The sequence below is a fragment of the Miscanthus floridulus genome, chromosome 4 (assembly GCF_019320115.1).
Source record: "Miscanthus floridulus cultivar M001 chromosome 4, ASM1932011v1, whole genome shotgun sequence".
NCBI classification, from domain to species: Eukaryota; Viridiplantae; Streptophyta; class Magnoliopsida; order Poales; family Poaceae; genus Miscanthus; species Miscanthus floridulus.
Window position 1 is genome coordinate 92,643,236 of NC_089583.1, and position 69,250 is coordinate 92,712,485.

At 46.3% G+C, this 69,250-nt stretch overlaps 6 protein-coding genes, 1 long non-coding RNA gene and 1 pseudogene across 16 annotated transcripts; 3 read left to right on the forward strand and 5 right to left on the reverse strand.

Annotated features, from left to right (window-relative positions):
• Window positions 1–11,955: 11,955 nt before the first annotated feature.
• LOC136552132 (uncharacterized) lies at window positions 11,956–15,894 on the reverse strand. Its single transcript, XR_010782760.1, has 2 exons — window positions 15,833–15,894; window positions 11,956–12,100 (listed from the first exon to the last, which is right to left on the reverse strand). It is a non-coding gene; the product is annotated as an uncharacterized lncRNA (long non-coding RNA).
• A 968-nt stretch (window positions 15,895–16,862) lies between these two features.
• On the forward strand, window positions 16,863–17,168 carry LOC136548826 (flavonol 7-O-beta-glucosyltransferase UGT74F1-like). Its single transcript, XM_066540207.1, has one exon. The coding sequence runs from the start codon at window positions 16,863–16,865 to the stop codon at window positions 17,166–17,168; it is 306 nt and encodes a 101-aa protein (XP_066396304.1).
• Window positions 17,169–19,632: 2,464 nt separating this feature from the next.
• Window positions 19,633–25,229, forward strand: LOC136550023 (UDP-glucosyltransferase UGT13248-like). Of its 7 annotated transcripts, none has more exons than XR_010782144.1 (6): window positions 19,633–20,355; window positions 20,448–22,305; window positions 22,403–22,476; window positions 23,929–23,996; window positions 24,104–24,180; window positions 24,672–25,229. XR_010782144.1 is itself a non-coding variant. In XM_066541459.1 (2 exons), the coding sequence occupies exons 1-2, from the start codon at window positions 19,693–19,695 to the stop codon at window positions 21,171–21,173; spliced, it is 1,389 nt and encodes a 462-aa protein (XP_066397556.1). In that variant the 5' UTR covers window positions 19,633–19,692; the 3' UTR covers window positions 21,174–22,351. The 7 variants fall into 7 exon arrangements, 1 of the variants encoding a protein (XP_066397556.1); XR_010782141.1 differs by having other exon boundaries at window positions 22,403–23,752; window positions 23,859–23,996; window positions 24,672–25,228; XR_010782140.1 differs by having other exon boundaries at window positions 23,409–23,996; window positions 24,672–25,227.
• Window positions 25,230–34,284: 9,055 nt separating this feature from the next.
• Window positions 34,285–38,152, forward strand: LOC136550025 (ankyrin repeat-containing protein At5g02620-like). Its single transcript, XM_066541460.1, has 4 exons — window positions 34,285–34,640; window positions 34,737–35,494; window positions 36,142–36,551; window positions 36,953–38,152. The coding sequence occupies exons 2-4, from the start codon at window positions 35,086–35,088 to the stop codon at window positions 37,820–37,822; spliced, it is 1,689 nt and encodes a 562-aa protein (XP_066397557.1). The 5' UTR covers window positions 34,285–34,640; window positions 34,737–35,085; the 3' UTR covers window positions 37,823–38,152.
• A 272-nt stretch (window positions 38,153–38,424) lies between these two features.
• On the reverse strand, window positions 38,425–41,958 carry LOC136550027 (uncharacterized serine-rich protein C215.13-like). Of its 2 annotated transcripts, XM_066541464.1 has the most exons (7): window positions 41,556–41,958; window positions 41,333–41,459; window positions 40,927–41,199; window positions 40,591–40,669; window positions 40,388–40,502; window positions 40,196–40,240; window positions 38,425–40,078 (listed from the first exon to the last, which is right to left on the reverse strand). In XM_066541464.1, exons 3-7 carry the CDS (start codon window positions 41,096–41,098, stop codon window positions 39,440–39,442), a joined length of 1,050 nt encoding a protein of 349 aa, XP_066397561.1. In that variant the 5' UTR covers window positions 41,099–41,199; window positions 41,333–41,459; window positions 41,556–41,958; the 3' UTR covers window positions 38,425–39,439. The 2 variants fall into 2 exon arrangements, with proteins under 2 accessions (XP_066397561.1, XP_066397562.1); XM_066541465.1 differs by lacking the exon at window positions 40,196–40,240.
• A 132-nt stretch (window positions 41,959–42,090) lies between these two features.
• LOC136550026 (inositol-tetrakisphosphate 1-kinase 6) lies at window positions 42,091–47,001 on the reverse strand. 3 transcript variants are annotated; one of them, XM_066541461.1, is made up of 12 exons: window positions 46,648–47,001; window positions 45,926–45,961; window positions 45,095–45,225; window positions 44,836–44,924; window positions 44,646–44,717; window positions 44,356–44,558; window positions 43,611–43,764; window positions 43,405–43,518; window positions 43,137–43,199; window positions 42,902–43,038; window positions 42,662–42,809; window positions 42,091–42,493 (listed from the first exon to the last, which is right to left on the reverse strand). In XM_066541461.1, exons 1-12 carry the CDS (start codon window positions 46,971–46,973, stop codon window positions 42,347–42,349), a joined length of 1,620 nt encoding a protein of 539 aa, XP_066397558.1. In that variant the 5' UTR covers window positions 46,974–47,001; the 3' UTR covers window positions 42,091–42,346. The 3 variants fall into 3 exon arrangements, with proteins under 3 accessions (XP_066397558.1, XP_066397559.1, XP_066397560.1); XM_066541462.1 differs by having other exon boundaries at window positions 45,095–45,290; window positions 46,648–46,923; XM_066541463.1 differs by having other exon boundaries at window positions 45,095–45,286; window positions 46,648–46,749.
• A 51-nt stretch (window positions 47,002–47,052) lies between these two features.
• LOC136550028 (uncharacterized) lies at window positions 47,053–47,876 on the reverse strand (annotated as a pseudogene).
• Window positions 47,877–63,905: 16,029 nt separating this feature from the next.
• On the reverse strand, window positions 63,906–65,318 carry LOC136552133 (uncharacterized). The gene has a single exon (XM_066543674.1). It carries the CDS (start codon window positions 65,129–65,131, stop codon window positions 64,037–64,039), a length of 1,095 nt encoding a protein of 364 aa, XP_066399771.1. The 5' UTR covers window positions 65,132–65,318; the 3' UTR covers window positions 63,906–64,036.
• Between the last annotated feature and the right edge of the window lie 3,932 nt (window positions 65,319–69,250).

Here is a 69,250-nt window from a genome sequence, read left to right on the forward strand (position 1 = left end):
GTTAATGGTCAGGATAGAGCGATAGTTTTTGTGTCACCACCCCCTGGTGTAGATTGGCCGCAAGTTGCTGACCCGACCACCCAGACCAGCATCGGGGGCAAGGACGTGGACTGGGCCGTGCTCAGAGTTGGAGAGGAGGCAGTGGCCAGTGCTGTTGGTAAGTAGCCGGTGACTAGCAAGCATCATCAGGCGATCCTAACTTTGTTAGACGACGACACAGAGGATGCAAACATCTTTCGACTCATCCCTCGAAAGAGGAGAAGGCAACTAGAGTCGATGGAGCAAGGTGGCTCCTTCGTGCCGGTGGGACTCACATCACATACCACTGTAGTGCCAAGGACAAGCGGCGAAGGGGTCGAGCACCAAGCCCCAGCGTCAGTGCTGGTCTTAGAGGGAGACTAGGTGTCACCCGCAGAGCACGTGGAGCAAACATGGCTGAAGAGATGCGCCTTTGCCACATCATTCCGTGCTTCCAACATGTAAGTATTTGTAACCTTGGTGTAAGCTTACAATTTATATTGATTACGGTTGCCTTCTGAACTTATCTCGGACATATTAGGTCTGCATCCACTGAAAATCCAGACCAACTAGCAGGGAGCGGCATGGCTCCGCCGTCATTGTCAGAGAAAACTGCCCAGCAGTCGGCCGTGGAGGAACCCATAGTAAAAAGTCCACCGAAGCCTCAGTAGACAAGCGGCCAGACAATAGTCCCCGAGCAGGTGGTCGAGGGGAGAGCCGAGCCAAGCACAAGTGCTCCAAGCACCAACCCTACAGAGGGTGACACCTCAGCACCAGGGATAATGGGTCAGACCGAGGAGCAGCAGCCGGAGTCAAGAGCACAAAACACGCTTGTCGATGCTGCAGCCCATGGGAAGGCCATAGTTATCGTAGAAGCTACCAACCTCGGACCTACACTGGTACCTGAAAAAGAGGCCAAAGAGAACGAAGTAGAAGAGGTCCTGGGCTGTCCATAAGATAGGCGACAACATGTATATGTGTCGCGCTGGCGAAACGACCAATGGGTTGTTCATGAGGAAATCCCAGGGGTCGAAGAGACCAAGAAGGTTGAACGAGAGGCGAAACGACTGGTGACGGAGGTCCAGGTATGTTTTGCTTCATCACCTAATCTTGCTGTGTAGTCAAACTTTCTTACTTAGTTTTTTGCACATAGGACTTAATGAAGACCACAAGGTACCATAAGAAATGCTTCGACCAGATCGAGGGAATCACTGCAAGCAACAAAGAGCTGGCAGCGGAAGTGGAACATTTACGTCACCAACTTGAAGTCGCTAGCCGTGAGAGGATGGAACAAGAGTCCCAGAACCAGAACCTGGTCATACTGCTCAGTAACAAAGAGCAGGAAAGAACAAGTAAGTAGTCACTTTATCATATCGAGTGCATGACAAGTGTTGTTGCGTTGTTGGTAGTAATAGTTGTAGTGCAGGCTTAGAAGCTGAAGTGGTCCGTCTCCAAGAGGAGAACAATCGTGCGGTCGCAGAGTGTGATCGCCTGAAGGAGGACAATAGAAAACTGGCGCACGACCAGTTGTAGCTCCGGGACCACACGACCAAGATGAAAGAGGAACTAAAAGTAAGGTTTCCAAGCCGCTTTGCTCACTTTTGGTGCCCGCTTTATCTTGTCGTGATATGATGGTTTAATTGCTTGTGCGGTTTGTAGTTTTAAAAGTCAATACCAAGAAGCATCTGGAAGCCATGATGAAAGATCATGATGGCTGGAAGGCACGGTGCCAAGAGATCACCAAGGATCGGAACACATGGAAAGACCGGTGCCAGGAGGTGGCAACTGGCATTTTGCCAGTCCTCAACCTTATCGACCCAGCGCTTATAGAGGAAGTGCCAAGGACGCCGCAGCTCGGTCTGGTCGATAGGTGCCGAAAGGCATGGGGATGGTTCCAAGAGTTCATGAAGGAGGCGGGTGAGTACACAGGCGCACATGTGCTAAGCATGGTGCGTGCTCACTACCCCTTGATCGATCTCAAGCGCTTGGAGGCTGGATACCCGAAGGAGGTAGATCTAGACAAGGCTGAGGAGCTTCGGATGACCTAGCTAGACTTGTCTTCAAAGATAATTGGTGACATTAACCTGTGTGGAGGCGGGATAGCACCTGTACAGGGTATGCCATCAACAAGTCAGCTAGAAACGCCATCAGTTTTAAGCCAACCGGCGAAGCCTGCGGTCTCGACCAGCCAAGCATCGGTGGGGCCATCCTCTTCAGCTCGACCAGTACAAGAGTCCCCGAGACTCGAGCAAGATGTCAGGAGCAGCGAGTAGCAGGTGCCGCGTGCCCCAACCAGCCAACAGGATAGGCTAGAGCTATAGAAGAAGATGTAGTTGTGTTATTGTAAACTTGTACCTTTTTAGGCAAGCTTGTAATAACGTAATTGTATATCATCATAAGCTTGTTTATTTTGTATAAAGTGTATTTAAGCTTAGAACTTGTGTTGGTGTAACTAAGTGAGAACATGTTAGCGTTCTGTTTAGTTGTACCAGTTTAGTCGATACGTCATCCTAAAAGGTTTGTATGGCCCTAGTTTGCTATGTGGTCAGAGTGTGAGGTGCGTAGCCTGTGCACATGTAGACATAGACAAGTAAAACCAGAGGAGACCTGCCGATCACCCGTAGCGTAGAGAGCAGATCCCATGCACGCGTTGGGAAGAACCGGAGACAGGGCCTACTCTGAAAACCCGAGAAGGAATGGTGGTCGGTTTTGATTGGTTGAGTTAGGATAACAATAGACTTCAAAGTGACACATTAGAGTGATTGGAGAAATCATAACAGCTTTATTGAATTAAATCGAAAGTACAAGGGGAGTACATATCTTAGTAGTTAAGCATAGGAACACCTAAGCTTGTCAATGTGTCATGAATTGGGTACGTCTGTACCATCCAGATGAGCTAACCAGTAAGACATTGGTCTTGTAACTTCCTTGATCATGAAGGGCCCTTCCCATGGAGTTGTGAGTTTGTGAACACCAGCCTGATTCGTCTTCCACTTTAGGACTAGGTCCCCAACCATGAAGGACCGCTCCTTAACATTCTTGTTGTAGTACCTGCGCAAAATAGCAAGGTATTTGGCTGTACGTACGCAAGAATCGAGCCGCTTCTCTTTTGTACTATTCACTTCTAGCTCCCGCACTTCATTGGCCCTGTCTTCATCGAAGTTCTCTACCTATGTTGATCTGAAGGCTATATCTGCTAGGAGCACTGCCTCAGCACCGTAAACCATAAAGTATGGTGATACGCCGGTATTGCGACTGGGCTGGGTTCTAAGGCCCCAGACCATGGCTGGTAACTCTTTGAGCCATCTTTCGGGAGCTTTGTCGTTTTCTCTGTACATCCTCTTCTTAAGTGCGTCTAAAATCATACCATTTGCCCGCTCAACCTGTCCATTAGCTCTAGGGTGCGCCACCGAGACATATTTTACTACTATGCTCCTTTCATCGTAGAAGTCCCAAAAAGCGTTCCCAGTGAACTGAGTACCTAGATCAGTGATGATGCTGTTGGGTATGCCAAAGCGATGGATGACCTAGTCGATGAATGTGACGGCTTTTTCTGAAGATGCATGTACCAGAGGCATGTACTCTATCCACTTAGAAAATTTGTCGATCAGCACGAAGACACATGTAAATTTCCTAGGAGCCGGCTTGAAGGGCCCGATTATATCTAGTCCCTAGCATGCGAAAGGCCAAGAGGCTGGTATTGTCTAAATCTCATGTGCTGGTACGTGGATTCTCTTGGCGAAGAACTGACAACCCTCACAATGGCGAACTAGCTTCTCTGCATCGGCTACAGCTGACGGCCAATAAAACCTTGCTCGGAAAGCCTTGCCAACCAGCGTTCTTGAGGCTACGTGATTGCCACAGGAGCCAGAGTGGATTTGGTCCAGGAGATGTTCGCCATCCTCCTAGGTTATACACTTCATCAAGATTTCCTCCTTTGCATTCTTGCGCCATAACTTGCCATCGACGAGCAGATACTGCTTACTGTGACGCATCAGGCGCTCGTTTCTGTCCGATTAGTGTAACCACTGCCATCTATTAGGTACTTGATGAAAGGTACTCTCTAGTCAGGCTCATTAGTGGTCGGAGGTGGCTCGGTGGTGCTTGACGCCAGAACGGTAGCCACCAATAGCTGGTCTGGAGGCTTGTCGACCGTGGGATCTTCATCTTCGATGGAAGGCGTGAGCAGGTCTTGAACGAATACACCATGTGGGACTTTGGCTCGGGATGATCCTAACTTTGATAGCGCATCTGCTGCTTGATTTTTGTCCCAGATCACGTGTGTGTACTCGATGCCGTAGAACTTGCCTTCTAGCTTCCTGATCAATTTGCAGTATGCATCCATCTTTTTGCTGGTCGTGTCCCAGTCCTTGTTGAGCTGGTTGATGACCAGAGCTAAGTCTTCGTAGACGTAGAGACGTTTGACACCAAGCTCGACCATAATGCGCAAACCATGTAGGCATGCTTCATACTCGGCGGCGTTATTAGATGCTGGGAAATAAATCCTGAGGACGTACCAGAGCTGCTCCTTGGATGGTGACACAAAAAGGATTCCTGCTCCTGCACCGTCGATGTTGAGGGAGCCGTCAAAGTACATCTTCCAATACTCATCGGGCCCTTGAGAGGCAGCTGTGCTTAAGTCTGTCCACTCGACGATGAAATCGACGAGTACCTAAGACTTGATTGTAGTACGGCTTGCAAATTCTAAAGAGAAAGGGCATAGCTCCATTGCCCATTTGATGATGCATCCATTCGCATCCTTGTTACGAATGATGTCTCCCAGAGGGTACTCAATCATGACCACCACATGATATCCATCGAAGTAATGTTTCAACTTTCAGGATGTTATCAGTATGGCGTAGATCAGTTTCTGAATCTGTGAGTACCTGGTCTTGGATTCATTGAGTACCTCACTGATGAAATAAATTGGTCGTTGTACCTTAAAGGCGTGGCTAGGCTCGTTGCGCTCGACCACCACGACAGTGGAGACCACCCGATTAGTTGCCGCAATGTAAAGTAGGAGAGTTTCATCTTCTCTAGGAGCAGTGAGGACCGGAGGTGATGTAAGGTATTGTTTCAGCTGCGTGAAGGCAGCGTCTGCTTCCTCCAACTACTTAAACTTCTTGGATGCTTTGAGCAGCTTGAAAAATGGTAGTCATTTTTCTCCTAATCTTGACATGAAACGGCTGAGAGCAGCCATGCATCCAGTAAGCTTTTGGACATCCTTCACCTTTTTGGGCGGCTTCATATCTAAGACAGCTTTGACTTTCTCTGGGTTAGGGCGTATGCCATCGTAACTGACGACGTTGCCAAGTAGTATACCAGAAGGAACACCAAAGATGCACTTCTTTAGGTTTAATTTCCATTGGAATGTATTAAGGGCTGCAAAGGTGCGTTCTAGGTTGTCAACAAGGGTATGTGCTTCCTTGGTTTTGACAACTATATCATCAACATAAGCCTTGATGAGGTCGTCTTTTATCTCGTCTTTGAGGCAGGTCTATATAGCACATTGGCAGGTAGCCCCGACATTCTTGAGCCCGAATGACATGGTCATGTAGCAGTAGGTGCCGAAAAGCATGATAAAAGATGTCTTGATATGGCCATCCTTTTTGAGAGCGATCTGGTGATAACCAGAGTAGCAATCGAGAAAGGAAAGCAACTCGCAACCGGCGGTTGAATCTACGACCTTGTCTATGCGAGGTAAGCCGAAGGGGTCCTTAGGGTAGCGTTTGTTGAGATCAGTGTAATCAACGCACATTCTCCATTCATTATTCTTTTTGCGTACAAGAACCGGGTTGGCTAACCACTCCGGATGATACACTTCTTTGATGAATCTAGCTGCCAAGAGCCATGTAACTTCTACCATAATTGCCTCCTTCTTGTCGTGAGCGAACCATTGTAGCTTCTGCTTGATAGGTTTGGCCTTGCCGTTGACATTCAAGGAGTGCTCGATCAAGTTCCGAGGTACACCAGGCATGTCAGCAGGTTTCCATGCAAACACATCCACATTGCTCCTCAAGAACCTGACAAGCGCGTCTTCCTATTTGGGATCTAGATTGGCCCTGATAAGGGCCATTTTGCTGGGATCACTGTCGACCAGCTGGATCACCTTGTGCTCCTTGGACTTGATGTTCTTGCGTGGAGCCTCGAGCTTTGGGATCTCCAAGTGGTCGGCTGAGGTCTTTTTGGCGTCGAGCATGGTCTCAGCCATGCGAATAGAGAGGTCATGAGCCTCTGCTATTTTGAAGCTATCGTCCTCGCAGGTATAAGCTACGTATACATTGCCTCTAAGAGTTAGAACTCCTTTCTCAGTAGGCATCTTGAGCACCAAATACCTATAGTGAGGTATGGCCAATAACTTGGTGAGCAATGGTCGACCAAGGATAGCATGGTAGGTGCCATCGAAGTCAGCGACCACAAAGTTGATGTAGTCGGTGCAAAAGTGGTCTAAGGTACCAAATTGCATAGGTAGCGTGATCTGCCCGAGAGGAGTAGAGCTCTATCTGGGGAGAACACCCTAGAACTGTGCCTTGTATGGCTTGAGGTCAGCCGGAGTTATCTTTAGAGCTGGCAAACTGTTCTTGAAAAGTATATCAATGGAGCTACCGCCATCAATCAGCACTTTGTCGAACTGGACACTATTGATACAAGGATCAAGGACTAGAGGAAAATGTCCTGGCTTAGGTATTGCGTCCCATTGGTCCTTTCTGCAGAAGGAGATCTCACGGTTAGACCAAGGAGGGATCCATGAATCAGCGATGAGGTTGTTGGTGTTGGCCACATTCAAGCAGGCGCGGGCGAACAGCTTGCGCTCTCATTTGGTCTCGATGGACACTTTGCCTCCAATGATGGCATGGACACGATCGGTTGGCTTAACGTACTTGTGACAGGGATCTGCATCTTCATCATCGTCATCCTCGTTGCGCTGTTCCCCTGCGTCGTTAGGCTTGTCGGACGTATCTAGAGCCTATTGACGCGTGTAGATAGTCTTGAGAATGCGGCAATTCTCTATGGTATGGTTTGACTTGGGGTGGAGCTGGCAGGGTCCTTTCAATGCTTTGGCATAGTCTTCTTCATAGTTGCGACGTCTGCCACCTTTCTTAACGGTGTTGACCTCGCCATCGTCTTCTCGAGCACGCTTGCCCCTGTAATCGTCATGGCGATTACGCCGCTGATTACGCTGGTCGCGGTGGTCGCGGGGGTCATTGCGCTGGTTGCGACGATTAAAATTGTCGTTCCGACCACGGTTGTCGTGATAGTCGTCGCGGTGTGGGGGGTGGTCGGAGCGTGGAACCCTTGCTGCTTCTTCTATGATTATCTTTTTAGCATTGTCGGCATCCGCATATTTCTTGGCGGTGGCCAGGAGCGCTGTGACTGATTTAGGTCTCTTGCAGAGGAGCTTGTCCCGTAGGGCATCGTGGAAGCGGAGACCGGTGATGAAAGCCTCGATTGCCTCTTTGTCGGAGATTGACAGGACCTTGATGTGCATCTCCGAGAAATGTCGAACATACTCATGTAGTGGCTCATCTCTCCGGTCTCGAATCCACTGCAGATCATATTTGTTTCCTAGTTGCTCGCAAGTAGCAATGAAGTTGTCGATGAAAGCTTGCTTGAGCTCCTGCCAGGAATCAAAGTAGTTCGCCGGCAAGCTAACCAGCCATTGGTGACCTACATGACCGACAGCGACTGGGAAGTAGTTAGACATGATGTGCTCGTCAGCCATGGCTGATCTGCACATGGTTTCATAGAGCATGACCCATAATTCGGGGTTCTCCTTGCCGTCATACTTCTGAAGTTTTTCGAACTTGAAGTTCTTGGGCCATATGACTTGGCAAAGGTGCGGAGTAAACTACTTCAAACCCGGAGGGCCATGGGCAGTATCATATTCCATACGGCAATAGCTTTCGTGGGATGCACGATCGTTGGCTCTTTGGTTGATGCGATCGCACAGATCGCGTTCTTCGAGGTAATGGCGGAGATCGTTATTGCCATCTCGGCGATCTCGGTTGCCACCCTGATTAACCCTGCGACTGCAGTTATTGCGGTGATTATTGTGGTTGTCTCGGCGGTTGTCATCCCGGAAGTCACGATGGTTGTCATCCCAACGGCGGTTGTCGTCCCGACCACCATCATGGCCACCATTTCTGCCTTGACGGTTGTCTAACGGGTCATTATTGCGTGAACCACGTTGGTTGGGTGGCTGTGAGCGACTTGAGTATTGGCGGCTGTGGCTTGATTCAACTGAGATAGATGGAGCCCAGGCTTGATTTACAATTTTTGTGGTCTGGGCCATAGCAGCCGTCGGGTAAGCTTGTATATCATCACAAACTGCCTGAGTTTCCGGGGTATTGGGTAGTCGTTGCATTGTCGCCATAGCAATGGCTATGTTGGCGCTTGGAGTCCTGAAGACCTGCTTGTCCCTCACCCTATCAAAGGCATTATTAAGATCATGTGGCTGGACCCTTATGCGTTGGGCCTCCTCTTTTGCCTCGGCTTCGATTTGTCGGCAATTAAACCGATCAATATTGCATGCTTTGCATGCCAGCCTTTCTTGTTTCATCTCACTGACTGCCGGTGGTTCGTCATTACTGACAACATTGATCAAGTCTCCTCACCTTAGTGGGAAGGACGAGAATCATGGGTATCCCAGGGCGTGGTCTAGGATATCTAGATCATATTCAACGCCTTCATCGTCATGATGCTGGAGCTCAGTACGAACGGAGGCATTAGATGCGATGCCGGACAAAGAGCTTGAGCCACCCTCTTGAACTGTGTGCACCGATCCTTCTTGATAATCCTCAATCTAGACCATGTTGACGAAGTTGCGTGGCTTTGGCCGAGGTCGATGTATAAAACACAGACCCGAGCAGCGTTGTATATTGTAGGCATAGTTGGAGGCAATGTTTCGCAGGCCATGGGGCTAGGCCTAGTAGTTCTCCGTCGAGGCTTCGTACTTGGAGAGCCAGAGACCCGTCGCAGAGGCTGGCCGACGACGAGCGGAGCGCCCTTCAGGAGTGGATGTGACCACGAGATTTGTACCGAGTCGTGCAGGACGACTGGCCCAAGCTAGTTGGGTAGATCTATTGTGGGTAGCGGTTACCTACTCATTAGGTTGACTTTGAATTGAACTTACCAGAGCTAGGGTTTCAGCAAGTTTGGTGTCGACCCGATCGATGGAGTCGAGTAGGTCGGTGTTGTCGATCTGCTTCCCTTTGTAGCGAGGAAGCGGACGATGGGTTGTCGGCGTGGCTGAAGGTGATGCGGACATGGTCAGAGCCAGATCCACCATGGTCGGAGCTAGATCCACCATGATCGGAGCTAGATCCACTGTGGTCGGAGCCATATCCACCGTGGTCGGAGCCGTAGCCGATGCAGGTGAAGCAGTGGTCGACACGGATTAAATCCGCGATTACTCCTTGATCATGGCAATGAAGTCATCGAAGCCAGTAGTCCAGGTGATCTGGCCGACGATGAATGTGAGGCCGTTCGGCGTAGCCACGGAGCCAGAGATGATGACCATCTTATTCGCTTGGAGAGCAGTACGCACACCCCCTACCTGACGCGCCACTATCGATGAAATATGGTCAGCAGTCTATCTAAGGGTATGCCCAAGGTAGTAGATTGTCGGCAGACAGATGCGCAAGCCACAAACAAGATGGTGACGTAAGACAGACACGAGGTTTTATCCAGGTTCGGCCACCGCGAAGGCGTAATACCTACATTATGCGTCTGATTGTATTGCTATATGTCAATGAGAGATGTTTTTAGAGGGGTTCCCTGCCCACCTTATATAGTCCGAGGGGTAGGGTTACAGATTTGAAAACTAATCCTAGCCAGTTACAATTGCCATAGGTGGCCAGATAAGGATTCCTATTCTAACCGACCAGGATCTTGCTTGATCTCCAAATCTGCCTTGATTCCTTGCGTGGGATTCCGAACAGGTTAGCCGGGTCGCGCGTCGTCTTCTAGTGGACCGGACCCCTTGATCTGGGCCGGCCCAAGCCCAACCGTAAGGGTATAGGGGTTAATACCCCCACACCAAGCGGCTCACGGGCATCTTCTTCCCGATGATAGTCCTCTTGACCAGATGAGAGTTGGTTGAAGGTCCAGAAGACTGAGTAAGCTGGTTCTTTAGGCACTCACGAGCATAGTAACCTCCTTGCCACACTTGAAACAAGCACCTAGCTTGTTTCCCATCCCTGATGAGGCAGAACCTGCTGTCCCTGAGGCTGCTGCACCTGCTGATTAGGTGCACAGTACTGAGTGGGAGGTGCCTAGTGAGTCTACTGAGTCTGGAGAGACGACTGTCCACCCGAAGAGTGATAGGACACCCTCCCACAACATGTACCTTCTAATACTGTGAGTGACTAGAAGACCCAGTGATCACCCTCTTGCGCTTCAACTTAGCCTGAGAGTCACGCTGAAGTCCTTCCATAGCAATGGCAGCATCCATCAAAGCACCAAAGGTCTGATAGCCCCCCTGTATATAGCTTCTCTTGCAAGATGTAAGAGAGACCGCGATTGAAACAGTCCATCTTCTTCTCATCAGTATCCACATGAGTCCCAGCATACTGTGCAAGATGATTGAACTTGTTCACAAACTCCATCACAATCATGTTTTCTTGCTTCAGCTCTAAAAATTTGGATAGCTTCCTGTTTAGCAAACCAGTAGGAATATAGTACTGACGAAAAGCAGTGGTCAACTCCCACCAAGTCACATGGTGGTCCACAGGCTACAAGGTGTTGAAAGTGTCCCACCAAGCACTGGCAGATCCTAGAAGCTATTGTGCGACAAAGCCACCTTCTGCTCGTCAGTCACATTGAGCAACTAAAACTTATGCTCCATAATACAAAGCCAATGCTCCGCGTCTAGAGGCTCACCAGTCGGTGTGAACGTGGGTGGGTGTGTCCCTAAGAAGTCCTGATAGGAATAGGGCCTCTCGGGACCGCGAGCACCACCCCTATTCCCACCATTGCCACCAGGGCCTCCACTGGCGAAGCCACCAATAGCCTGTGCCAGCATCTACAAGGCATGGGCTAACTCATGATGAGCAGCCAACATCTCAGCCATCATCTCGGCATGGGTCATCAGAGGCGGTGGTGGTGGCGGAGGAGGAGGACCAAGGAATGGGGCCTCGTGGCTCTCCCCGTTGGCATTGCCATGATCATCACCACGGCCTATCCCAGCACTGGTGCTCCCACGACCAGACCTCAAGTTTATCTATAAATAGATAAGAACCCACCATTAGGGACAAGGCCTCCATATATATAAACAAAAGGCTAAAGAGATGATAAGGCCTAATAAATGGTTACAAGCAAGAACTTTTCCTTAAGAGTTAAAACATTTCTCTTTATTTATTAACCTCTCAATTTACTATCCAAAAATTATACGTGTGGGAGAGTTTAGTTTAAGCAAGATTCTCTTTTCATGATGCATGGATCGACCTATTCGTTCGCTCAAGCCGGAATATAGCGGCATTCGTATAAAATTTTTGGCATAGCGCATACTCACTTCCCATAAGTTAAACAATTCTTACGCAGCGTAAGTTAGTGTACCTATAGAAGATTGATTAGATAAAACTAGTGCCACTATCCTAGATAGACTATATTACTAGGGCTTATATTTATTTACGTAATTTATCACATTTTACTTTTTGCAAAGCTTTTATTGGTCAAATTTGAGGTTTGAAAAGTTTTAAAACTCGTAGACTCATAACCTAGCTCTGATACCACCTATGGTAGAACCGTCCGAAATAACACGCTTCCAGAGGTGCTGGTCTTCCACTAGACACTAAGCACCTCAAAAGGGAGCTACATCGGATAGTTCCGTCGAGCACACCCCAAGGAAGAACTCGAAACAATCCACGTTTTATATCTAGAATCTAATAATGAGTACAAGCTTACAATACTTAGTCTATTTCATACAACAAGAGTTTGTAGAAATTATTTATTATAATACTAGAGTTCAGAGTGCGATAATTAAACAGTGAAATGAAAATAAGCATATAGCGAAAACGATATAAGGATCTGTCTGTGCCCACCAGAAAAATCCTCCACACAAGAGCTACTCCTCAAGCTGCACCTGCAACAGGAGTAAAATAAACCCTGAGTACACAATGTACTCGCAAGACTTACCTGACTAGTGGGAATAGATTCCTGACTCCAAGGAGTATGATAGGCAATATGGGTTTGTTGTTTTCTTTTTGTTTACGAAAAGCATTACTAGGAGAAAGTCCTTAGGATCAAGTTTTATTAGCAGTCATGATTACTTCAAGCAAGGGTTGAGCAATCAGAACCATTTCTCCATCTTTTATCTTTTAGTTCTTACGATGGTGCTAGATCATAGTCAAGTCGTACCATCTCATGGAAATAGAGATTCGTGAACCAATGTATCCCAGTTGGGTACCCCGAAACACACGCCTCGTTTATACCCCAAGCACAAACAAGACCAACCTATTCCACTCCTATCATGAGGTCCAGGTCCCCATCCAAACTTGGACTCTAAGCCCCCACACTTGAGACCCAGTCTCAGTATGGTGCTTATACCTCCACCTTTTCCTACCTACAATCAGTCGGTCCAGAAAGAGCTGAAACCCACGACAAGAGTGTAATGAACCTTTCCGCTCTCATAAGCAAGTATGTGCTTAGGATAATAAGTCTGTGACTTGACTACCATCCACAACAATGGACGGTCCTTAATCAACATGAATAGGGATAGTGTAACCAAGCTAAGCCTCGTTGGTCGCAGAACACAACCTGTTACACCCACCAATACCCATACCATATCCCTGCCCTGTCTCCATTTTTCCTTTCATCATTTTATCATGAGAGTAGTTATAATAATCACCTATTATGAGTAACAGCAGTTTACTCACGCTACTGAAAACCTAAACATAGCAGCTACTCGAACATGTACTGGTAGGACTCATAGGATAGTTACATCTATTGCTGTGGTTTTCATAAAATTCCTGTAACATAAATGCACATCACATATATATATTCAGTGATTATAAAAAATAAGGGTTATCCACCGGGGCTTGCCTTGGGCAGGCATGGTGTCAGCTAAGTCAGTCAGTCAGTGGCGGCTCTGGGACCTCCTCCTGCACAAGAATCTCCTCCTCGTACTCCTCAACGATCTCCTCGAACTTGCGATCACCGATGGTCACGATCTCCGCCAACTCGTTCTCTACATGCATGCGATGATGATGCAACACTTACCATTTAAGCAATAGCAACTCCTAAACTAAGAATACACATACTAAGCTAGCTCTAATGACTAAAGTACTAAGCTAACTATCATCTTTACCAAGCAAAGTGTTGGGTTCAACTAACAAACACCTAGCTTTACAAATGAAAGATATATCTTTATTTCTACTAATGATTTAATGTATATTTAAAACAAAGAGCATTTAACTATCCTAATGTTTAGTCTATTCTAAAGCTATAAAAATTACAGTGAGCACATAATAATACAATAAAGCTCCATAAAAATTTTAGGACTAAAGCTATCACCAATTTACCACAAAAATTCCTACAACATTTAACCTAATAATATTAAGCACTCTCAAATGATTTAATAGCTCCTGGTATCAATATGTATATATATGAACTAAATATACTAACAGGTAGATCATAATTTTAGGAACCTAATAAAATTTATTTCACAATTTTTGGACACCTACATGATTTTATATGATTTACCAAAGATTAGCTCAAAAATTAAATTACAAAACTATTTCTAATTCCATATGAAAAAGCAAAACGAATTCTCCCACGCGGTCCATGGGGCGTAGCGTGCGCGCGCGAGCACGCGGCGGCCCGCGATGCGGCCCATGCGAGGTCGGCACACGCGGAGATGGCCCGCGCCAGGGAATCCCGCATGTGTCGATGATTTTTGCAAAAGAGACCTCAAACTTCTCCTGAATTACAACTAAGTCATAACGCTATTTCCCCCTCTCTCAAACCTTCTCACTTAACCACTTGGCCTTCATGAAATTCCCCCGCGTACACCCCTGGTGACCCAGCGCATGGCGGCGCAGCGGCCGATGGCACAACGCGGTTGTGTCGGCCACTAGGGGCCTACGCTGGCCCGTCGATCGGACCAACCTTTAACCAAGGTCCAACAGCCTACACCAAGCAGCAACGGGGGGCGACAGGACGTGCTGGAGTGAGCTGTAGCGATGCGCGGCCGTCCGTGGCAGCAGCGCAGCTGCCTCGGTGATCCAGAGCACCTAAGAACCTAACTGGATAGCGAGGGAGCATCAGTAGACTACCGTGGACCAAGCCAAGGTGATGGTTGGGGTGGAGGATGGCAGAGGAGGGCTAGCCACATGCGGCCGAGCCATGTGGCGGCGCACCGTGGCGGCACGGTCGCGCCAGCGACGACGGGGAGGCAGTAGCGGTTCCACTGACGTGCGTAAGGTGGAGAGAGAGGCGAGGCGAAGCTGGTGGTGCAAGTGAATTGGCTTGGGTGGGATGGTAGTAGGGCTGCTCTCGTCCACGGCCGGACGTGGCCTTATCGGCACGGCGGTAGAAGAAACTCCAAATTAGATCATGGCCTTGCACGGTTCAAGACTAGGTAGGGTCGTGTAGCGAGAGGACGTGATGGTAAAGTCGTGAATGCGCTGAATTGAATGGAGATGATCGTTCGCTGGGTAAATTGGATGGCGCGGCTTGTGGCGGCAGCAGAGGGAGAAAGAGAGAGACAGGGCGCGGCAAGTGGGCTTGGCTCGTCCTCGCCTTGGCGGGATGCGGTCGGTGTGAACGTGGAGGCCCACGCGTAGGCGCTAGCTGACAGGCGCACGCGTTCATGACCGACGTGCCCTGCATGCCGCAGTGCCATCAATGACAAAGCGACGGTGAGCCCGGCCACGTGCACGCGGTAGAGGCATCATTGCACTAGGCTGGCAGCGGCGAAGAGATGCAGAGGGAGGCATGGACATGACAGCGAGGCAACGGCACCAGCAGCGGCTGCGTCGCCACGCGGGGTGGTAGTGCGGCAGCACGGCGGGGCCGGTGGCAGCACCGCCGGCTGTGCAAGCAGTAGCAGCGGCTCCGCACGCTAGGAGCCAGTGGCGACCAGGCCACATCCCAGGCTAGAGCAGCCATGGCCGGCCACGCACGACAGCGCGCATGCACACGAGATAGTCAGCGTGGCGACGCCGAACGCCCGAGCGTGGTGATCGCGCCCACGCGGCTAACCAGCCCGAAACTGAGTCGTGCACAAATATTAAAGCGCCCAAAACAACTAAACAGTTGCTGTATGAGCCAAACCATCTTCGCCATGCTCAAGATGGCATATGAGATTACCAAATCGAGTTATAACACTACACCATTTCTTAACCTAATCTTTCAAAATAATTTGCTAAACATAGCAATGTCTAGCTATTGACAAACTTGAAAATTTTATAAGTTTTTGAGCTGAATTTGATTTCAATTTGTAATTTCTAGGCTAGTAGAAATATTAGCTAGTAATATTATTTTTCGACAGCAATTATTTCACTATCATCTACAAAGTTTGTACTTCAAACTTTATTTAAGTATCACACACATGTTCTATAGTATTTTTGCTTAATAAAAGTTGGTTTTCAACTCTACTTGAGCTATTGAATCAACTTTCATTTAGCATTTTTATTGATCATTTTAAGTTATGAGAAATTTATCTACATATTCTATCACATGTATTAACACATAAATATGATGCTCATAATATATTTTAGTAAATAATTTAGGACGTAATACCGAGGGTGTTACATGTACAACAGCGGCAAGGCCTTTCTATGGGTTGTCAAGGCCTCGGAGAGCTCAAAGTTACCTGAAAACTTCACCGAGAAGACCAAGGAGAGGGGCCTCATCATGACATGGAGCCCTCAGCTTTGTTGGAACCGGCGGTGACCACCGAGTTCACGATCTTGGAGCTGGTTTACAGCCGGCTCGGCTCGTTACGAGCCTACGCTCCCACAGGTCCCAGGTCCACCGAAGCTGACAACATATAAGGCCTTTGGGCCTTCTCAACCCAAAAGACTAGCCTGATAGGTGAGGGTTCTTCCGCCTTATATGTTGTGCTCCCCCACCATCGCTACACGATGTGGGACTAAACCCCAACAGTCTCCCCCTTAGTCACACATCGGGGTGCCCCCACCATGATGTGACGCTCAAGATTTTTTTATCGGGTTTAGCTTTTCTGACCATAGGTACCGGCTCTGATACCAATTGTTGGAACCGGCGGTGACCACCGAGTTCACGATCTTGGAGCTGGCTTACAACCGGCCCGGCTCGTTACCACGAGTCTGCGCTCCCACAGGTCCCATATCCACCGGAGCTACAACATATAAAGCCTTGGGCCTTCTCAACCCAAAAGACTAGCCTGATAGGTGGGGGTTATCCCGTCTTATATGTTGTGCTCCCCCACCATCGCTACACGATGTGGGACTAAACCCAACAATCTCCCCTTTAGTCACACATCGGGGTGCCCCCACCATGATGTGACGCTCGAGATTTTTTTATCGGGTTTAGCTTTTCTGACTATAGGTACCGGCTCTGATACCAATTGTTGGAACCGGCGGTGACCACCGAGTTCACGATCTTGGAGCTGGCTTACAGCCGGCCCGGCTCGTTACGAGCCTGCGCTCCCACAGGTCCCAGGTCCACCGAAGCTGACAACATATAAGGCCTTTGGGCCTTCTCACCCAAAAGACTAGCCTGATAGGTGAGGGTTCTCCCGCCTTATATGTTGTGCTCCCCCACCATCGCTACACGATGTGGGACTAAACCCCAACAAGCTTGAGGTGCTGGCGCACCCGGCTGTCGGGTGCTTCGTGACACTCTGCGGGTGAAACTCGACGATGGAGGGGTTGGGCGCTGGTGTGCCGATGGTGGCGATGCCGCAATGGTCGGACCAGACCATGAACGCCAAGTACATCGACGACGTGTGGCGAGTAGGCATGCGAGTGCGCCCGGACGACAAAGGTGTGGTGAGGAAGGAGGAGCTTGAGATGCGTGTGAGGGAGGTGATGGAAGGAGAGAGGAGCTTGGAGTACATCCGAAACGCTGCCGGTTGGAAGGAGAAGGCCAAGAGAGCCATGAGCGAAGGCGGCAGCTCCGACAAAAACATCCTAGAGTTCCTTGGCAAACTTGGACTGAAAAGCTAAATGACCGAGGCAGGTGTCTTTGGACTTCATTGTTTCAGTGTCATTTGTCTTCTGTTTTTGTTCTCTATCCTGGGCCCTCGTTGTTGTGGAATAATGTGGGGCATTTGGTGCAATAATGCAGGTAAAGTCAGTTGTGACAGTGAGGTTTAATTTACTGAAACTGATAAGCAAAGGTCCGCGAAAATGATGCCTATGCACTTGGCAATGATAGGTTTAATTTACTGAAACTGAAAAGGATGCAGGCGTCGAGAGCAAGATAGACAACCTCTTGCCATCATCAACGTCCACGGATTGCCGAGACCCAGACAGTCACAGATTTTCATTCTATTTCCCTATCAGGGTCATCCTTCACCGGTGCTTCCACGGTCTCAATATTTTAGTCATGCTTTGATGGAACCAGAAGAGTGCCATGTTGCATTTCCACTGTTTCGGTAATTCTGAATCATGTCATGTTATGAACTATTTTAGATTCCATACATTTCTGTTTTCATTTGTGATCCATGCTCGCCAATGATATCAGCAATTCAACATACTGCCCTGTAAACTGAATGGCAATGTAGTTTGCAATTTGCAAGAAAGATGGTAGTCTAGAAATTGAATGTCAATGGCATTATGTCAACTGAATGGCAATGAGAGTCTACAAAATGTAAATTTCATTAGCACTGTTTTAGTGATTTACAATCAGACGTTTCATGCAAAGAAAAAAGTCAAAAGCTCGATCCTATTTTGTTCAAATGAAACAATCATCAGTAACATTGAGAATTTAAGATCCTGTTTATGAAGACCGACCTATGTATAGCGTCTACCAAAACTCCTGGTTTTTCTTGTTTTCTATCAAGTGATGAAGTTTGATCACCCTCCCAACTAGCACTTTTCCTCTTTTCCACTGAAACTTGAGTACACCAAAACCAAGAGAACTGAAGTTTGCATCTAGCTTAACATGGTCTCTTGACATCCTGCAAATTCATAGAACAATTTTATTTCTCATGAACCAAACACTCCAAACATTCTGTCATGAAATCACAATATTTTTTAGTAGCAGAAACTCAGAATTCTTCTTCACTAAGTTGTTTGCTTGCTACTGGCATAGTGCCATATATCAAATTTTAATCTTTGCATAGCATTTTTAATCTTTTTTGCCGTGTATATTGTCAACTGTCTTTGCTTTATGGGAATTCAAAGAAATAATCTAACCTTAAGCATCAGTATTAAGAAGAGAACAAGAACGCCAACCTTATCTCCATCTCAGCATGAACAGAGGTTCAGAGAGAAATCGAGCATCTGCAGGGACATAACGCTGGACAGGTTCTTCATGGCTGCTCCGCTAAAGTCCATCCGCATCATCGGAGGCGTCCCTTTTTCGTGGTGCATTTGCTTGCAGTTGCAGTTGCAGCAGCAGCATCGGGTGGCCAGCTTTCTGTGTTTGTTTGTTCGTAAAACTCTCTTGTACTTTAATATAATGATATACAACGTCCTGCATATTCGAGAGAAAAAAAAGAGAGGAAAAAGTCCCATCCAATTTACCTCCCTCAGCTATTCCATGAACGCTATGTTTAGACTTCTCTACAGCTGTCAGCCACCATGTAGGATGACTGAGGCCATGTCAGCTAAAACTGCTTTCAAAACTGTTTATGGAGATAAATCGGACTATTTCAAGAGTTATAGTAGTCGAAAAATCCATTTTCGTGATGGAGGGAGCCAAATCGAACTCACACGACAGTAGAGGTCAGATAGACGTTTTCCTATCTGATAATCTCTTGGGTCGGGTCCGGCCCAGGTCAGGCAAACAAAAACAAAAACATAGGAAGACCCGAGGCCCGACGAAGCACTACAAATCTCGGCCTGAGCCCACCCGTGGCAGTGTGGCACGACCCGGCGGTCCGGCCGTCCGGCAGTGTACATGGTGCTTACCTTTCTCTTAACTGAAAAAGACTATTTAAAATTATGGATGTATGTAGTTTTAAGATCTGTGAGCGACATGTTTTTAATGACAACAATGATGTGTTATAGATTTTCTTTCTTTGTCACAATCTAGCGCTAACAACAGCTATTCGGGTGGAGCTCTCACACCTTCGGTGACGTCTTAGGCCCTATTTGGCAGGGCTTCACTTCACTAGTGAAGTCATTTTTTTTTTTTCTTCAGCTCCACGAACAGTTCCATCGGTGGAGCTGAAGCGGTTTTGGTAAACCGTTTAGCAAAATGGCTTCCCTGTGAGAGCATGTTTTTAGGGGCCTGGAGAAGGAGCCGGGAGAAGCCACTTTTTTTTGGCTCCATCCCACCCCAAATCACTGTGAGAGCATATTTTTAGGGGCTTTACAAATAAAACTATTTTACTTTACCCCGTTTGATAGAAAACGGCTTCAAACGACTCTGAAGCTGGTGGAGAAACCCCGCCAAACAAGACCTTAAAAAAACAATATAGCGCTAACTGCCCCACTGCAACTTAGACTGGAGTAGTGACTACCGACACAAACCCTGCATGCCGCAGTACCCCTCGCGCAGTCTGCACATAGCCAGTGGGCAATGGCGGGAACAGAGAGCAGCAGCACCCACGTGCTCCTCCTCTCCTACCCGTCCCAGGGCCACATCAACCCGCTCCTCCAGCTCGGCAAGCGGCTGGCCGCCCATCGCGGCGTGCGGTGCACCCTGGCCGTGACCCGGTTCGTCCTCGGCCAGAGCGGCCAGCCGTCCCCGGGCGCGGTCCACGTCGCCGCATACTCCGACGGCTGCGACAGCGGCGGCTACAGCGAGGCAGGCAACGAGCAGGAGTTCCTGGCTCGGCTGGAGTCCGCCGGGTCGGCGTCGCTGGACGAGCTCCTCCGCGCCGAGTCCGCGCAAGGCCGGCCCGTGCACGCCGTGGTGTACGACTCGTTCCTGCTGTGGGCGCCGCGCGTGGCGCGGCGGCACGGCGCGTCGTGCGCGGCCTTCTTCACGCAGGCGTGCGCGGTGAACGTGGCCTACTCCCACGCGCGGGCCGGCCGGGTGGAGCTGCCGGTGGCGGAGGGCAAGGCGCTGCCGGAGCTGCCCGGGCTGCCGTCGGAGCTGGAACCCGCCGATTTCCCCACGTTCCTGACGGAGCCCGACGGCGGCAGCCACGCCTACCTTGACCTGCTGCTGCAGCAGTGCCAGGGGTTTGAGGTGGCAGACCACATCCTCGTCAACTCATTCTACGAGCTGGAGACCAAGGTAATCACGAACTAAGCTCGTGTAGTGTTAGCTGACATGGCGGCGGCCGCCGGGTATGGTATGCGTGAGAATGAGTTGCTAAAATCTGACAGGAAGCGGAGTACATGGCGTCGCGGTGGGGCGCCAAGACGGTCGGGCCATCGGTGCCGTCGGCGTACCTCGACAACCGCCTCCCGGACGACGTGTCCTACGGATTCCACCTGCTCGCCCCGATGAGGGAGGAAAGCAAGGCCTGGCTCGACGAGCGGCCGGCACGCTCCGTCGTGTACGTCTCCTTCGGCAGCCTCGCCACGCCGAGCTCTGCTCAGATGGCCGAGGTGGCCGAGGGCTTGTGCAGCAGCGGCAAGGACTTCCTGTGGGTTGTCAGGGCCTCAGAGACTCCCAAGATCCCCGGCGGTTTCGCTGACAAGGCCAGGGGGAGGGGGCTCGTCGTGACATGGTGCCCGCAGCTGGAGGTCCTGGCGCACCCCGCCGTGGGGAGCTTCGTGACGCACTGCGGCTGGAACTCGACCATGGAGGCGCTGGGCATCGGTGTGCCGATGATAGCAATGCCGCAGTGGTCAGACCAGCCGACGAACGCCAAATACATTGAAGATGTTTGGCGAGTCGGCGTGAAGCTACGACCAGACGACGCTGGATGTCTAGTGAGGAAAGATGAGGTGGAGAGGTGCATTAGGCAAGTGATGGAAGGAGACACTAGCAAGGAATACAGGAAAAATGCTATGGGATGGAGCGAGAAGGCAAAAATGGCCATGAGTGAAGGTGGTAGCTCGGACAACAACATCGTGGAGTTCCTCAACAAAATTCGATTGAAATGATTATATGATTATAGGAGAAGACAAACATCTGGAGAAATGGAGAAGATCACGTACCTTAGTTTTGTTTTTTGGGTTTGCGAATTTTTTTCGAGAACATGCTCTACGTATCTCTAGATCAATCAAAATTATACTGGTTCTCTCCAGGAAAACATCCTCCCACCGCGCAGGATTCAACGCTCGGTATCCGCAAACCCACCCACGACCACGACAGTCCAGGTTCGAACCCTGCTAGCTAAGAAAAAATGAAAAAACGAGCGGCGAGGGCGGACGAAGGGGTGCAGGGGTAGGGCATGCCGGCGCGCGCGGCAGACCGCCTGCAGGGTTCGCGGCTCCGCCGCTCCGAGCGGCACAGGGCAGGGGTGCAGCCGCATAGGGCGCTGGCGCCGAGGCGGCCGAGGCGCCGAGCGTGAGGCCACGAACGCCGGACGGCGGGGCACCACGCCGCCACGGGCGGAGCTCCTCCCTTCGCTCGCCCAAATCCCCGCACCCCTGCGTTTGAATCCGGCGCGCCCTGCCCTGATCCGTCCGATCCGCGCCGAATCGTCGTAGCTCGGGGCGAAACCCTAATCCGTTCTCGACCTGTTTCCCAGCGATGGGCGCCGGCCGTGTCTGCCGCGGTGGCCCCTCCTCCGCTTCCCCCACCGCCGGTGCCGCTACGGGGCGGCCGTTCCTGAGGCTCGCCACGTCCTCCTCCGCCTCCCCTTCCTCGGCCCCCTCCGAGACGGCGTCCACGTCGGTCACCAAGACGGTGAACGGCGCCCACCACTTCAAGATCGCGGGCTACTCCCTCTCCAAGGGGATCGGGGTTAAGAAGTTCATCGCCTTTGAGTCCTTCAACGCGGGGATGGCGCTGGCTACGTCTCGCTATGTTGGTGAGGCACGTGAAGGTGGGTGAGGAGAAGGTCACCGAGGTCAGGTGGTTCCTCGACGCCAGTGCGGTGCCCGGCGTGCCTGCTGGACCACCCAAGTCATCGGCTACTGCTAGGAGGGAGTCCTTTGCGAAGAGGGCGGGGTTCGCCACGAACCCCCCATGGGGAGGAAGCTGTTTGAGGTGAGGGAGGCGAAGCAGAGCAACTTGTGTGTTGTGGCGGATGTTGGGACAGCAAAAGAGCTACTTGAGCTTGCTGACAAGGTATACATGCCATTAGTTCTTGTGTATTTGCGATGCCTTTCTACTATTTGCTAATAGTGTGTTAATTTGTTTGCCCCATTTGTGTTGGTTGGTCCAGAGATTTGAATGTTGAAAACTCAGGTTGATATCTTTTCTGATTTTACACCAGATTTTGGGGCCAAGCTTCGCACAGTATGTTCTATTCTGACATCATCTGTCTTATCTTCTCTTTTATTGTATTACTTATCGTCATTCTTTTATTGTGTGTCCATAATAGCCTAGTTGGATTTCAAAAATTGTACTTTGTCTATCACAAATCAGATGTCGGTCCTCTTATTATCATGTAGATGCAGTATCCTTTTGTGTAATCAAAATGGGTTGTCCATTACTGAAAGGCAAAATTCCTACACCAGGCCAATCTACTTGGTTCTTTAGCAGCGTTAGCACGGGCTAGATAATTTAGTACTAAATTCCTACATTAGGCTCTTCCAGTTAAATATGATATTATCTTTGGTTATCAGTTATGTTGAATAATTTTTCAGTTCTCCTGTGCCATCCGATGAAAAAAATGTTGAATAATTTTCAGTTTCTATTTTTGAGCCTATAAAGTATCGGATTTTTCGCATAAGCTTCTATTGGTTTTTGGATTATCTCTTATATAACTGTTACTGAGTCTTTATTTGTTTCTTGACACGTTTCCTACAGTTTATTGGCTAGAGTATCTCCTGTGACCGATTTGGTTGCCAATTCTCTTAAACGTGTGGTGGTCATCGCGTCATCCTTTCTCTTATCTAACTGTTACTGAGCCTTTATTTGTTTCTTGACACGTTTCCTACAGTTTATTGGCTAGAGTGTTTCGTAATTATAGGATATTAATTTCTTACATTGACATATTCTCCTGGTCGCCGGATCAATTATTGGTCTTTACCATCTTTTGTATGATAGAATTGTTCTCTACATTGTTTATATGGCTTGGGTGTTAACCCCTTTTTTTGGCATGCGGATGCTGGAGCAATGCCAGTTGCCAAACAAAGTGATTCAGTTATTTTACATCAATTTTGTTTATACAAGTTGTAAACAGTAATCAGCTACTTAGATTAATGTGGCTAATTTTCTATCGGCAGTCATCGACTGTACTCTTTCTCGCTTCTTTTGGTCTACTTGCGCTGGTGGCACACTTGGGAAAAATTCTTTGGAATCGTGCGGCACCTTAGTGCCTGTGCAGCACTGACGGCATCTTGCCACGTACGCGTCTGCACCCATCAGCCGAAGGAACAGAGACGGGCAGCACCGACGGCATGCTTGCCACGTACGCGTCTGCACCCACCAGCCGAAGGAACAGAGACGGTTAGTCATTGTGGCTCCACGTGGAAGGAACGCGCAGCTAGCTGGTTTAGACTCATATGCATTGAGATTCACGCACAAGGATACATGGACGGCCTACGCTCGGTGCTTCACGGGCTCCGCGGTACAACACGACTGCAGAGAATTTTTTTCTGCACACTTGGAGCTTAGGGAGCTGGACGAAGAAAAGCTCATGTTTGGTTTTCTTGATTCTTGTCGTAATGATCAAGTGATTATCCTAGGACCAGATTAGCTCCTATGATTACAGCTTTGGCTTGATTGATTCATATGACACATCAGAATCTTGAGACAAGTGGGATGAAGGTGATGCAACTGGTGCAGGAGCTTGTTCAGGCCGACACTAGTGGGTACAGCTAAGCTCTTCAATCACCAACGGATGCTTTCATGCTCAGGTTCATTGCTCATCGAGGCTTACCATTTGCTGATTTTTTTTCATGTTCTGGTGTACTTGCAGGTGTTCGAGTTGAAGGACTCGGTGTTGACATGGGAAGGAGCAGAAGCCACAAGTCATTGATTAAAACCAAAAATCAGGTGTGTAAATATTTCACATGAGATTTCATGGTACACCGTATAGTACCTCTGACACCCTTTAGTGAAGAAGGGTTTTGTCGTCATGAGGCCTAAAATTGATAACCTGACAGATGAACAAATTGGCATGAATTATCCTTGTTGTATTCAACATTATAAGTTTGATCCTTTTTTATTAAATAATACAATAACCCTGTAAATTTGTATCGCTCCTTTTTCTGTGAATCTTCAATCTATTTTATTTTATACCGCATTTGGTTGTTAATTTGTGTCACCTAAAATGCCACCGTGGCGTTAGCACGGGCAATATACTAGTTTCATTAAGTGGAGTTTTGGTTTGGGAATTCATAACCGTGATGTCTAATATGGCCATTTACGCAAAATACATTCCATCCGTTCTAAATTATAAGATGTTTTTTTACTTTTCTAGATGCATTACTTTTACTATATATTCATACTAATGTAGATCTATGTCTTTATGGTCGATCTGCAAGCTATGCACAACAGAAACTGAATCGCTGAAGCATGGCCGACTGCTCCTTTTCACTTATGGTCTGGTCATTACTAGCCCAGAAGTTTATATAATCAATCAAAGCACATCGACCACGAAGATCAAGACATGCATGGTGGCCTGCCATGATTGGACCAGACCCAACAACGGCAGCCACAAACCGCGCTCAGGTGGTCATATACGTTGTCTGGAACTTATGGAAAGAGCGCTGCAAGAGAGTCTTTGACAGTAAAACACAAACACAATACAGGTAGCAAGCTTAGTTCAACAAGACATTCTGCTTATGCGCATGAGTCAAAACATGTAAGTATAGCTAGTATGTAACATAGACACAGTTCCAGACTGCAAGTGCAGAGTTTTTTTTTTCTCTTTTTAGCTTCTATACCTATTCCTTTTTTGTTGGCTGGGAATGTTTTAACCAGCATGTAAACCTGTTGTAGCTGTTTCTTTTCACCTCATCTACTTAATGCAAAGGCAGAGCACCTATTGTTTCATGGTAAAAAAAAAAGTGCATAACAAAAACTATGTATCAACAAAATGTCTTATTATAATTTAAAATAGAGAAAGCATTTAGGTATCCTTAGTTTGTCATTCACTCATTCTCAGATCATCTGTTGTACCTCTAAAACTCGTTGATCAGAGCCTGGGTTACTAGCCACCTTCAAGTAAGCATCTGTTTTTTCTAGTCTATCTTCTTTTTTCAACTTTACTATTGATATCGACTTCCTTTTCTACTCTCTCTGTTTTTATTTACATGTCACATTAGTTATCTTAAGTCAAACATTTTTATTTTTGACCATCAATCTCAAAAACTTTGTATAAGTTCATGACATAAGATTTATGTTTTTAGGTTCACTATGAGAAAATATTTTCATAATTTATAATTTATATGTTGTGAAACTATAAGAATTTGTTTTGAAATAGATGGTCAAAGATAGTAATGTTTGACTTAGAGCAAAACTATTGTGACATGTAAATAAAAATGGAGGAGTATTCTCAAGCGTAATCTAAGGGACATCGGGCTATTCAAAACACCACTGCCCTGATCTTGTCATCGTGCATGGTCATCCTATGCATAATGTTTTTTTTTTTAAAGTGATCCATCTTCGTATAAAGTGTTAGTCATGCCACGACTTGCGCATATGTTAACTTTAACTACAGCACGTCACGGCTATCAATCAAACAGGTTATAAGTATGCATCATCATATCTTCATATATTGTCGTGGGTTAGTCATCAGGACTATGGTGTTATTGTTTCATGGGTTTTTCTATGTATTAATCCGTGCGTCTATAAGATTTTTAGACATGGTTTTTCTTATAAACTAGGTTAATTCTATTTTCCTTAATCGAAAGGCAGAGTTCTTACCATTATGTTTCAAAAAAAATCTTCGTATATAGTGTTTAGGTATGTGTGTAACCTTAATCATGTCATGTTACGGCTACCAATCAAACACACCCCGGGCTACACTTTTGATAAAGTATTGCATTTGTGTAACAATGTAGTCATTGAATTGCAACTTGCATCTAGTGGTTGAAGCACTTGATTTGATGGGGTCGGTTTCACATTTTACCGTCATGCCATGCAGCAGATGTTATTGTGTACGCAAATTGCTGATGTATGGAATGTATGGAGTTTCACCACGGTGGCAAATTTGTCACTAGTAAATATTCCGGCTGCTCCATTTGTCTTGAAAAGAATACAATTTTAGTACAGCACTAAGTTAAATAGTTTTAAGTTTATTAAGTTTATAAAAGGGTATCAAACAGATTTCATTGAATTCATCAAGAGATATATTTGATAATATTTGAACGGACTTAGTACAAAGCTGTCGACTAAACATGTCACTAGTGAGGCATTCATCATCCATTACTCGGAAAATGACATTGCAGGTTGCAGCTATCAGAGGCCGCGGGGACACACTAGATCCAACCACAATTGCCGGCAAAGCAGTAAAACACTGCCCACCGCGCAACTCGACCTTTAATGGGAGGTATGCCGGCGCGACCCCACAAAGTTATACTCGTAACTTTTACGTATAATTTTTTGTGCAAAATTTATCACCATCTTTTCTTAGAAAGTTGCAAAGTTATCATCATAACTTGTCATCATTTTTTTTTACTTTTCTTTTTTGGAAACAAAATTTCATAACCTTTTATTTTGAGAAAATTACAAAGTTATACTCTACGTAACTTTTTATGTGACAAATTATTGACACGACTTCTCATTATAACTTTTGTAGATTTGTGATCATAAGATTCAATTAGATATGAAGAAGAGAAAAAGTGAAAGAAGAGAGCAAAATGGAAAAAAAAAAGAAAAAAGCACGGTGTACTATTTTATATCATCGATAATGTTCTATACAGGGTGTTCGTCTGTCCGAACGCACCTTTCTAGGCCTGCGGACCGACCCAAAAGGCTAGCTCCCCTCACGACTTCTCCGTCTAAAAAGAAACTGGACACATTCCCTTCCTCCTCGCCCATCGCAGCCTTCGTTCTCGTCCATTTGTTCTAGGCTCGTCGTCGATGACTTCGAAGCGGGACTATGGGGCAAAGCTTGTGACGGTCGTGTCGGCGAGCTTTGCGCACGCTACCAGCCACCGGCGTGCTGTCGAGCTCCACGCATGTGCCACCGAGCCAGCGAGCCTCTACGATGGATGCTCTAGCAAGCAGGCGAGGGGGGGGGGGGGGGAGCTTTGTGTTACGCCGCCTCGCCTGCGAGTTGTCCGCGCCGCTATTGCACTGGCGAGCTCCGCGCCGACGAGTATCCACCCACCCAAGCAACAACTGCATGTTCCAGGTGTTTCAACTGTTTCAGATGAATGTTTCAAGTTGTTTATCTGGATGTTGCAAAAATACACCTAGATATTGCACATGTTGCAAATGTATATAAAAATAAATCATCTGTTTCAGACGTACGTTGTAAGTGTTTTATTTGGATGTTGCATATGTTTCATACATATGTTGCAAGTGTATATTTCAAATATTTCATCAGTTTCAGACGTATGTTGCACTTAGGTGGTTAATATTTCAGAGGTATATTTGGAGAATCATGGGGCGCGGTGAGTGATGGGGGGGGGGGGGGGCACGGCCTGGACGCCGCAGGATGGGGTGCGACGAGTCGGGGGCTCGCGGACGGGGTGATCCAGGGGCCGGCGGATGGGGCGTGCTGGGGCTGACGGACCACGCCCGGACGTCCGTGCGTAAGCCTGTCCCTTATATCATACGTCTACGACTAGTATATGGATACATATATGACCATGTAAAATAGATAGGTTAATGTATAAAAAACAAAAAGGTAAAGGAGTAAAAGTAGGAGAAAGATGGGCGCACCGCGGTAGCGTGCGAGCGCTTACACGCGTCTGACTTAAACGGCTCGGCAACCTCCGCTCCGCGTAACACAAAGGAACAAGGTAGAGACAGAGAAAAATGGAAGCTTTACAGTAGAAGGAGCAACGCATGGTGAAGAGTGTTCGTTCGATCGGATCATTCGCTGGATTGGAAACGAGTGAAGGCTCTAAAAATAAAATTTGGATGCTGGAGCCCGGAGGTGCGTGGCGGAAGGCTAGGAAGGCTAGCAGTGTAGCACGGCCCGCCGGGCCTGGGCACGACGAGCGCAAGGCAGCAGGCAGGCCTGCCAAGTGCGCGGATCTGTTGGTGTGGGCCGGGCCTGCTGGTGCAGGCCGAAATCGGAAGAGTTGGTGATAAGTAACAGTCAGCTCTTTTCCAATTTGTATGTATCGTTTCAGAGTTACACTTGGATTATGACCTGAATTTTTTTTAGGAACGAAACTATTGACCGATGTTTTGTAGGCTTGCAGGTATACCATGTGTCCCCGGTGATTAAGCTGAGTGGGCAGGTCAACTTGGCAAGCCTGGGCTTGACCGAGAAAGAAACAGAAACCTGCAACTGCAAGCGTCTTCTAGAGGCCCTTGACCGATCAACGAGCGAAACTCCGCATCTGTGGTCCGGCCGTCCGGGGAATCCCAATCCAAGCGTACGACTGAGGCCCGGTTTAGTTGGCTTTTTGAGAAACGGTACTTTCGTTGTTATTTGGTAATTAGTGTTCAATCATAGTTTAATTAGTCTTAAAAGATTTGTCTCGTGAATTTCGTCTAAACTATGTAATTAGTTTTATTTTTTTATTTATATTTAATGCTTCATGCATGCGTCCAAAGATTCGATGTGACGGGAAATCTTAAAAAATTTTGTACAATTTTAGAAACTAAACAGACACTGAAAGAGAAACCGGGGGATGAATTTTCACCGTCTGTCATGCACCCATCTCCTCTCTTGTGATTTAATGCTTCATGCATGCGTCTAAAGATTCGATGTGACGGGAAATCTTGAAAAATTTTGTAAAATTTTAGGAACTAGACAAACACTGAAAGAGAAACCGGGGGATGAATTTTCACCGTCGTCATGCACCTATCTCCTCTCTTGTGCGGTTCCTCTTCAGCTGATGTAACAAAAACCCCTCGTCCTCCTCCTGTATTAAGGCCGCGTTTAGTTCCGAAAATTTTTGGCTTTTGGCTACTATAACACTTTCGTTTGTATTTGGTAAAAATTGTTCAATTATGGACTATCTAGGCTTAAAAGATTCGTCTCGCCAATTACAGGCAAACTGTGCAATTAGTTATTCTTTTTACCTATATTTAATGCTCCATGCATGTGCTACAAGATTTGATGTGACGAAGAATCTTGAAAATTTTTAGTTTTTTGGTGAGATCTAAACAGGGCCTAAACGAGCGGACAGACCACAGACGGCTGAGAAATGAAGGAGGGTAGGGTGGGCTGGCCGGCGACGGGGACCTGAACCTTCTTGTTTACTGCTGCTGCCTCGCAAAGCACCGTGGACCAGCAGCAGCACCCTGTCACTGCTCACGCAGGACCAGCACAGCAGGCAGTACGTGCACTCCACAACAACCGATCGATCGGATTAATAACGGAAGCAAATTAAAAAAGCAGCAAGTGAACGCGTGCGTGATGATCACTTTAATCGTGCTGAATTGGCCACTTGACCCGTGTGCTGTGCTGGGTCGTCTGCTGCCTGCATGATGTTCCCTGTCTCTTTCACTCGGTCTGGACGCGGTGACGAAGAAACACACAGAAAAGGCCAACCAACCTCCTACTAGTCCGTACGTACACAGTTACACTTCCCCCTTGCAGTTGCAGCGAGCGGTGGCGTTGGCACTGCACAGCACACAGATGGGCGGCAGATCGACGTGCACCTGGACCCGGGATTCCACCAGGTTATGATGCTGTCGATTCGTGCAGACAAACAAAAGAACAAAGTGAGATGCAGTAGTACTCGATCTGTGCCTTGGTGGTTGGCCGTGAGAAAAGACGCAAAGCAGCTTTATTAAAGCCCTCTTTGATATATGGCTCATCCAAAACGGTTTCATCGGTGAAGTCAAAGCCGGTGAAACCAGAAAAACTAGTTTTTTTCGACTTCTAGTTCATTTTAATCCTGGCTTAACAAACGGCTTCACGCTACAGTGCCTCGATTTGCGCAAAATAGATGAAGCCGAAGCCGACATAAGCCGTGCCAAAGAGGCCCTAAGCTCAACATGATCTACACTACTGTACTACTCCATCCATTCCAAACTACAAGTCATTTCAATAATTTTGGAGAGTCAAAGCATCTCAAGTTTAACCAAAATTATAAAGAAAATTACAAAGATTTATAACATTAAATAGGTATACTATGAAAATATAATTAATAAAAAATCTAATGATACTTAGTTGTTATTATAAATATTATTATTTTATTATACAAATTTAGTCAAACTTGAGATTCTTGGACTCTCTAATATTTTTGGAATGACTTATAATTTAGATAGAGGGAGCAGCTACAACTAATATGACACTGTTCACTGTATGTATGGCTGCCTTCTAATCTAACTTTTGGAAGCCTGTGAGAAAAAGATGCCTTTTTGTTTTGATGCGTGATTGATCGCAAAGCAGCTTTATTAAGCTCAACATGATCTACTACCACTACTATGGCACTGATCATTGTGGGTGTGATTGGTTGCAGAGCGAGCCCGAAGAAGTTGGGTTGAGCTCGTGTAGGTGATCGTGTTTGATTGTCTTGGCTGTTGGTTCAGTACAATACAGGGTTGTGTTTGGTTGCATGCATGCATTAGTTTTTTTTTTTTGTGCATGGGTCCTTACATCCTGGTTGAATCTAAGTCATTCTATACCATGAGGGAAGGATAAATCCAGAAGATGGAGCCGTGCGGGATGGAGGAGGGAATCTGCACGGGAGGAAGCAGAAAAAAGATACGAGTAGAACAACCAAACACAGACAAATGCACCAAAAGACATGGGATGAGCCAAAAGATGGTCCAATTCAGACAACCAATCACGCCCTGCATGTAAGGCTGCCTTTTTGGAAGCAAAGCAAAGCAAAAGCAGTAACAAGCACCATCGTGCGTGCCGTTCTCCTTTTGCACTTGCTCGTCGTCCAGTGGACCAACCAAACGGACTTGGACTGGGCTGCGCCGGCTGGGTCTACAGTTAGTCGTGCTGGTCGCAATATGTTATGATCACCACACCACGCGTGGGGCCCTCGATATTCCGCGGCCAGGACAAACATCGGTGTCAGAAAATTAACGTTCGGGGTTCATGATATAAAGGGTTTGTTTAAATTCGGATGTAAAGTTTTGGGACGTTGTATAATCCACGAGATGAATTTATTAAACCTAATTAATTTGTTATTCAAATCTTGGGCTAAATAGGCTTAAAAGATTCATTTCGTAAATTAGTCGTAAACTGTGTAATTAGTTATTTTTAGTCTATATTTAATACTTTATACCTGTGTTCAAATATTTGATGGGATATGAAGTAAATTTTATGAGAAACTAAACAAAGCCATATGCATGCCATTTGCTTCTTTTGCCTGCTCACACTAGTGACGTTGATCCAGAGGTCCCGTTCGCTGGTCTAAAACTTAGCTGAAACTGACTGAAAATACTGTTCTAATTGAATTGTTGTAAGAAAAAAATACTATTTCAGCTTAAAAAAAACGAACAAATCGAATATGCCGAATGGGCCTACGGCCGCCCGGCCGTCTTCATCTCCTTCGCAAAAGACAAAAAGAGGAAAACACCGCTTGCATGTGCGACCGGTTCTCATGCATATGTTATGTCGCCACCAGACGAATATAAATAAAAAAATCACCAAAACTGGAAAATAATACATACTGTAATCTAGATCACTCTGTCCAAAGATTAGGCAGTGAAAAACATATAGACAAATACTAGTATTCTCCAACGTACGGGGGTCGGTCTGGTGCTTGTAGTAGGTACCTATAATTGATATGATGTCACCCGTTAAATTCGCTACAGGCCTAGTTCTCCTAAAGTTTACTTTTTATCTCATTAAATATTTAGACATATATACAAAGTATTAAACATAGACTAAAAAATAACTATTGCACAATTTACGATTAATTTACGAGACGAATCTTTTAAGCCTAATTAGTTCATGATTTGATAATGTGGCGCTACAGTAACACATGTGCTAATGACAGATTACTTAGGCTTAATAAATTCGTCTCGCCGATTACTGACGAATTCTGTAATTTGTTTTTTATTAGCATCCGAACACCCTATGCGACCCCATATAACACTTAATGTGACACCTTAAAACTTTACATCCTGGATTTAAACAAAGGCATAATGTAAAAGTATATAATCAGGCATCAAATTCATAGATGGGATCTATTTGCTTAGAATCATATCTTAATGATAGAGTCAGCTCTTAAGGGCACTTCTAATACAGAAAGCAGAAGTGATTTCTACGTCTTAGCTTAGGATAATGTGTCAAGAAATTAGGTTCTTGCGGTTAAGAGGCTCTCGCGGGAGTGTTGATAGGACAGGCAGCTTGTATGCTACATGATTCCGCCCTTTGTTTACGCCATGTGTCTTTGTAAAACTCATTTTTTAATACAACACATAATACGGCATGTTCGTAAAAAAACATAAGAAAAGTTAGGGATGACAATCGTACCCCCACAGGCGCGGGTATTCGTGAGTTTCGTACTTGATGGGTGTAGATATGGGTAGGAAAACTCACTTGTGGGTACATGAGCTTCATGTATCAACAAAAAAATGTGGGTATCAAATTTTACCCGCGGGTACCCAATAGATATCCGCAATTGGAAAATACATATGAATATATGTAACCTATGTCATATGCATATATCATGTCGTTTGACTCATTTAATATGTAATTTTTAGCATATACGTAGCATGCCAAACTATAAAAGATGATATTTTTTTATGGATGACTGAATAAAGTGATTGTGTACGCTGTTATCTTGTTACTTTAGATCTTGTTTAAGTTGTCTTGTGTTATTTGTATGAGCATTTGTATGAGCATGATGGACCGAATTATGAATAATCTATGTTGTATGGTAGCTTGTGAGCTATTGACCCTGTTCGGCTTACCCCATATTCAGTTTATTCGGTTTTTTTTTTAGCCAGAACAGTGTTTCTCTCACAGCAATTCAGCCGAAACCATAGGTGGACCTACAGTTGTGCCCGGGTATTCCCGGGCATACCCAACATTTTTAAAAAAAATTTTAGTAGTTCTTGGAGGTATATACATGTACAATATAGTTAAGATATCAAAATTACGATTCTTCACTATTTTTTCGCTGTAATTCGCGTCTAACTGAAAGCAGCCCACAAGCCACACCTAGCCGGATGGCCCAATGGCCTATCTAGCCTTCCCACTCCCAAATCCCCAATTCCCCACTCCCCAAATCCATCACGCTGCCGTAGGGGTAGGGCACCCAGCAGCTTGGACCGTTCGACGGACGCGGAATCGTGCCGCGGCGCCGGCGCCCCCCTCCCCCCCGGGTAGCTGCGGAGCCAGAGCTGCTCGCTCGGCGCGACCCGAGCCGCAGGAGCCGGCGAGCCCGACTACTCTCCAAAGTGCGACTGTTCGACCTCGATTTGATTTCTTCGTTCAGAGGTAATCAAAATTCAAATATCTTTTGCCTTTGCTATGTTCTGTCAAATCCAGATGTGAACTTTTTATGTTGTTCATCCAAATATTTTTTTGCCATGGGTATACCCTACTCTAAAATCCTAGGTCCGCCACTGGCCAGTTTCATCAGCGAACGAGGCCATATATTATCCTATTGAACTTGACATAAGTGAGATTAATCATATTTGTGTGTAATTTAACTATAAATTTATTATTTTATATCATTGAATTTTTGTTATGTAATCTCTCTTGAATATATCTAACGGATATCCGATACTCAACGTACCGCCGGACGTGGACGCGGCGACAAAATCTTACTGCGAGTATGTTCACGGATAGGTAAATGCTTTACCTGCATCTTTACTCGACCGGCTGCCATCCCTAATCGCACGTGACCTTGCTCAAATGGTGAGGAGAAATAGACATTGTGCGGTGTGGTGTCTTGCTGACAGTGTGTGTGTGGAGCAAAATAGCAAATAGTTACTAACTCTATTTTTTTAAGGTATCAATAAGGACCCTCTCCTAAGAAAAATAAAAGCGCCGGAAAAAAGTTTGCCTTTTTAACGCAAGGAAGAAGGCAGCAAAGTCGCACAATTATTCCCCCACGGGTGAAAATAGAAAAATCAGGAGCCGGAGACTACCGAACGTGTGCTCACTTCCTTCAGCAGTCGTCGTCCTTGATGATAAGCAGGGGAGGTGGATCACTCGAACCTAAATAAGTGAGCTTCCAGGTCGGGAAGAGGGACGGCCGGTGGAAAACTCTGGAGGCGCCCAGCTTCCAAGATACCCACTAGCTCCCAGCCTCCCACGGTGTCCTTTCCACCCTTGGCTGATGCTAGGAAGATGGGATATTTGGAGCTCTAAGACAACTACTCCTGATCCTTACGCTTCATACGCCCCTTGCTCCCTGCGTGTTCTTGATTTGGCCTCTAAATTTGTTGCCTGTTTTCTCGTGGTGAGGAACTATCTTCCTTACTTGTTAGGGGATAAGACGTTTTTTTAGTTCTCCTTGAAATTTCTATGCATGCTAATTTACTGATTCTTTTTGCAGTTTGAGGTGATATCTCGATTCTAAAAATCTGCCAGATTTCTTCTCCCTGTTTGTACGGACAAATTTGGGGACGAACCCTAGTCTGTGTGTCAAGCAGCCAAAGTGGTGTTCTTGCGGAGCAAAGCTAAAACTGCAGCAGTTGGTGAGGATACAGGAGATACCGGAGGGGTGAAGGGCTTGTTAGGTTCTGCATAGGCACTCATTTGCTGGTATTTTTTTTTTCCATAAACTGGGGCCGGATTTGCTGAAGTGCACCCCTCTTGGATTAAGCAAGAACAAAGCCTCGCAATTTTAGGATTCGGCACAATACCATCTAAGTGAACAAGTAAAGAGCCATTTGATCTTGGACATGGAGAAGCAATCCAGCACCCGGCATGGTGCCCTAGAGAAATTGAAGAGCTTCCGGGGGATAGAGAAGCAGAGAAGCTTCAAGTTTTTGTCCATGGAGAAGCAGCAGAGCTTCAAAAGGAACAAGGACAGCCCTGGGAAGCGGGGTGACACCGAGCTCCACCTTGCGGCGCGGGCTGGCAGTGTTGCACATGTCCAGAGGATCCTTGCGGAGTGTGATCCAGAGCTGGTGGTGGAGTTAGCTGCCCGCCAGAATCAGGACGGTGAGACTGCGTTGTATGTGTCTGCTGAGAAGGGGCATGTTGAAGTTGTGTGTGAGATTTTGAAGGCTTCTGATGTGCAGTCAGCCGGACTCAAGGCCAGTAACAGCTTCGATGCATTCCATATTGCGGCAAAGCAGGGCCATTTGGGTGAGCTTTCATTCCTTCATCATTAATTAGTTGAGGATTAGGCTAGTGTGAATTGGAATTCTTTAATATTTGGATTCACTGGCTGTACTGGCAGTTCTATGTGATCTTTTGTATTGGTCATTATGCTTGCAGTTGGTATGTTTATAAAAATTGACTTGTATCTCATTGACTTCTGCAAATCTCTATGATCATGAAAGAACTGTTTCCCTCATTTTTTTCCCCTTCAGGAACATAGAGTATTAAAACAGTCCCTGATTTCCTTTTGCTCAGATGGCTGATAAATTTACTTGGTTGATCTGGTCTAGATTACAACCTACCATGTCTGTCTTTCTTGGTTTTACAGACAAATTGTTGATTTCTCAGAGTTGGCAATTTTCTACAATATTGCCATGTTGTTGCGTCTAAATCAAAGAACTGGCAATCCTATATCTAGTGACGAGATATGCTCCCTACTACTTGTCTGCTCAGCCAGGACCCAGGAGCCTTCACCAGACCAATTAGGCTATGTAATTTCTGATATTTGAGTTCGTATGCTGTGTTGAAGAGCAAACTATTACACAGTTGTTATTTAATCTCATTTTTCAAAGCATGTATATTCTCTTCTTTCAGAGAAAGAGATCATATTAGTTCAATTTTGGTCTTTGCAGATGTCTTGAAGGAGCTGTTACAGGCCTTTCCCTCATTAGCAATGACAACAAATTCTGTAAATGCCACAGCTTTGGACACTGCTGCAACTCAGGGCCACATTGACATTGTTAATCTTCTGCTAGAAACAGATGCAAGCCTTGCTAGGATTGCAAGAAATAATGGCAAGACAGTTTTGCATTCAGCAGCAAGAATGGGCCATGTGGAGGTGGTCACTGCACTGTTAAATAAGGATCCACGGATTGGTTTCAGAACAGATAAGAAGGGACAAACAGCTCTACACATGGCTTCAAAAGGCCAAAATGCAGAAATTCTGCTCGAGTTGTTGAAGCCTGATGTCTCAGTTATCCATGTAGAAGACGGCAAGGGGAATAGACCATTGCATGTTGCAACTCGGAAGGGAAACACCATTGTAAGTGACATTATCTCAGAATGTTCTGATTTCTTCCGCGGTTTGAGTCTTCCCGTTTTGCATTTTAACAATCAGATGTTTTGTTGTATTTATGGTTGAAGCTATGTTGCTCAGGAGAATTACTAAAATAGAGTTACTCACATTCGTGAGATATTGCTTGCTTAATACTTAAGTCTCCAATGTTTTATAAAAGAGTTCTAAGAAGAATTTGCATCTTTTCAGGAATCAAACAAAAGTTAGTTCAGGTCGTACTAAAAAAGAATGCTTTCTTCCTTTAAAAAAGCAAGGAATTTCTAAGAGGTTTTGGATTGAATATTGCTCAATCTTAAGAATAGCATGCAATTTGCATTTCAAAGAACTGATTACTTGTGCTTTATCTGAAATTCGTCTGTTCCTTACAGATGGTTCAGACCCTAATATCAGTTGAGGGGATTGAAATCAATGTGGCTAATAGAGCTGGAGAGACTGCTTTTGCTATTGCCGAGAAACAAGGTAATGAAGAGCTCATTAACATCCTGAGGGAGGTTGGTGGAGAAACTGCAAAAGAGCAAGTAAATCCTCCTAATCCAGCAAAGCAGCTTAAGCAGACAGTCAGCGATATCAGGCATGATGTTCAATCACAGATCAAGCAAACACGCCAGACCAAGATGCAATTCCAAAAAATCAAGAAGAGAATTCAAAAGCTCCACATTGGTGGGCTAAACAACGCCATTAACTCCAACACTGTTGTTGCGGTGCTTATTGCCACCGTTGCCTTTGCCGCCATATTCCAACTCCCTGGTAATTTTCTGGAGGATATGACTCAAGCACCTGATCCAGACATGACCTTGGGGCAAGCATTGATAGCCAGTGATCCAGCCTTTATAATCTTCTTGGTTTTTGACGCTTTGGCTCTCTTTATCTCACTTGCTGTCGTAGTAGTCCAGACATCTCTAATTGTTGTTGAGCAGAAGGCCAAGAAGAAGATGGTCTTTGTGATAAACAAGTTGATGTGGCTTGCATGCCTCTGCATCTCGGCAGCCTTCATAGCACTAACCTATGTTGTTGTGGGTCGAGATGATGAATGGCTGGCTTGGTGTACAATGGCAATTGGCACTGTTATCATGGTGGCCACTCTCGGTTCCATGTGCTATTGCATTGTTGCTCACAGGATGGAAGAGAAGAGCATGAGGAAGATCAGGAGGAACTCCACGAGCCAGTCATTTTCCATATCAATTGACTCGGAAACGGAGCTGATGAACAGTGAGTACAAGAAGATGTATGCCCTTTAGGATATCGGCCATGCTTGTCATTTGAGTCCTGTATATATTGATGCCCATTTGCCTGGGACCAGTCCATGGCATTAAGTGGGATTGACTCAATCAAAACTATATTTAGTCCTAGAACATGGCACATGTATGTAACCTGCAGTCTGCATCCTCCGTCCACGAACGTAGGGGTGAAGTCTAGGTGATAGGTGTAGCCACTTTTTGTTGGCAAAATACAAATATTGCCAAGCATGATGTCCCTATCTTATGCTTATTTTTGTGGATGGCAGTGAAAACCATGAGATTGTATCTGTATAGTAGAATAGTATGGAATAAGTTGCCCTTATGTCAAAAGTTATGTGGTCGTGGATGCTCTTATGATGCAACATGAGAGGGGGGTAGACTGAGGCAAAAAAAAAACAATGATCACAAATGACCTTTTGGACTTGAACTGGAGAAAACTGGCACAGACTTTGTTGACCGTTGTCGTTATGCGGCATTTGCAGCCGTTCTGTGAAATGTAAATGCCTATGGGCTATGGGCGGTTGTTATCTCCGAGTTAAGATATGTCCGAAAATTTGACAAAATTGCTGCTCTTTCCATGGAAAACAAGAAGATATTTTTAGAATGCAGTCCATCTTCACCTCTGAAGCCTGTTCTTGCGTTTCCAGCTGGTTAACCACGGTGTCATCGGCAGCACTCCACAAATTCAGATACCCTGAAGTTTGCCAGCTGTTTGGTCCACCGTAGTCACGTAGAGCGACTGAACACTGCGCACGCACAGGATGACTTGTGGAATTGGCCATTGGACCAGATCACTTCAGCCCCAGCAATCATTCAGTTAGAAGTCTGCAGACAATTCCGCATGCCCCAAACAACAGGCGGCAACTTGATGGTCACGACGAACAGGGGGAGAATTTTTTTGTGGAGAACATTGGATTCCAGTCGGGGTCACAGTTACATTATTTCAACACTGCTTACTCGTTTAACAGTCTCCGGTGTTCTACTTTGTACTAGAGGCACTAGTGGTCAACCTTTTGTGCTTCTATTACATGGGAATATGGGATACTTACAAGGCTTAAATTCAGAAACTTCTACGGAAAGTGTGCTGATGAAGATGGAAACGAAACTATGGGTTGACAATCGAAGGAATTTTTGCAGTGGTGTACACGTTGCTACCTTCTTTTCTGCTAAAAGCGCAAGAGTCTATTCCTTGGAGTCTAAACTAACTGCTGCTAATATTTCAACGCCTTGCAGATTAGGAGTTGTATTTACTGACTTACTGTGTGTGAACGAGTTCCTTCTCTGAGAGACAAAATAGTTTGTGTTAAGATATAATTTTTTTTCTCAACTTTTGATTGTGCATTCAGCACATGGTGCAAAAGCTCTGTCAAGAAACCACAGTGATTTAGGATAGTGAAAAGTCCCCATCAAAAAAGCTACATGGTGAACATCACTAACATAAAACATGAACTGCAAAGAACTTTCAAGTTACCTGTATTTTCATAAATTACGGCAACTAAGTTTATTCCAATAACTCAATAGGTATATTTGCATACATTGGGTGGAAACGAATGTTATTCTCTCTGCATTCCTTCCTGAAAATGAGAGCGTCCCATCTACTCGTCAGCTGAAACCAATTCACTTCTTTGCATGGCTTCCAAGCTTTGGCCTCTGCTCCTGCTCTCCTACTCTCCTCCTCCCCTTCAGTACCGCATTGGTGGCAGTGGCACCGGCACCCTTACGGGCAGTAGGCACAGCACTAGTGGCAGCTCTGGTCCTCCCTTTCAGTGTTGCTGTAACCTGCGCGTTGTCTGTTGTTCCAGGAGGTGGGCATGACAGTCTCCTGGTGGAGCCAGCATCCACCTTCTGATCCTTTGCACCAGCTGAAGAATCATTCAGCCGAGGTTTCGCTGTGGTTGCTGTAACGTTCTTCTTCGGTGCCTTGTCCAATCCGGCCACATTCTTGACTGCATTTGACAGCTGAGATTTGTTGCCCGAAGTTTTCTTGGATACTTTGGTGGCTGTAGTAGTAGTAGTAGCTGTTGGGGCTGCAGGAATTGAATTGTGCTGCCTATTGGTCAGAGGTGTATAGCTGGACTTCTTATCCATTCTGTAAGCTGAGTCCTGTTCTTTAGATGGAGTAGGAGCTTCTCTGTTGAGTTTTTTCTTTGATGATGAAGAGCTGGGCCTCGCTGTTGGAGTTACAGATGTAGTGGAGCTGGAGGTAGGTGATTCAGACGTTGTTGATGCGGTTGTAGAGTCGGGCTTGCTTGAGAACTGTACCAGTTTCACAATATCATAGAAAGATCAAGGAAAGATGAACGCAGCATTTTTCTATTATTTTTTTATTTTATAAATCTGATACTACTGTGTACCAAAAAAAAAAGGGCGTACCCAGGCTTCAAAACTTGAGCAAACACGGTTTGAAACGGATATGTGCTGAAATGTTAGATACACCAGTTTTCAGCAAATTGTCTCAGAAGATTGGGTGATTACTTAATGTTTTGCACTCCTGATGGAGGATTCTAGCTTGGTGAATTAACTTCATCATTTACGCACAAAGGGCGAGTGCAAAATTCATCATACCCTTGAAGTTCTGATTGGCTGAAGTATAGGCAGTTCCTTCTGAAAAATCATCTGGGATGAGTTGGCTTCCATCTCAAGGGAGGGGAACAGTGGGGTCGCTGGAGGAGTCTTGAGCCTGAAAACGAGCTGCTATGTTTTACAATTCAACTGAAGTAGTGGGTGCATCTGGATGTAATTAAGACTAGGAATCTATAAGTGTTTACCAGTCATAATCATGCTTTTCGCTATCTGGAAGGAGGTAATCTCTCTTTCCTGAAGGAAGCTTGAACATGCGACCGTCTCCTATATTCAGTCATTAGAACGCACTCTCATCAGATGATCTGTTCTGGAAAGCTAATTAACTGCACTTTTCTTCTTCTTTTTTAAGATATGGTATAAATCAGTCAATCAAAATCCTTGTTTAGTAAAAATGAAATGAGAATGCATAAATTCTTTTCGACTAGCTCTAGACCCTAGGCAGTGATGATAACAAAAGCAAAATGGATGCCATTTGCTATTAACAAGAACAGGAGAATGACTAAACAGAATTAAACCCTCACCTTGAATAGCTTCAAACTCCACTGAGAACATTGGCTCAAGGAGGTTCATCTCTCTCTCTTTCTCATGCTTATACAGCTCCCCAAACAGAACCAAGCTCTCATCTTCATCTCTCCGAACTGGGACCGCAGGCATGCCCTTTGCCATGCCAGTGAATTTCTTCACGCGATCCATCTGCGGGGGCTCCGGCCGTTAATCACAAGGTTTTTTTTTCCCAGAGAAATCCACAAAAGGCCCTGAGACGCTGGGAGAGCAGGAGCATATATCACCGTGTCCTGCCACACAACACAGGTAGTCAGAATACTCTAGGCACCAAAACTGTGCCGGCAATGCTGAAACCATCCCTGAAGCTCCACACGATGTGAACAAATGCAACAGATGTGTTGGTGAAAGGGACAGGCATGATACCACTGAATTGGGCAAATTGTCAGAGTCGATGATTCGTTCGGTGTGTTGTTCCGTTCTCCTTGGCCTCCATATGGCACAAATGTGTTTCTTCAGTTTTGTTTTTGTCCTTTGCCTGCAGGCCATCCATCTGGAGCAGTTTCCATATGGCGATAGCGGTACGTTGCGTCAGATTCAGAAATGAAAACCATGGCATGAATTGAACAGGAGCTGGAAGGTGCTTCACCTGATCACATCTGATTTCCCTTCCCGCCTTGACGCCTCCCCGGCTCCCCCAGGCTTTGTTCGGGTTCTCCCACTCACTTGCATCTTGTTCATCTCGATAGTCGCGGTGCATCTCAGCCTTTCTGTCCACGCATGCCCACTCGTCCAGCCGTCCAGGGACCCAGTTTTCCTTCTCCCACAGCGGAATCTCCATCCAGGGCGGCAGCGCGCGGCTGCCATGGCGGGCGCCGGTGGCCCTGGTGAAGCGTCGCTGGGAAGGATTAGGATAGTGACCCCAGGGCTTTCACGGTTTCACCCCTGCCCGAACAATTAGGTTCAGAAACATCAGTTCACAGAGCTCCAGACTCCAGATCTGAAAAAGGTCTCACAATCCTGTCTGATCTTGCCGCAGATGACCAAAGGAACCCTTTCGGATTGCGTTGAGCCGTTGAAGCAATGAAACAAAAATAAAAAATCTACAAACATGCTACGCGTCTGCCATCTCAGAGTGGGCTAAATTAGCAGTTTCACTGGTTCTTCGGGGAAAAAAAAAACAGTAACAGAAACTGACACCGTGATAGAGCACACCACGACGGTGGAATCAACAGTTAAACATGGCGGTGTGTTACAGTGTTGATTATTACGCTCCCTATTTTTCACTTATTCCCACAGCTACAGCTGAACATTACTTCGGCCTCCAGAACCATTACAGCCAGTGAACATCACTTTGCCTCAACTGAAGCTCTCCTCTACATGACAAGCAACCTCTGCTAGGCTTTTCTGGTAGATTCACTTCTTGGGGAAGCCTTTAGCTTAACCCTGGGCATTTCCTCGCCTCAACTCGTATGCCTGCCTAACTGCATCCCAGAATGCAGGCACCGCCTCTGAGTCAGGAACTTCTTTGAAAGATGGGAGGTAGTTTAGGTCCACTATGACATGGTCTCCGGTGCCTTCTTGGACCTGCATATTCAATGCACACTCACTAAGCAGCTATCTTGCTATAGCACTGCTTTTGGATTTCCTTTTTTACATATCCTAATTAGAGAGAGCAGCCAGAACCATAATTGCTTGTAGTTGTACTGAACTTCACGAGCATCATAAATATGTAGGGTCAGAAAATATACTTACAACAACATCAAATCCAAATATTGTAAGTCCAAGCAGTCCCTTCAGAAATTTTGCAGCCTCTTCTACAAGATTGGCATCTAACAGTTTGCTATCTTGCGCCCCTGTTTGCAGTTGCTGCACCTTGGTAGCCACTGGAAGAGTCTTCAAACTGAGACAAGCCAGATTCAAGCATACCTCGGTGTTATACTACCAAGCTCTTACAATGGAATGATAATAAAGCAATCCAGCACTTTTGATTACCTATTAAACGTAAGAGCTTCACCTCCAGATGATGACTTCAGAAAGCGTGCATTGGGCATTGAATCTCTAACAGCATAGAAAACTTTGTCTCCAATCACATAAAATTTGAAAATCTTGGATCCATGATCCACATATTCCTGTAAAATGTTCTTTAGCTGGTGAGTTACTGAGACCTGTACAGCGAAAGCTATAACCGGAAAGAAATTCAAGAAAAGGCACGATGTTATACTGGTACCTGTAGTACAGCAGGAAGGGGCACACTAAGGTTGCTAAATTCTTCAGTTTGAAAAACTAATGCCTGCACACAGCAAGAAATGTGATTCCGCTGCAAGTGGAAAAGACAAGGCAAACTCTGAATGCTTAATTTCTGAAGGGCACGCCTGGCGGCCTGGTGTGAGAACATGAATGCTTAATTTCTTTATGTAAAGGTGATGATTCAGAAAACTGACTTAACATACAGTCCAGCATGTAAAACAATACAAAAACAAAGACAAAGATCAAACCATATTGTGGGCATCAGCAACTCCACAAGCGACTTGTGGCTTTACAATGAGTGGGAAGGATAAATTAGCTTCTGCTAGATGCTTATCTAATTCACCATCATGAAAATTGTCAACCTGTTTTACAAAATAGTTAGTCAGGCAAATGGTAAACTTGAACTCTCAGAAAAAGGGACCAATAACTCAAAGAGTAACCATATCAAAATTACCTTCAAAGAATATGGTGCTCGAAGTTTTGGCTTTCCTTCAGCGCCAAGTTCTTGCAACCGGACAAGGATTTTTTGGATTTGAAGACGATCGAGCAATGGGTAAATATTTTTAAATGGATCCATGATGCAAAAATCAGGGTGCTCTTCCACAAACCTGAATTAACGGAGGGCTGCGGTGAGACAGAATAATGAAGTCCAACAGAGCAGATAATATGTTTAAAGTATCAAATATTATTGAGAAAATCTCCACTTTTCTATGCCCAAGTAGCAACAGAACACATGCCTACATTTGCCTGTTACTTGTTGTTTCAGTATCACCAGTCTCCGCAACCAGAAATGGATAGCAAACTAAAACAAGTCTCCCTATATGTTTGGAAACATTATTAGAAAGGCAAAGGCTCCCTAAATATTTCTGCTCTAGATTGATCAATGCACAAACAGTTGGGTTGATAGAGTTCAAGCTTCTTCATGACAACTCCGATAAGCTGAGATTTAACATTGTCCTGGAAACAATTTCAGAATAGTGACTTGCTATGATAGTCGAATATCAGTCTATTCAGTACAGAAAGTTGGTAGGCATAAGATAGCTCCCCAGAAATTATGTACAAATATTTCAGAGAAAGACAATAAGAGATAGTTTTAAACAGATACCATAACATAATTACTTGAGTAAGATTTTAAAATATTCACATGCACACCCAAGAAATTACTCCCTTCATATCTAAGTTGGTTAGTGCTTTTATACCTTATAATTTCAGACATTCCTGCAGAAAATGAAATCCCTTTTGGAAAATCGATGGAGCAGTTTGGATCGATCTTGACAATCTCATCGGTTATTTTGTGGAGGACCATATCAACTTCTTGCAGTTGCAAACTTAAAGGAAGTTCGAAAGAGAGGGGAACGAAGATAAGACTGTCCTTACTAGGATATATGGGAAATGCTCCTCTCTGTAAGCAAGATGAAAAAGCATGATGCTCATGCTGGAATCCCACACATAGTTGTTAACATTCAGTTACACTTTAAAGAAAACTTGCCTTTGCGAAGTCTTCCTCACGGGATTTTTTCATTATATATCCAATCACCAGAACAGATGAGCCACATATTTCCTAAATCAAAGAGGTTCTCGCTTCAAATTAATAAAAAGGGCAGACCCAGTTCTCGCTTCAAATTAATGCACACTGTAATTACAGAAAGTGTTTAAGTAGAAGGCAAGGACAAACTTACCCTTTTTATTAGAGAAGCCAAGGTGAGAACCAACTCCTGAAGCCTCTGAACATTTAAAACACCAGGAACATCTATGTTACATTCATTACCTGGACCAGTGAAGAGTATCAGTTCCCATCAACCCTCGCGAGGACAAATGTTCCATTATGTAATACAGCAATCGCCACACTCATATCTTGTGCAAAATCTTAATATAAAATGACCTGCTAAAAATAGCATGAAAATAAAACCTGGCCTTTCAGTTCCAGTATAGGCTTACCTACAGAAAGAACTCTCCAGTTCTGATTCTGAAGCTCAGAAATTAAACCTTTGTCAACTCTTGAAGCCACATAAAAACAAAAACTTGTCTGGCTCCATTCTAACATTAATTCAGTTGGAGAAAGATTCCCACTTTTTGCAAGAAGCAGTATAGAGCCAAACAAGTGTGAGCTTGCAACCTTTTCAAGAAAGCCTGACTAATAAAAAGAAATATGCTGTTATATATACATATATATATATATATATATATATATATATATATATATATATATATATATATATATATTAAAAAACATGGTTGTTAAATATTAGAACAAGTGAACAGAAGTATTTTCATAACAGTTTCATAGGGACACATTGAGTGATATGGAAGTTCCAATAGTTAAAAAATCCTTATACTGAAGCAAAAAGGCAACACATGTCTTAACTGTTGAAGTCAAAGGCAATAGTCATTTTTTTCTGATATGAAGGATAATAATTACACATGATCAATTGAAAATTCAATGGTCCCATATTTCATGAAAAACTTGACATGATTTATCATGCACTTGATTATATCAGGACATATGCTAGAAATATTGGACCATGCCTAAAGATTATTGAAATATATGCCAGTCATCAGAAATTTAACAGGACATTGCCTTCAGATCAGCAGTAATAAACTGTCTTTCCATTAGAAGTGACTGGTTTCTCATTCATTCTTATTAACACATTGCCATTCTTTGAAGACAACATGATAAGCTAGAGTACCCCATGGGTGATGGATAACTAAGTCAATGTGAACTTCTGAAGAGACAACTTCAAAGGGATGTAATATAGATCAGTAGAGCACCTCATTAGTTGGCATGCCCTCTGCATAGCAGATTGCCTGAAAAAAAAAGGAGGACATAGTCAGATGTCTATTCATTACAACATGTTGGTAACGTACATACTGAAATCACATTAAAAAGCATAACATACAAAAAAGTGAGCCATACTAAGGTGCAAGCAATGTGGGCTCACTATACGAATCTCCTGAGAAACAGTGCTAAGACTAAGAGGCGTTTAGATGTGAAAATAGTCAGCGCAGTTGCCCATGGCTTGCTCAGTTTATGAACTCTTGTAAGCTCTACTGATCCACTGGCAGGCAGCAAGCATTTGAACTTGTTGGGCTAAAACTTGAACACAGGGAACAAGCATCCTATCAACCACAAGATGATGTACACCTAAATGGAATCCTAAACTTTAGATATCAACCAAGCCTTGGATTCGGCATGTAATTGGACCGTTTTCTATCTATTAATGAAACGATATGCAGCTCTCCTGTGTGTTCGAGAAAAAAAAAGATATCAAGGAAAACTAATAGATTGTATAAGAAACATTCAAGCATATGGCATTAATCCACAGGAGAAAAAATGTAAAAGATTGAGCCTTTAGCCAACTTCCTGGGGCAATCTATCAGCGAGAACATTTCCTCGAACAGTACGGCACTAATAGACAATAAGATCTCAGCCAACTCATCTAGCCAAACAATGACAAATCGCACCGATAGACAGAAAACCAAGTCCCTCATACCACGCTAAGGTTGGAGTAGCGCAGCCGCCGCAGCAGCTCCTCCACCCCGGGCCGCAGTGCCACCGCCGCCGCCTCCCTAGTGGAGGAGGGATCGAGGAGGAGGGAGGCATCCAGCACGAGTCGTACAGACCGCCCCATGGCCATGGTTTAGGGAGGGAGATGCCAATTTCCCACGCCTGGGTTCGGTTTCTGGCTTTCTGCTCGGCGTTGGCACTTCCGCACTTTGGGGCTGCCGGGCTGGACGCCTGAACCTGGACCTGGAGCCGGGCATGGGAAAGGGAAGCTCCTGAGAGGCGGGCCCAGATGTCAGTGGCAGGCGTGCGCATGGGTGGCACCTGGCGGGAGGAAAGCGAACAGATGTGCAGCGCAGCAGGTCAGAATTCAGAAATCAGAATACACCTGTTATTATTCTCCTTTTCCTTAGCAGCAAAATAAAAAGAAATCATCAGCCTAGCTTTTCAACTTTCAGGGAATCAGATCCGTTGCCTTCATCATCATCAGAAAAAAAAAAAGTATCTTTCTCCTTTTGTCTTCCCAGTCGAAAAGTTCACTGGTTTATGTCACGGTGATGCAACAAGCTCAGTGATTTGCCAAAATGCGTCCGTTGTGTATTTCATTTGCCATAAGCGAAAGCGCAAGATTGTGCTTCGCATTCGCAGCAAGCGCTACATTTCACTCGATTTACTCGTCAAATCGATTCTTCTGTACAGAGTTGTGCTTCGCGGGCGCGGCACACGCTACCAAACATCCGAACAGATTCTTCCTACGCGCCACTGACGCATCCAAAGAGGCGCATGCTACTGAACCTCCAGGGACTTGGACAGACCACGCCACCCGTCGCCGGCGACCGGCGGGAACGGCTCGTCCCGGAGACCCTCCTCAGGCAGTGCCCGGACACCCTCGTCACGGGAGAAACCGCGCTCGTCATCGGCCGACGAGCGCGCGGCGAACCGGCAGCTCTGGCTCCGAGGGGGATGGTCGTAGGCGCCGCCGGGGAACCGCTCGTGTCCCCACGCTGGCGGAGCGCCGGCGGAGGAGAGGCGCTCGTAGTCCACAGCCTGTTTCGCCGCCCTCCGCTTCTTGATCGCGCCGCAGACGAAGGGAATGAGCCCCTCCATGCTCATGTTGCAATGATCTGCAACACCCACCTCAGCAGCAGCGATGGAGATGGGGATGATTTTTCCTGGAGCGGCAGCCGGAAGTAGGAACATGCATGAGATTCTGTAGATGGCTCGATTCTTGGCTTCTTGCTAGCTTGATGTGGAGATGATGGCAAGAAGTGGCTTTCATGTTTCAACAAACGATTCTTATAGGAAACCAGATCATGCATGATGTCATAGTTTTCACGGACTTCCCCGTTAGCCGCTGATGGAGCATGCAACTGAGGCATCCCTAAATTTTATAATCCATTGCTGACTACCTCTGAGATATGATTGCACCTGCAACTGCAATTGGATCCGCATGCATGTGAAGGTTCCAGTTTGTAACTTTGTATGTTTCCTCTACGACCACTGCCTGTTTGTTGAAAAGAGAAAAGAAAAGAAAAGGTAAACTCAATCAGAGGCTTCACGTGCACTTGCGATAATCTCGGGTAGTAGTGATGACTGATGAACATGACATTGCCCAACGGCCAAGTCCAACTGACTACAACTGAACCTCGAGTTAGTCTCCATTCATGTGTAAGAACATATTGAGACAGTCAGACGCTAATACGTGCAGGTATGTACTATGTTGGTCAAGTGCTCAACCCAGCTGAGCTTACCTGGACCAGCTGCATCTAACATGGAGGGAATATATATAAACAACATCTGTATCTGTACAGGCACTTTATTCATTTGTGCGGTAATAATGAAGGCCATCACGTCCCTTGTCCCCATCCCCATCTGGACCGAAAAAACAAGGTTGGGCCGGACCCAAAAGACGGGCCGAATAAAGACTCCCCCTAAACTGATCACAGCAAATAAGGCCTAATAACCATAAAAAAAAAAGCAAATAAGGCCTATATAACCTAGCCGCCCTCCCACGATCATGATTCATGACACGATCGCTTCCTAGGCCAGGGGCTAGGGCAAGCAACACGCCAACACAGGCACGATCACACCCGATCTGCTCCCGTGCCTCCGCCTAGTCGAGCTCGAGGCGGATCGCGATCCTACTCCCCGGCGCTCCCGTCGTACTGTCACAAGTTGCTGTACAGCATGCGCCCGACCTCTTCGGCTCCGGACTCCCCCTCCTCGCCCGGATCGCCTATGTCGACTCTGCACGCGCCGCCGCCGGCCTATTACCCTACCTCGCCGGATTTACTCACCCTTGTCGCCGAACTATCCTCCCATCTCGCCAGGCTCGCCTTGGCCGGGCTATTCCCCACCCCCACCCTCACCGGTTTACCGCGCGGTCCGTTCCCCCACCTCGCCTGGTTATTCCCCGGACGAAGAATTCGACGACTGGTGGGGTGATCATACTACGTCTCCGTGGCCGGGTTCACCGGTCTACTGCCACACCCACACCTCACGGCCGATTCATGGCAACCACTCAACGACGGCCGGCTCCCGCACCGGGCCGGGTTACAGTTACTGCCCTGGAGAATTCAACGATCATGCATCTCCGGCTCTGCTGGTATCGCCAGCCTACGACTCCCCCACCTCGCCAGGTCATTTTCCAGAAGAATTCAACGATGTTTGGGAAGGCATAACTCTGGCGGACAACGTACAAACCCCGGCATCGCCGCCCGAGTACTGCTACTGTTGTTCGACGGTCCTGCAAGATTGCTGCTGTCAGGCCAGCGACGGCGCCCCCGCGCCGTGAGCTACTTTACCACGCGCCGCTAGCTGCTCCCTGGCTCCTTTGTCAGTTGTCACCAGGCAACCCTGAGTCCCTTTGCCAATATCCCGCTGGCGACTGGCGCCGTGGGCTCACCGCTCACGCGTAGGTTATCTTAGCTGCAGTTTGTAATCTCTTGCATTCTGGATTTCTGGGTCACTTCCGTGCAAGTCGTGCTGGATGTCTTTCTGCCTGTCTCAGCTCTCTCTAAAACAGATAAGTTTGTCTCTGAATTTTAAGCAGTGTGTTTGTTTGTGAACCGTGCGCGCGGGCACTTGCAACTTATAGTACTGAAAGTTGCTACATCATGTATCCATGTGGATTTCTTGGACCATAAATGCATCATCTATCCAGGAAGTACTTCAAGGCACAATCTGAAAACTTTGACATTCTGGTTCTGGCCCATATATGGTAGCTTGCTGTGAGGATTGATTGAGGTTGAGGAATGCAGTGGCATAGCAAAGACTTTGTGCAGGTTACCTGCCTGTTAGCCAAAGCCAAGTAGGCATTGTTTTTCCTCGATGCTACATGTACAGTGCAGTACAGAAGCCACTGAATCAGCATGTATCTATGGCATCTGTTCAATAGTGCAACCAGGCGGGTATGAAGGCCATCATCATCATGTCCCTTGTCCCCGTCGCCATCTGGACCGAAAAAACAAGGGTCCGTCTGCTATATCGCACCCGAGCGTTTTGGGAGTAAAAAAAAACACTCGATTCTCTTCTTCAGGCGTCTTCCTCCTCGCAACGCGCCGCCGCTGCCTAGCACCAACCATGGCGCTGTAAGATCTCATCGGAGTTCTGCAGCCGTGGAGCTCCGGCGAAACCCTACCACGCCTGCAGCGGCCTCCTTCTTCCCCTTCCACTCCCGCCGCCGCCATGGCTATGGGCGCCCCCGCACACTGCTAAAAAATGATTTTGCGAGACACTGACCAAACATTAACAAAGACGGGCACAAAATCCAACCTTTTCGCAAAATGCTCGAGGATTTTCGGAGACATACATTTTTATTTATGGGGGCTTGGCCTGGTGCAGTAGTGAGAGCTGTCTCACTGAGTCACCAGGTCGTGGGTTCGAAGCAGTCTCCGTAGATTTTGCGGGGGGAAGGCTTGCCTCGGTTTTTCCCTTCCTCAGACCCCACTCATATGGGAGTCTCCGGCACTGAGTCTGCCTTTTTTTAACCGTCTCGCAAAATGCATTTACGGAGGTGGACATTTTATTTACCGATAGGGTCAAGATTGCCCGTCTCGTAAAATCAATTTACGGAGGCGGTCAACCTAAAATCAATTTACGGAGGCGGGCCTCCTCAGAAAATGGGTTCATTTTCAGAGACAAACCCCTTAGAAGGTCCGTCTTAGTTAAAAGGCTCGAGGCCCATCAGCAGCTCACTACCAAACCCTAACTATAAAAGGCAACTCTCTCTATCTACTTCACCTCTCAATCCACTTCTCCATCTCTTAGTCGCCGCACAAAGTAGAGCAGTGTTTTCCTTCCCCTTCTCTTGCGCTCGCGAATCCTTCCCCTTCTCTCCTTCGCTCGCGACTCCCAGAGTAGAGCAGCAGCCACCACTCTCTCTCCGCACCACTCAGAGCAGCCGCCGCTCCCTCTCCACTCCTCTCCGTGCCCTACCTCTCTATGTAGGACGTGCGGGCCCTCCTCCGGCACATGTGGCTGGGCGCCCAAGCATTGGGTAGAAGCAGCGTGGCCCCACACGTCCTGCGGGCTCGCTTCTCCGACGACCGACGTACTGCGTCCTGCAGGCTCGATCCGATCTGATGGGAATTCGGTGGAGGGCGGCCAGATCCGGTGGACAAGGGCCAAATCCGGTGGAAGGCGGCGACGGCGGGGCAGGTACATCTATCTGCATCTCCCTCTCTCTCTCTCTCTCTCTCTCTCTTCCCCTCTTCATCTCTCACTCTTCCCTCTCCCCTTTGCGGACCCGCAGGTGGGGGGGCTCTAGTGTAGGTAGATCTGAGGGATGCCACGACAAGATCATGGAGGGCGGCGGGTGGCGTGCGTGGAGGATCCCGGCGACGGTGGCTCCAGAAGCTAGTGTTGGATCCATAACCTAGAGCTTTTTTTATTTTCGCAGGCGGGCATTGCAATGTGTCCGTCCCCGAAAATACCATATTCGTAGGCGGTCCTTTTAACCGTCTCGGTTAAAAGCAATTAACGGAGACCTTTGAATGCAGACGGACTGCTTGCTCGCCTGGATTAAGCGATTTTGACCATCTGCCAAAAAAATACTATAGTACTGGCGCCCACCTGGCCCGGTTGCGGTCAAAACCTTAACGTCGCCCTCCCGCCGTCCCAGCGCTTAGCCGGCTTGCCTTCCCCGAGTCCCTTCTAATGCCGCCGGATTTGGAGAAGAAGAGAGTGAGAAGCCGGTGATAGAGAAGAAAATTTCGAATGTTGGACTGCTCCAAAACACACAGTTATTCTATAGCATTTCTCAAAACACAAGGTTGGGCTGGACCAAAAAGATGGGCCGAATAAGACTCGCCTAAACCACGATCACCGTTATTCATGACACGACCGCTCTAGCCGGATAGGGCAAGCAACACAGACACGATCACACCCGATTTGCTCCGCCTACTCTCGAGCACGAGGCGGATCGGCGGTTGGCATGGAGTCGCCACCTGACGGGTCACGATCCTACTCGCCGGCGTCCCCGTCGTACCGTCAGAAGTTGCTGGACAGCATGGTCCTGACCCCGACCAGCCCTCCCCCTCCGGCTCCGGGCACCCCCACCTCGTCCGGATCGGGATCGCCTATGTCGACTCTGGACGCGGCGTGGTGGTCGCCGAACCCTGTCTCGCCGCCGGACTATCTCCCCGCCGGCCTATTACCCTACCTTACCTCACTGATTTACTCCACCAGATCCCCGACCTCTCCGATCTATTCTCCCACCTCGCCTCGCCATTACTGCTCCAGCTGGACGGACGATTCCCCATCCCCACCCTCACCGGTTTACTGCACGGTCCATTCCCCCACCTCGCCTAATTATTGCCCGGACGAAGAATTCAACAAGTGGGGTAGTCATACATCTCCGGCGCCGGGTTCACCGGTCTATTGCCACACCCAGACCTCACCGATTCATGGCAACTGCTCAACGGCGGCCGACTCCCCCACCGCGCCAGGTTACTGCCCTGGAGAATTCAACGATCATGCATCTCCGGCTCTGTTGGGATCGCCAGCCTACTACCCCATCTCGCCAGGTCATTTTCCAGAAGAATTCAACGATGTTTGGGAAGACATAACTCTGGCGGACAAGGTACAAACCCCGGCATCGCCCGAGTACTGCTACTGTTGTTCGACGACGCTGCAAGATTGCTGCTGTTATCAGCCCAGCGACGACGCCCCCACGCCGTGAGCGCTCCCTCCTTTGTCACAGGTAACCCTGGGCCCCTTTGCCAATATCTTGCCGGCGGCTGGCGCCGTGGGCTCACCGTTCATGTAGGTTATCTTAGCTGCATTGCAGCTTGCAATCTTGATTCTGGATTTCTGGGTCACTTGCCGTGCAGGTCGTGCTGGATGTCTTTTTTTAGTTCGCTTGTCTCTGAACTCTAAAACTTCGTGCTGGAATGTCTTTTTTTTTTTTAATTCGCTTGTCTCTGAACTCTAAAACAGATAAGTTTGTCTCTGAATTTTAAGCAGTGTGTTTGTTTGTGAACCGTGATTTATACATGCGCGCGTGACTCCTCTTAATGAAACACGCGTCAATGGACGTGTTCTCGGAAAAAATACTTGCGCACCTGCACTTATTATGAGTTATGAGTTACTGAAAGTTGCTACACCATGTATTCATGTGGATTTCTTTGATCATAGATGCATGATCCAGGAAGTACTTCAAGGCACAATCTGAAAACTTTGACATTCTGCCCCATATGTCTAGCAAAGACTTGTGCAGGTTACCTATACCTGTTAGCCAAAGCCAAGTAGTTTTTTTTTCTTGATGCTACATATACAGTACAGTATAGAAGCCACTGAATGAGCATGTATCTATGGCATGTGTTCAATAGTGTAACTAGGCGGGTATGTGAAGAGGTCCAATTTATATATATGTTTCCTTCCTAATGATTAATGATTCAAGAAAGAATAAACTGATATATACAGGGGCTTGGCATGCACCTGCGGGCAATCTCTGTATGACACATTCTGTTGACCTGTTCTTGTCAAGTGCAGAGTTGGCTACCATTGCACTGAAATGAGATTCAGGAGCTAACACGTACATGTCTATAACCTCTCGAGCTCCAGCCATCTGAATACTGATCGCAGGCTGTCTCAAGCAACATCTCTGCATCTATTTGAACACCCACCGTCCCCACAAAGTTGCATCTTTTCAGGATCCTAGTCGTATCTGTAATGCTTGATTACATGCCATCTCAAAGAACATCTAATTCTTTCGCACTTCCCTCCATCTTTCTTGGATTTTTATTTCTCTCTTCACTCATCTGAGTACGAAACAAGCTTCTATCTGTTTACTAAGGAGCTCACGATCCAATCTCCGCAGGTGTTCCTTCTCTAATTCAGGCAACAGCGCAACCGCTTCCATTGCTGGCCCCGCTACACCAGATCCTAGTCAAGAACCGAAGATAGAGGAGGCCCCCAACAAGAGGAACGAAGTGGCTGTCCTCATAGACCATGTCTTCGTCCTCATCCTCCAATGCCTCACCGCCCGCACCTTGTGCAGCTGCAAGTGTATTTGTCGCTCCTAGAACTGTCTCATCTCCGAATTCGAGTACCGTAAGGAGCTGCCCTAGATTGTCGCCAGATTCTTCTATCACAGCTGGAAAGGCAAACGCAAGTTCACCAGCATCAATGGTGAATACCCCTCCTTGACCTTCTTGCCCTTCCCCATTGAGGATGTTGTGATCTCAGATTGCTACCGCGGGCTCATCTTATGCTAGAGCATTGGGTTTCGCTACGTTGTCTGTAATCCAATGACTAACAAATGGTGGTTACTGCTGGATAACAACCGTTCTTTTGGTTCAACTCGCTTGGGGTTCGATCCGACAGTCTCCTCGTACTTCCATGTGATTGAATATGGGAAGAAGAGGGCCGATGAGTCCGTAAGTGTGAGCATCTACTCATCTAAGAGTGCAGCATGGATGTTTAAGGAATCTGAATGGGGCGAGGTGTTGTACGCACATATTCGACAAGTGTGTTTCTTAATGGTTTTATGCACAGGCTAGAGTTGTCCCAGATAGTTGCTGTTGATATGCAGGGAAAGACATGGAGGAAAATTAGTAGGCCACATGATGAAGCAATCTCCATCCATGAAGTTCAGGGTCAGTTGTGTGTATGTATTGCTAGTATGTTTAGGAAGTATCCGCTTTTATTCTGGGTCCTAGAATACTATGTTACCGATAACTAGACATTGAAGCATACAGTGACCACGCTAAAGATATTTGGATGGGACAATATTCAATTTGGTTACGATGTTTGCGATGCGAACTACAGAGTGATTGTAGTTCACCAGGAATAAAATTTGTTTTTCCTTGTTGGTGAGGACAAAAAACTGATCGCATATGACATGAACCTCTGAAAAGTTCTTGTCCTCCCTATCCAGGCCGTGCAGTATCGTAGACCTACTGGAGGCTACTTCCGGAGGGACCTCACTAACTTCCTTATGTTCCCTAATTCATGGAGTTAGTAGGAGTGCAGTAAAGTTGCATATGCTATTCTTTCTTCAGGTAGAGAGTTGTTTTTGTCCAATTTTGCCTTGGTAACTAAAGTAATTGTATGTTGAATATTATTGATGCTGCTGCTTTGTGCATGTTGTGGAGTCTGAGTGCTTTTGAATGATTTTTCTGCAATGGCTGAGGGAGGAAGAAGAGGGGTTCCATGGTGCACTGGCTACCAAGCCAAAGGAAATTTTACCTTGCAAGTAGGAGTGCCAATCTGAAGGAGTGGAGCACATCTACCTTGTTTTTGTTATATAAGTCTGTAGGGAGCAGAATCATTATTCTCCTATCTATGTATCGCTTGTGTTAATTCTTGAGTTGACATAGTTGTTATGTTAGTGTCGCTTCTTATTATAAAAAGTAATCTTCGTTATGGACATGATGAATGGTGTGTAATGATTATATCTGTATTGCGTGTGTTTTTAAGTTATTAAGGCCCGTCTGAATTAATAAATAAATTATGAAAACCGGATCCAATTTTGTCACCGTTGGATGTAAGGGACGTTGTCTGTTTTGTCATCACCGCCGTTGGGAAGCAGACGAACAACATCGCCGCTATTCGTCTCATGCGATAGGGGTCAATAGTGTATCACCGCTGAATCATACTACAATACGATGGTGACCATTACCAATGACCAGATGGTTCATACACTGAAGTGACGGTGATGTCTACCTCGATACAGACGCATTGGACGCCAAAGCGACGGTGAACACACACTACACATAAATCGGGTCGTTGTGCAAGGCGATTGTGATCCTGATCATTGGTCAAAACGGCAATGTTAGTGTACACCCACACAAGCGGGTTGTGGTACAACGCGACGGAAACAATGACCTGGGGGCATGTTCGCTTGAACTTATCAGCCGGCTTATCAGCTAGAATCTACAGTTTTTTTCTCTCACAACAAATCAGCTTCAATACCAGCCGAACAGGCCCATGATCACAGACGGATCGTAAGCCAACACGGCAATGTTAGTGTACATTAACACAGACGGATCGTGCTCCAATGCGACGGAAACAACGACCTGATCATAAGCCAATACGACAGTGTTAGTGTATACCAACACAGCCGGGTCGTGCTCCAATGCGACGGAAGTATAGACCGTATTACAGACAGATCATAAGCAATACGGCGGTGTTAGTGTACACCGCAGTCAGTCTCAGATAGCGACGGTGAGGGCTATCGTCATCTCTGCCGACAGCTTACTGCCGAGGCCGAAATTGAACTGCGATAAGGGTTATGACATGGCTGTGAAAGGTCTGAGTGTAGTAGTGAGAGGCGCTTCCTTGAGAAGCTGCATTGAAAAAGCACAACTAAAATAAACTAATCTGACCTAGTTTCTACATTTTAGCACAAACATGGATTATGAGAAAACCCATGGAAAAAAGCGGAAAACATGTGTCGTCTGGTTTCTAGTTTCAGCTTATTTTGACCATAAACGGCTTATAAGCTATACCAAACATGCACATAGTATGAACACAAGCATCACTTGATTTTGATTCTATCAATGACAATGTTAGTTTAGAAATCACGGAGTGTTGTCGTCGAAGTGTGGATATCATGACTCATAGGTATCACTCCACAGACACCAGCAATACAAAAACAAATTTTAGAAAAAAATAGAAAACAAGTGTATCCACTAGTAAGAATAGTCTTCGACATAGTTTTGTTGGTCAACATTGGATAATATAATAAACAATGAGACCACTTGCTAGCAAATAAACATAAAAAACATGCCATAGAATATTCAAATAATTTTAATCTAGGCACCTTAAGTTAGAGCAAGACTTTCGGAAAAATCTAAAACTAGTTTGTTAACTTTCTGAACTAAAACAATTTTTCTATGATTTTTTCTAAGATTGGACTAGATTTTTAGGATTTTTAATTACATAAATTTTCTAGGAAAAATATTTGATATTTTTTTCAAAAAAATATTTATAGTCTGATTTAGCTTCTAAATTTTCTTCAAAGTCCGATTTACCCTCTCCTAGACCGCTATCCAAAACCGCTTAAGGCAGGTACATTGCTACGTGTCGGTAGTCTTAAAAGTAAGGAAGATGAGAGTAGAAGGTGGTCGTTCCGTGAAACAACTATCTCATGAAAATGTAAAACTATGAGACAACTATTTTGGCATTGTACGATTTAATGTTCACACAACTCACAAACTTTCTTGTGTTAATTGTATATAAATTAAAGATAATTAAATTACTATAAGACAACTTACCATAAGATAATACTAATGTACTTTTGGATGTAAAACAACGGTTTTAAAAGTCGAGGAGATTAAATCACACTATAGCGAAAGCTAAGGGGTTAAAACGACTTTTTCCTATTGGCAACAGGCATTAAAAAAAGGCTTACAGGCATTCGTTCGAAGAGCCCAGTCAGAACGAATTCTGGCCCGGCCCGTCAAGCCGGCCGCCGGTAGGGGCGGCGGAGCTCCGTTCGTTTCCGCCTTTCCCCTCCTGCAAGTCGCCGCCGGCTCGCAGTCGCGGGGCCGTGTGGGTCTGGGGGAAACGCGAAGAGAGAGGAGGAAGCGATGGCGAAGTCGTGCAAGGGATTGGCCATGGAGCTCGTCAAGTGTCTCAGCGAGACCGACTGCGTTAAGGTTGGTCGGCTCCGTTCTCCTTGCTTCTCCGGTTCTCCCAAATCCACCCACGCCGCAGCTTGCCGCTGCCTGTTTCGATCCGATTAGGCGCAATCGTAGTTAGCTGCGGCGGACATCACCCGCAAACTAGTGCCGGGCGATTGGATCCAGAATGGGTGATACTGGTTCAGCGTCCGAGTTCTCGTGGCCCAGGCTATTTCTAGTCTCCTGATGCGGTTGTGTGCAGGTGCAGAAAAGGCCGTACAAGGAGTGCGCCGGGGAGAAGGCGCCCAACATTACCAGCGAGTGCGTTGGCTTGCGGGAGACCTACTTCAACTGCAAGAGAGGCCAGGTGTGTCTTGATCCTTGCAAATTGCTACTAGTTATTCCTAGCTTCATGTTGATAGGTCATACTGCGATTTGGAGTGCCAGATGATATGCCGTGGATTTGAATGTATTGCTGCTTCACTGGAGACATTGATTCTCCATTTGTTTGGGGGTTCTCCCACATTCGAAGCAGTGCCTAGTGACTGTTGATAGTTGATTCTTGAATTGGCCGTGGTGTTAGGTTTTATGGAGGTGCCAATAATCAACATTTAGAGCCGAATAATTAGCAATTAGACATTCTTTGGGCACGGCATAAATACCTGTGCTGCAGCCTAAATAAGATGGTGTTCATGCTCATCCTACTATGTTCATCAGAGTCCATTAGTTTGTGGAATGTTCAAGGACACTATTTCTGATCTCAGTCTTGTAGTCTATTGCTGATCTGATGCCAATACAGAATTGTGTGACAGGTGACGAGTTAGATTTCCATCTATGCTTGAGTTGAATGTTAAGATTGTTAATAATAGATTAAAAGTTACTGTTTTATGTCAATGTGTATGCAGTGAAAGACCTCTGTTGCAGTTGTTTGCCTAAGTGGAAAACGTAAAGTTGTATTTCCAGTTAGATGAGGTTGAGCATTCGCCCCCGTCCCCCCTAGCTTTGCCAGTTTTATTTGTTTCAGTTACTTCACAGTGTTGCTCTGTCTCAATGAATGTTGTCAGTTTCTTAGTTTTTATGGGTGCTACAGCTTATAGTCTGAGGAACAGGACTGTGTGCAACAAATGAAGCTAGAAATTAATTTCAATCTAGCGAAAAGAAATAGTGGCTGTTGAATGATGCTAATCTTTCCCTTGGTGAACGCAATGCCAGTATGGTGGTTCGTCAGCGAGTAGTGGTAACACCCGCCTGGGTTTCAAATCCTAGGTTGCAAAAAACAGATACCCTCACTGCCGCACAAAAAAAAAAAAAAAAAAGCGGCAGGGAGCTGGCCTGTGGTTACGGTGTGGTCCTACCAGCAGCAGCAGATAATGGCAGTGGTCACTGGCCTGGTTTACGGTGCGGCCGGTGGCCCTGCCAGCCGCCCAGGTTATGGTGCGACAGGCGAGGCCGGGGTTTGGGGGTTTTCTGGGCTGGTTTGTTGGGTTTTCTTCTCACTGCAAAGCTGTGGGGGCAGCAGGCAGCCTTTCCCCCACCAGTTCAATTTTTTTAAATCTTTCCCTTGATCTTGATTCAATGACTTGGAATGAGGTCAGAATTAGCATCTTTCTCCCATCTGCCAAACATCAAATTAATTGTTCCCATCATTGTTGTTAAAAGAGTATGGAGACATACACCTTTGATTTATCTCCTGTATTTGTTAAACACACAAAAAAAATGTAATTTAATATGCTCATCTTTATGTACCCTTTTGAGTAACACTAACCTGAAAGGTTGAAACACCTGGTAATCCTTGTATACAAAGTTACAGACCTGTGTGCAACTCTTGTGCATTATGTAATAATAATGGTAATACTTCTGATAGGCAGTTCATTTGTTTCTTCCAATCGAAGGACGATTATCGCCTTATCTATGAAAGCCTGATGTTTTTAATTGTACAAGTGACACATAACCTAGCTTAGGAATATTATGGATTGCACTGGCCCATAGTTATTGCAATTGGTGTCCAAGTTGTTGCATCATCCACCATATCGGTCCATATATGGCTAACATCTTTCAGTACCATGCCTGAATATACTATTCATGGTCTTCCGTATTATCATTGTTCCGATTTGGTCTTTGATACTGTTATTTTGCTTGCGTGAACTGAATTGCACACGCATTTATTTAAGTAAACATGCAAATAACAGTTTTGTTAATCATGCAACAGGTTGACATGCGGGCCCGTATACGCGGGAACAAGGGATACTAGTGATGTGCCCACAATCTCCACAACCAGTTTTGGTTTCTAGCCAAGCTTGTGACATTGAGGTGTAATGATAACATGATTTAGTTTGCCCGTGTTCTGTTTTTGATAGGCGAGGGGAACTCACAACACATGTGGCTTCAATTGATGAGGGGAGTCTATTTGCTGTCTACATTCTAGTACTTTTGGTACTCCCTTTGTTCCAAATTCTAAGTCGTTTCGGCTTTTGTAGATACATAACTTTACTATAAATATGTATAGCAAAAGCTATGTACCTCGAAGAAAGCTAGAACGACTTACCATTTGGAAGAAAGGGAGTATATAGGAGGAACTCGGAGCACATGGATAGTTTCAATTGATGAGAGGATCATCTCAGTATTGGCCTCTAACATGTCTTTTGAAAAAGTTTTTTCCTGTCATGATGTAGTCCGCCTGCATTTCGCATGCTTTTTATAGAATGCAGGAACTCAAATCAGAGCACGAGTAGTTCCACTCGACGATTATAGTGGTGGATCCAGATGCTGATATCTATCGTTTGTCTTTCCAGAGAAGTTGTTCTATCATGCCCCATAAGGCCATAATGTTCAGGTGGTGTGACCTGTAACTTTTTGCGTTTTTCTTGAACTGAACCTCTGGACCCTTTGATTGGATGTGCTCATTTTATACTTAAGCTGGCGAATAATTGCTGGACCTACGTTTTGGCCGAGAAAAATCACTGCATGTGATGCAATGAGTTGAATTTTTAGTTTGACTAAGCTTATAAAAAGTATTATTATCATTTTTATTCCAAATAGGTATATCATGAAAACATGTTAATCATTAATTTAATATAATACTTATTTGATATGTAGGAGTATTTTTTATAGGTTCATGGAAATCGAGAATTACATTCTCAAAAAAAAATCGTGAATTACAATTCTTTTATGCGGTGGAAATAGCAAAGATTAACGAAGGAGCCATGGTTTGACCGGATCGCATGGCAGCGATCCCGGTAAAGCGGCCTCGATGCTTTTCGCGCCGACGCGAGGCGTCCGGGTGCCGCAAAGTGAAACCGGGGACTTCACCGGCGCAAGCCGGCAAGCCGGTTACGTCTCGTCGCTCCTGCAGCATATCCAGTCCTCTCGTCTTGCTCGGCAGCTCGTGCAACTCAAGTACTCGACTGCCGTTCTCAGTGGAGCACCAAGCACGGCAGTAACACGTACATGACCTGCTTTTTTGAAACGAAGTAATATGACCTGCTAAAGGGCTAATCACAGGAGACTGGAGACTGGAGACTGGAGACTGGACTATTTTGTTCCTAACCTGTGAGCAGAATCTGTGGCGCACTGGCGCAGCTTGTTTTATCTTCTTAAAACAAGCTTCGCGGCTACTAGAAACACAGTGGTTTAAATGCAATTTGACAAAATAAATAGCAATTCTTATACATAATTCTCAAAATTCCATATCCCATAGAAAATGATTAAGTTTCTGTTAGCACACCTCTCAACTAGTTCACAGAATAGCTCGATTCAGATACTAGAACATGGGAAGGACGAGAGTTCGAGACCTACGGATAGAGGCTCGGGGAGGAAGAAGTACAGTAACTCAAGAGGGAGATGGAGATATGTTCGATGCCTTCCCCTTGTTGTTCCTGCGCTCTTGTACATGTCTTCCAGTGGTCCAGGCAATACTCCCCGACAGTTTCACTATAAAAAAAACCTAACCAATGACCGGATGGTAAGCCGTTCCACTAAAAAAAAATACGAGTCTCCATGTCAAGTCGAGAACACTGAGACAGTGGTTCTACTGTAAAGAAATTAACCAACTGAGTTCGTAAATTTCTTCATGTTTGTCTCGTACAAAAAAGAAGTTTTCTCAATCTCTGATGGAATGTTTGGTCCTTACAAATAGCCTGTTCATTTGGCTGTGGCGTGTCATAAACGATCGTAAATTTTCAGCCGGAACAGTATTTTCTCTCACACAAACCAGCCAGCAGTACTTCTCCATAAACCAGCAACGATACGAACCAGCCAACCGAACAGACTGAAAATCTTTTTATCTTAAAAAATGTTAAACCTCACCATCAAGATTTATACCACAGTTTTTTTTTTCTAAAACGAATATTTATGTCACAATTTGAAACAGTTGGCATCAGATGCTGACGGGCTGGCCAAAATTAAAGACTAAACAATGTTCCTGACGCGGATGAGGTCTTGGTACGTCCTTCCAAAAGCTGAGAGTACGCACGCCCACGGCCGCGCCCTAGCCCTGGATATTTTGCAAGGCTTAATTTGCAGTCACCCCTCACCTGATGCAGTTCCTGGATCATTACACAAATCAAGCATTGGAAGACCGTACCATAGTTGACTCGTCACTTTCTTTTCTTTTTATTATCCCCTCGAAAACTCACTACCAAATCAGAGGTTTAAATACACGCAACACGCATGCATGTCACCCTCTATGTAAACATGGAGACTTTAAGAGATAAGGGCGGTAGTTTTTTATCATATCAATATAGTCATCACACGTCATTTATCACTGAAAGAATATAGCTAGACGAGAATGATGGTAGATCACCAGTGCTGAGTCTAGAGACTCGAACACGGGAGTTACAAGGAAAAATGGTTCTAACAATCTGATCTAGGTAAGTTCATTTCCTCACCGTCATTTCTGATCCTATACAATCTGATCTAATAATGATGAGGGATCTAGGATCGGTGGCATCGGTATTCGATTTCAATTTGGTATGGCCTGTACGTTTCGCTTTCTTCCTTTGTCTTCAATCACCATCGATGCGGTACGGTTTAAGCTATCGCTCTCATATGTGATGGATGCTACACGGGTGTGATGCAAGTCATACAGCTAGCTGCTACCCAGTTATTACTTCAATTACATCAGAAATCCTTGTGCTCATGGCTCTCCACTGAAGTACTGAACTAACCAAGTTGCCGTCCTCGAATCCAGTAACTTAATCCATACAACATCCAGTGGCTCGATCGTCTTGATCGCCTTGTAAATTACTCGATCTACACTACAATGATGCGTGGTGTTATGATAACACAGAAGATCTTTTGGCATGCATGCATGATTCTAGCTACCATGCCCACGGCCCATCGATCCATCCAGTCATCCACTAACCCTTGCTCTGTAGTACTCCGTTTAGAGTTGAGCTGACCATGGTTTCCTTTTTCGGCCGAAATTTCCTGATATTTCCGATATATCATTTTTATCCATAGATACCGATAAGAAAATATCTATCTTTTTTGTATAAATTTTATTTAAATTTACTTAAATTCAAATTAACTTTTATTTGAATTTGGTCTGATATTTTCGATATATCATGTTTATCCTCTTTATCTGTGACCCTCGATAAATTTTAATTTTTGAAAATGAAAACCTTGGAGCTGACACCATCACCATGCATCTTCTTCCTCCGGCCCGCACGCATACCGCGTCACCCTCCACTATGGAGCGTCACCTCACCTCACCTCACCATCATCAACGAATCACTGTCCGGCTGCATCGGTTCTTCTTGGTGAAGTCTAGGTCTAGCCCATACATATGCGCTGCACTTCCCTATCCCTCAGAAAAAGATGAAAAGAACGTTACACCTTTTCGCATCCATGAAAGCTGGTGTATATGTACTCAAACCATCAACATTCAACAACAACATTCCATCTAACCAGCTTTACATAACTCCAGAAAACACTTGGAATCGCCGTGTCCGTCCATATCTACACATAAATGTCTCGTATTTGAATATATCGTCTCACAGACGAGAACAAATTCATGCGTTCTTATATATAGTTTTATATATATGATCCCCGTGTAGTTAGAGAAGAATGTTACAGCAAAAGCAATGGTGGTTGAGACGAGTGCTTCAGAACAGTGGCGAGGGCGGCGCAACCTTTTTCGTCGGCTTTTGATCGAGGTGGTGCCGTGGTGGGTGCTGCACGCCTGCACCTGCAAACACGAACACGGCTACGGACGCTGGTGCAACGGGACACGTCAGGACAGGTTCGGCCGAGTCGAGTCGAGTCGAGTGCATGGCCCCGCCCGGGCCCGGCGGCGACAGCGACAGGCACTCACCGTCGCCGGGCGTCATCGCCGCGGCGCCCTCGCGGGGGCTTCGGGGAGAGCACCCAGTGCTGGCCGTGCGGCCGGACGGCGAGCCCCTTGACCCTGGCGAACAGCGTGACGGCGCGGCGCACGCCGCGGTCGTCGGCGGACGTGAAGTAGTCGTGACCGAACATGACGCCGCCGGGGCGGAGCACGGCCCACGCCAGGTTGATGTCCGCCCACGCCGAGTGGAAGTCGTGCCCGGCGTCCACCTCGATGAGGTCCGCGTACACGCCCCACTCGCACAGCGCGCGCAACGCGGACGCCGTGGAGAAGGGCAGTGGCAGCAGGCGCGGCCTGCTGACGGCGTCGTCATCGGCCTCGGCGCCTCCCGCCGCCGCCGCGGCCGCGGCCACGACGTTGGACATGAACTGCGGCAGCAGCAGCGCGTCCCCGTGCCGCTGCGCGGGCACGTCGCGGCGGAACCGGTCCCGGAACGCCGGCCACCCGCGGAAGTCGTCGATGCATAGGATGGCCGGGGAGAGGGAGAGGTTCTTGGACACGGCCGCCATATGCAGCGCCGACGCGCCCAGGAACGCGCCCAGCTCCACGATCACCTCCGGGTGCACCGCCTCGATGAGCTCCGCGAACACGGCGCCCGTCGAGCCCCACCCACGCGGGCGCGCCGCGGCCGGGTGCAGCAGAGCCGCCGTGTGGTTTGGAGGGAACCCCGCGTAGGGGCTCTCTCCGTCGAAGAGCTTGTCGAGCAGGGTCCGCACCACGGCGTCACTCGGCACCGGCTCCCCGCACTCCTCCTTAAACCGGAACAGATCGTGCGGGGGCGACCGCGGGTAGCTCGAGCTCGACACGGCCGCCGCGCCGGTTCCGTTCGATGCCGCCTGGGAGGCGTTGGAGCGGCCGTCGGTGAGGTGCACGGCGTGCGGCCGTATGATCGTCGTCTGGGACGGTCTCGGTGACGGCCGGGTGGACGACGACATGAGGCCGAGCGAGTAGCCCACGGCGAAGACGATCAGGAAGGAGGCGAGCCGCGCGAGGTGCGGCCGGAGCCTGCCCGGCGCGGCGGAAGCAGACGACGCCCCCGCCGGTGGACGTGGCTTCATGGTCACGGACTCACGGTCACGCCACAAAGAGTCTCCTTTGTCTCCGTTTGCGGTTCTGTCTTCTGGAGTCTTGAGTCTTGACAGGCAGAGACACCTTATGGCTCCTTTATTCTTCGGTTTAGCTAGATTTTTATCCAAGGATTAGGTTTTGGATTCTGCGTTATATTTATAGGTAGAGAGCTGCAGCTAGCAGCGGTTGTTAGCTCGTTTATATTTGTTTGATATATTACCCCTCTTTGGTTGGAGCGAAGATAGTAGTATAAAACAAGCGCCAACGTTTAAAAAGATGATCTTTTTTTTTAGATCCCTACTAGATAATAAGAGGTACTTTTTTTTCTTGTTAAGATAAGATTGGAAAAGAGAAAAATTGAGATGTTGGTGAGGGGTGATTGTTCCGGTTGGTGCGTTTTGGGTGGCGAATCTGATGGCAGTTAGGAGCAGGACTTAGGAATAAGCAACAGCGCGCTGGGCTTTGGTTTCACGAGAAGCACCGGGAATTCTCACGTGTGCAAAGTACACGAAAAGCGAGCGTCAGAGGTATGTGATGCAGGCAAGATCTTCACATGTCAGTGCAGTGCGGAGCATGTTCCTCCACCACGCGACAGGGCTACTGTGTGAATTGTGATGGTTGCTCTGGCCTTCTGGGTGCTATGAGTCCTGACCGAGTGAAGCTGTAAAAAGTAAGAAGGAAGCTGCAAATCTGAAACACAGGAGGGGTTCCTTGTTGAACACATGAGGGCCACGGAGCTCTGGTCTCGAGTCTTGTGGACGGTGGTACCTGGCTGCAAGCAGCTAGCTAACTCTGAAGTTTGGACATGAAAAATCGTTGGAAACGATCAGCTCGTGCGGGTGTCCAGTCCAGGTATCGTCGTTGAAATTGATCCGCGGTACGTTTCCGACCAAGCCTCACCCTCACACAACCACAGCCCCACTGTCCATTCCCTTGAAACCGGGCACACAAAACACTCGTGAGCACAGGCAAAACCTTCAACACACCTGCCTTCTAGACGGACGAAGTCTCCCGTGGCGCTCAACCTTCCTTAGAAGAAGTTGTTGCTGGTGTTGACAAGCCAGAGGTGGATGAGAGAGGGGACAGGGGAGGGCCGTCAGCCGTGGATGGCATCGTCATGGTTGAGGACGGTCGTCAGTCAGTACTCTTCAGTAGTCGCTGCTTCGGCTGGTGCAAGTAGAATTGGAAGCGTAGGTTGGTTGCCACGGAGCTGTCAGGTCAAGTGCGCGCGCACCTGCAAGCACGGCGACACTGATCGGTTGTCCGTCTGGCCGGCCGATGGGCAGCGATCAATGACGCGGATCGCTGATCGCCGGGGTTGGGTTGGGTGCCTGCGCTGGAAGAATCAGATCAGATGCATGCCGCGCGCTCGGACCAGCTGTACGGCTGGTATCAGTCAAGCCGCCCGCCTATCGTTCCGGTGTGTGTCACGATACCGATTGCGACATCTCGATTACAAGAGTTCACCGGACCTCGTGGGAACGAGCATAGCTCGCCGCCGACAAGCCTATTGGCTTCTACTTCCTTCCCGCTGCTCCTCTCCCTAACGTGTTGGGCCTTCATACGCACTTTCTCTAGGGTGGGCCTTCATAACGTGAGTTGGGCCCTCGAGCTCTCTTGGACCTCCTTGTTGGCTGGATTGACTCGCCTTCTTCCGGTTCATCATCTCCGGCTTCTATATTCTTCTAATAAATAAAAATCTCCGGCTTTGGTGCTCACCGTCAGTACGAGGGATACTGACATCCCTCTCGCCTTGAGAAACAGCTTGACCCCCAAGCTGGTGCGTCCGAGAATTGCAACTTCAATGCATGTTCATCCTCCCATGTAGCCATTGAAGCCAGCCAAGAAGACCACTTGATTAGCATTTGAGGAATAACAATAGATTCAAGCTTGTGCAAACGACGGTCTAGGAATAAGTTCAGGTACCTGCAAGTAGATGTCGGCCGGTGGAAGTTGATCACTGACATGAGCACAAGGACCGAGTGCTTTCTTCAACAATGATTCGTGGAAAACTGGATGAACCGAGCTTGATATAGGTAGCTGCAGACGATAAGCGACAATCCTAAGTTTCTCTAGGATAGTATAAGGTCCAAAGTAACGAAAGGCAAGCTTGTGATTAGCACGGCGAGCAAGAAGTTTGAACATAGGTCATGTTCGGCTTACCCCATATTCGATTTGTTCGGCTTGTTTTTTCAGCTGGAACAGTGTTTTTCTCTCACAACAATTCAGCCAGAATAGTGTTTTTCAGCCAGTTTCAGCCAAGTTTCAGACCAGTGAACGGAGCTTGAAGCTTAAGATAAACTTTGTCGCCCACAAAAAAGGTACGGTCAGTTCTCTTCTTGTCTACTTGTATTTTCATACGTTGTTAGGCTCGATGAAGATGTTGTTGAAGCAACTAAATCATCATTTTGCGTTTGGCCAGCCAAGTCTTTAAGTCTAGGTGTGCACAGGTCTCAATACCATCAATGCCAATTGGGTTCATGGCCCGTAAAAGAACCTAAAATGGTGTTGTAGCCAAAGCTATATGGTAGCAGGTATTGCACCGGTATTCTGCCAGGGAGAGCCACTCTCACCATTTGGAAGGATAGGCATGTACAAAGCAACGCAGGTAACTCTCAAGACACTAATTAACACGTTCGCTTTGGTCATCCGTTTCAGGGTGGTAGGTTGTGCTCATGAGTAAGTCCATGCTAGCTAACTTGAAGAGATTTTGCCATAGAGAACCAGTAAAAACTCGATCCCTATCTGAAACAATTATGGTTGGAAGGCCATGAAGCTTGTAGATATGATGAATGAACATCTTAGTCCTCTTAATTAAGACAGCAAAAGGGTGTTTTAATGCAAGGAAATGAGAGTACTTTAAGAATTTGTCCACTATCACCATAATGCAATTGAACATGGAAGAAGTAGGGAGGCCCTCAATAAAGTCCATGCTAATGACCTGCCAAGAGTGATCTAGCACATGAAGTGTTGTAGAAATCTAGGATAAAGAATTCTTTAAACCTTGGCTTGTTGACAAATGGAGCAGTGAGATACAAACTCGTTGACCATGGTTTTCATCTTATGCCAAATAAAAAATGGCTTTGATACGTTTGTAAGTCCATCCTCCTCCTCACATCAGCATGGTTGAGGAGGACTCCCACGACCAGCTATTGTTCTACACAACATGGAGCATGGGCTCCCACAAAGGAACGTGTTGTATTGGAACAACACAGATCACTCTCCAAGACTCGCACCGCATGGAAGATTTTCACCCTCTCTTTGTAACCCTGCCCCCAACAATATAAGGGGCATCATGGGTCTCTTCTTCCGGACGAAACCAAGAGACGCCAGTGTCTCAGCTTACTGACTCTTGATTTTAGACTCGTTCTCCCTCTCTTTCACTCCTTATTTTCTAACCTCTACTGCAAAAATTGAGCCCTCATGCTAAGAAACACGATCCAACATCACCGAACATGACGTAGGGCACGTTGTCTAAACCAGTATAAATCCAGAGTCTCTAAGTGCTAGCCATTTCGAGGCTACATGTGTGACTATAAATTTACTAGTCGACATGTGAATACCCTTGTTACAAAATATTGACAAAAAGGTTTTGATCTACTTTAAAAAATAAAACTACAAAATTATATTGCAAAATTTTCTTCTAAAATTAAGTTCAAATTTGAGTTTAAAAAAGTCTTTAAAATGCTTTTTTAATTTGTTTTAAATATATTTAAAAAATATTTAAATTTTCAAAATAGTTTAAATACATTCCAAAAATAATAAAAAAAATCTTTCAAATTTGTGAAAAATGGTTAAAAATATTATTTTGAAATTAAAAAATGGGTTAAAAATAGTTTTAGACTGATCATTTAAAAATAAAGTTTAATAAGGATTTGATAATATGTTTGAGAAACGTTAAATATTTCAAGTGGGTTTAAAATTAAAATTTCTAAATTTATGTACAAATTTTTTTTGAACCTAAATAGTTTAAAAATAATATGGAGAAGTTGTTAAACCTAGGTTCTAAAAAGAAAAAAACTTTTTCATTTTCCTTTTCTTCTTTCTCTGCGTTTTGACCTGCCTTTTGTTTACGGCCTGAAAGGCCCAGCCCTTGGGTGCTTGCCGGC

Bases quoted from the DNA above. Each gene is read 5' to 3' on its own strand.
- LOC136550026 (XM_066541461.1), bottom strand. From the start codon at position 46,973: ATGCGCACGCCTGCCACTGACATCTGGGCCCGCCTCTCAGGAGCTTCC. The intron at 45,962-46,647 runs GTATGAGGGACT...TTTTTTTTTCAG, and splicing joins GCTACTCCAACCTTAGCGTG to GCAATCTGCTATGCAGAGGG. The intron at 42,810-42,901 runs GTAATCAAAAGT...GGCTTGTCTCAG, and splicing joins GAAGCTCTTACGTTTAATAG to TTTGAAGACTCTTCCAGTGG.
- LOC136550025 (XM_066541460.1), top strand. From the start codon at position 35,086: ATGGAGAAGCAATCCAGCACCCGGCATGGTGCCCTAGAGAAATTGAAG. The intron at 35,495-36,141 runs GTGAGCTTTCAT...TGGTCTTTGCAG, and splicing joins GGCAAAGCAGGGCCATTTGG to ATGTCTTGAAGGAGCTGTTA. The intron at 36,552-36,952 runs GTAAGTGACATT...TGTTCCTTACAG, and splicing joins CTCGGAAGGGAAACACCATT to ATGGTTCAGACCCTAATATC.
- LOC136550027 (XM_066541464.1), bottom strand. From the start codon at position 41,098: ATGGATCGCGTGAAGAAATTCACTGGCATGGCAAAGGGCATGCCTGCG. The intron at 40,503-40,590 runs GTAAACACTTAT...GCTCGTTTTCAG, and splicing joins GAAAAGCATGATTATGACTG to GCTCAAGACTCCTCCAGCGA. The intron at 40,079-40,195 runs GTACGCCCTTTT...AAACTGGTACAG, and splicing joins GCTCAAGTTTTGAAGCCTGG to TTCTCAAGCAAGCCCGACTC.
- LOC136548826 (XM_066540207.1), top strand. From the start codon at position 16,863: ATGGAGGGGTTGGGCGCTGGTGTGCCGATGGTGGCGATGCCGCAATGG.
- LOC136550023 (XM_066541459.1), top strand. From the start codon at position 19,693: ATGGCGGGAACAGAGAGCAGCAGCACCCACGTGCTCCTCCTCTCCTAC. The intron at 20,356-20,447 runs GTAATCACGAAC...AAAATCTGACAG, and splicing joins TCTACGAGCTGGAGACCAAG to GAAGCGGAGTACATGGCGTC.
- LOC136552133 (XM_066543674.1), bottom strand. From the start codon at position 65,131: ATGAAGCCACGTCCACCGGCGGGGGCGTCGTCTGCTTCCGCCGCGCCG.